General features: G+C 35.5%; 1 protein-coding gene and 1 pseudogene across 1 annotated transcript; both read right to left on the minus strand.

Moving 5' to 3' along the window:
• Nucleotides 1–20288: 20288 nt before the first annotated feature.
• On the minus strand, nt 20289–21877 carry LOC148117363 (elongation factor 1-alpha 1 pseudogene; annotated as a pseudogene).
• Nucleotides 21878–28417: 6540 nt separating this feature from the next.
• LOC125389327 (ubiquitin-conjugating enzyme E2 2-like) lies at nt 28418–28920 on the minus strand. The gene has a single exon (XM_048417838.3). The coding sequence runs from the start codon at nt 28904–28906 to the stop codon at nt 28418–28420; it is 489 nt and encodes a 162-aa protein (XP_048273795.3). The 5' UTR covers nt 28907–28920.
• Nucleotides 28921–72089: the final 43169 nt, after the last annotated feature.

Raw genomic sequence — 72089 nt, forward strand, 5'->3', positions numbered from 1 at the left:
CTTTCTCTATTTCTTTTTTCTCTTCTAAGCCTGTGTATATTTTTAAAAACACTGTAAACCATTTAGAGACTCCCCCCCCCAATCTGAATCTGCCTTTATTGTGTTTCTCTAACTTTTTATGAGCACATGAGTCTTTAAACTACTATGAAGAATGGCTAGGATTAAAGTTGTTGTTTTGGTGACTATCTCTTGCCCATTCCTTGGCTTTCTGAGTGTCTAGTTTCATGATGGATGTACTGGTAGGAGCCAGATTTATTGCCATAATTCTTTGGAGTTTCTAGTTTTCTGTCACCACAAAGAAGCCCGATGCCTGATGCTTGTAAAAATTATTTAAATGTTTGGTGGCAGAGCCTCTTCAAGTATCTGTGAGGTTTTTGCCATTAATACTCACTCAGGAAGACTCCTTTAAAGGAACCATGCATGACTGCTTGCCTCTAGCAAACAGAGCCCACCCAAGAAAATGCTGCTACCAAGAAGCCATGTTTAAATCTGTTGTTTTCTGTCTAATATTTTTAAATAATGCTTTCTCAGGCTTTATGTGAAAATTTTGGGCACCATTTGTAGATGGAAACTGTACTATTTTTTTATTGGCCAGCCAGACCTGAATAATAACATAGAAACTATATTCATTACAACATTGTCTGGCCAATGACTCAGGCATATTAAATTACCACATTTCTCTTAGAATATGATTGCCATGTGACCATGGCATTACTTCATTTCCTATATATCTTGTTCCTCAGCGACTAGCTGACATCTGCTTGACTCAGTCTTTTCTCTATATATGTCTCTGTTTGAATTTTCTTCCTGGCTTTACGCTGCTAAGCCATTGGCCAAAACAGGTTTATTCATCATCGAATAAAAGTAACACATACACAGAAGGACATCCCACATCATAGTCTATCACCCATCCCTCAATAAACTAAATTGAGCTTTTCAAAATTAAAGGAATGAGATTTAGGGGCAATTGCTTCTTCACTAAATAAAATCACATGCAGCCAACCCATTCATATGTGACTTTAGTGCTGGGGCCTACATGGTGGAAGGAGATAACCGATCCCCATATATTCCTCTGACCTCAACAAGTGGGACATGTTATGCATAGTTGTACAAACACAAAATAGAAATAAAGATAAGAAAAATAATGTTTAAAGAGTCTGCTTTTTATAAGTCAGATTCAAATATCCATTAATATTGTCATGTTTCTTTTATATTTACAATAGGACAAGATAAAATGAATACAAGAAGAGCTCAAAGTATCCTTACTTGCATATGAATTGATTCTATATATAAAAGGTCATAACAAATCATCCATAAATCTCTTCCAAGTGATGAATACATTCAACTAAGTAGAAGGATGCAAAATTAATATCCTTGCTTTATAACAATTGCAAAAATACTGAAAAAGAAATCAGAAGAATATTAATATTCCTAAACCTGAAAATAATAAAAATATCTTTGAATAAAACTAATCGAGAAATTGGAAGACTTGAGCAAGGAAAATTTTAATACATCAGAGAAAGAAATTGAAGAGGATATCAAAAATGGAAATATTTCTCTATTCTCATAGATTGGTAGAACTTACATTGTGAAAATGCTATCTTATCAAAATAAATTTACAACTTTAATTTAATTTGTATGCTGATGAAATTTTTACATAGATTGAAAAGTAATTTTCCATTTCATTTAGAAACACAAAAGATTCATAATTTTAACCAAAACACTCCTGAACACTTAAACATAAGAAAAAAATCTAAAATTGCTGGTAGCATCACCATTTCAAATTTCAAATTGTACTATAGGGCTGTAATAATAAAAATAACATAATACTGACTTAATAACGGATATGTTGAAGAATGGAATTGAACTGAAGTCCCGCATATAAACCCATGATTCTACAGCCATCAGATTTTTTATGTCAACAGTTGACAAATGAAACCTCATGGAATGGAAAGGACATAATAATTCCAGTGAAGCAGCCACCTAAAGGGCATGAATATATTTCAAACTGCTACATATTTGACAGAGAAGTTGTAACTATGATTTTTCAAGAACTAAACAAACAAAAGTCTAGGATTCAATAAAATAAACAACCCAATTAGAAACTGAGATATAGAAATAAAGAGACAGTTCACAAGAGATTAAATACAAATGTCTGAAAATAATTTTTAGAAATTTATCAATATCCTCAGCTTGCCAGAAATAGAAATTTTAAAATACTTCAAGATTTTATAATACATTAGTCAGAATGGCCAAGAGAGGAGGAAAAGGAAAAAAAATCATAACTGCTGGTCAATATAAGGGGAAAGAGGAACAATTATTCACTTTTCATAGAAGTGAAAATTCATGCAGTCAATATGGAAATCAGTGAGATTTCTCAAAAGACTGGGATTAGATATGCCATAGGATCTAGCTATACAACTTCAGCATATACCAAATAGACTCTGCATCTACTACAGAAACACTTGCTCATCCATGTTCACTCTTGCTCTCTTAACAAAAGATAAGAAATGTAAACAGCCTACATAGCCATCAACAAATGACTACATAATAAATATATGGTACATTTATAGAATGGGATAGTATTCAACTCTTAGGAAAAATATGCCTACTTTCATTAGACCCTAATGTAACATATACAATGGAAGTCCTATCTCTAGACACAGGGTTAGTGAATAGATTTGCTTGGTAAGTTCCTCTGTAACACCTTCATTATCTCCAATCATTATTCCCACACATGACGGTCTATCTTCATATGTGTAACTAGCAAATCTTCTTTTTCTGGTGAGTCCATCCTCCTATCACATCCTCCATGTCCATCTTCTCCCATATTATGTACATACGTTAAGACCTCACTAGAGATGTGAAACTTGTGAACTAGATTCTCCTGACTTAGGTCTAATAAAGCAACTCATGCACCATTTGTCCCTAGGCTTACTTCTGGTATATGGTATAACAAATTAGCCCTACTTAGAGTAGGAAGTAATACTTTGTCTTATAAAAAGAGCTAGCATAGTCAAGAAACTGAAGAAAATATGAAGCTAAAATTACTGAAACAAAATTTACAAGTAAGGAAACAAACAAAAATGACTACAATCAACACACAACTTTTAATATATAGCTTTTATTATCATTATTACTATTTAATATCAGTGATCTCAGGTCCCCAAAGAATACAAGTTAGTTGAATGCATTAATAAAACTCTTCTGTCTATTGTTCATAAGAAAGCAAACATCAAAAATAGGAGACAATTTAAATTGCAATATTTGTCTTTAAGTCATTTTATATGATTTTTAACATTTATTGATATTTTTATATATACCCTTGTTCATCTTGTAAAAAGACACAAAAAAGTACCCAAATAAAATAATTAAATGGTGAATGTTAACATATATCAAAAAGGTCACCTTCCACAAACAATCTGAACTTATCCCAGGCAATATAGGAATGATTCTATATATGTAACTCAGCCCATATAATTAATTATACAAATGAGAAATGAACTTAAATACAAAATTACATGATCATCTCAACAAATGCAGAAAGGTTACTTGACAAAAGCTGACATGCTTTCATGATATAAATATATATATATATATATATATATTAGAGTAGGACTGGAGGGAACATAACACAAAATAATATGATAATCACATAGCCAACCTTATTTAAAATGAAGAAAAATTTGAAACAATCTCATTATAATCATCATTATCACACTCATTTTCATAATAGTGCTTACAGCAGTAGCTGAAGCAATATGACAAGAGAAAAAAACTAAAGTGGGTACAAGGACATGCCGCATGTCCTCCTGTAGGAACTAACCAGGTGAGTACCATTTACAATCCAATTTTTGTTTTGTTCTCAACCTATAAGATCTAGATATGGTTCTTCCTAAAACACAACTAGTCTCTAGACTATAGCCAGGACCTGCCTGTGGTGGTTTGAATAGAAACAACTCCTGTACGTTCAGAGACTTATATGCTTGAAAGTCAAGGCATCATTAGGAGGTATGGCCTTGCTGTTGCAGGTACAAGCTTGTTGGAATAAGTGTGCCACTGGGGGTGCCCATAGAGGATTTAAATGCTTAGGCCAGATCCAGTGTTTGTCTCTCTCCCTCCCACCTGTTGATCCAGATGTAGATCTCTTGGCTCATTCTTCAGTACCATGTCTGACTTTAAGACACCACAATTACCATCTTTATGAAACTGAACAAAGCCTCTGAACCTGTAAGCCAACCCCATTGAAATGTTTTCCTTTATAAGCATTACTAAACTCATTGTGTTTCTTCACAGCAAGAGCAACTCTAAGCAAGACACTGTTCTTCCTTCATCCAACCATAGTACAAATTATATTGTCTGCAATACTCCATTTCATATGCAAACTTTCCAGGGCTGCCTCCAGGGACTAGCCTGATAAGTAAACATGACCTCTTTATTCTTGCATTTTCATCAAACCAGTAGATTTAACCTGGGTCTCATAAGTTAACCTACATAGTTTGGTTTTTCGTACCAGAAGTGCAACAGAATTATCCATGATCTTCCCTCCCAATCCAATAACTAACTGGTCTTGCCCACATGATATGCAACATTTCACTCAGAACTATCTACTCCCTCATTCCAGCTTAGACTAGGAAACACTTCATGCATACTAGTTCATTCTAGTCTGTTCACCTGACTTTATTTCACCCACTAAATTCCCAACGTTAAGATTCAACCCACCTTCACTTCTCTTATTCCTAAAAATTGTTTTGTTCATAACAAATTTAAAAAAAAAACAAAGGAACTCCACATGCACAGATTGTGAGACCAAGCTTCTTGAAAGCACTGCTTGACAAAATTCCAGTGCTTGGACAACTTGAACTGACCTTTCTCTGCCCTTGTTGGAATATTTTGGAATTCTTCCCTACATCTTTGACATCCTGGAAAAAAATCATTAAAGAAGAAAAACTTAGAGAAATTTTAGAAGTTGATATTATAACTGAATCATTATGTTTTCATGTTCTTCCTCAAAAATATGAAATTAGCATAGACAGGAAATGATTTTGATTATAAAATTAGTGATATGTCTTGATAGCCTTGTGAAGATAAAGTGAGCAGTTTTAGGAAACTTGATGGTCTTTCACACTTTGAAGGATTCTAATAAAGATAGGAAACATATTTAAAAAGGGGTTTGTGACAAGGACAAAATGAGAAATATTCTGGTTCAGTGAACTGCCTACCTTCCTGAGCATACTTGTCAGATCAGGATTTCTCTGATTGTAGAAATAGTAAAAAGTAGAACATGTTATTTCATTGGTTGAAGGAAAGGATTGTGGTCTTATTGCAGAAATAAAAGAAAAAAAATAAACAAGGAACTGAGAAATTATATTTCCATAGAAAGATCAGATATTCACTATAGTAGATCAATGGAATAATATGGGGGAAGCTTGTTATAACACATAGTAGGAAATAACTTGTACTCTAACTTAATCAAACTGAGAGTCATCATGTCCAGTGTTTCTGAAATCACAAGGCTTTACAAAATTATTTTAGTAAAAAAGAAATTGAGTTAAAAGAATTGATTTATCATGTTAAATTTTAGTTCTCATAAATTTTGTCGTGTGCTCCTTTTGTTTCTTTTATTTTGATATGCTTAAGTAATCATGTAGTGATATTTAATTGTATTTTAGTAAATAAAGCTTATCTAAAATTCAAAAAGTAAAACAGTTTTCATGGTCAGCCTTACAGAACAGGCAGTAGTGATACTCAACTTTAATTCCAGTAGTCACATTAGCTTAACATAGAAGCTTGGCAGTAGTGGTTCATGCCTTTAATCCCAGCACCAGAGAAGAATACAAAATGGGAAGAGACACCTCTCACATAGAGTCTCATTGAGAGATTCCTGGAAGAAGGATCGCTATTTTGAACTGAGGTAAATGGTAAGAGTTAGTGGCTGCCTGTTTTGTTTTTCTGACCTTCAAGTTGAACCTCAATATCTGTCTCCAGGTTTTTATTAATTGTATTACATAATCAAGGATGATTTTAGAAAAAGTATGTACCATGGGAAGACTTAAACTGGTTATTAAAGTCAATAAGGAAATCTTTTTTTTTGTATAAATAAAGCTTGTGAGAAATACAGCTTGTCAGAGGAGGTCAAGTCATACTGAGATGTTCGTCATCTTTGTCAATCCCTTGTTAAATAAAACTAACCAGTATCCCGTGTCTGATTTCTCCGTTGCTGCACCTATATGCACTCACTTTAGACCCAGCCTAAATCTGGAGCTAAATTCCAGCACTCATATCTCTTCATAGGATTAGCAACAATATAGAAGTTCAAGAAATATCTTCTCTTCAAAATCTACCAGTCCTCTAGAAATGCTTGCCAATGAGAATAACCTAGATAAACTCGAGGACAGATAACTAAAAATAATTATCACAAGCCTTCTCAAATAATTGAATGAATGAAATTTAAAGAAGACACAAAAATCTCAATGATATCAAGGAGAAATATTTTTTATTTCTTATATATTTATTTATTTACTTATTTATTTAGAATTTCCACCTCCTCCCTTTTCCCTCCCCCTCCACACCTCCCCCTCCCTCTCTAGTTCTAAGAGCAGTCAGGGTTCCCTGCCCGGTGGAAAGTTCAAGGACCTCCCACCTCAATCCAGGTCTATAAAGGTGAGCATCCAAACAAACCAGGCTCCCACAAAGTCAGTCCACGCAGTAGAATAAAAACCCAGTGCCATTATCCTTGCCTTCTCAGTCAGCCTTCATTACCAGCCACATTCAGAGTGACCAGTTTGATTACATGCTCCATCACTCCCAGTCCAGCTGGCCTTGGTGAGCTCCCATTAGATCAGTCCCACTGTCTCAGTAGGTGGATGCACCCCTCGTGGTCCTGAATTCCTTGCTCATGTTTTTCCTCCTTTTGCTCCTCATTTGGACCATGGGAGCTCAGACCAGTGCTCCAATGTGAGTCTCTGTCTCTACATCCATCGCCAGATGAAGATTCTATGGTGATATGCAAGATATTCATCAGTGTGGCTATGGGACAAGGCAAGTTCAGGCACCCTCTTCTCTGCTGCCCAAGGAACAATCTGGGAACCTCTACTTGTACCTGGGAACCCCTCTAGAGTCAAGTCTCTTGCAAACCCTAAAATGGCTTCCTTAATTAAGATATTTACTTCCCTGCTCCCATAGCCACCCTTCCTCAATCCCAACCATCCCATTCCCCCAAGCTCTTCCAGACCCTCCCCTTCTCCCTTCTCTCTACCCATCTCCCCTTACTTCCACCCCACACACACGCCTGTGCACCCAAGTTTTGCCTGGCAATTTTATCTACTTCCAATATCCAGGAAGATAACTGTATGATTTTCTTTGGGTTCACCTTCTTCTTTAGCCTCTCTAGGAAAACGAATGATAGGCTCAATGTCCTTTAATTATGGCTAGATTCCACTTATGAGTGAATACATGCCATATTCATCTTTTTGGGTCTGGGTTACCTCACTCAGTGAAGCATTTTCTATTTCCATCCATTTGCATGCAAAATTCAAGATGTCATTGATTTTTACCGTTGAGTAAAACTCTAATGTGTATATGTTCCATACCTTCTTTAACCATTCTTCTTTTGAGGGGCACCTAGGTTGTTTCCAGGTTCTGGCTATTACAAATAGTGCTGCTATGAACATAGTTGAACAAATGCTTTTGTAGTATGATTGGGCATCTCTTGGGTATATTCCCAAGAGTGGAATTGCTGGGTCCTTAGGGAGGTTGACTCCCAGTTTCCTGAGAAACCGCCACACTGATTTCCAAAGTAGCTGCACAAGGAGAAATATTTTAAGAAAACTAAATGCCTGAAGATGCCAAAAAAACAAAACAAAAAATATATGGTGATGGAAATGAGGAAGACAATCTAAGATTTCAGAATGAAATTCAATCATGATTATAAATATTAAAAATGACTTATTCTGAAAGAAGAAAGAAATGAAAAACTCAATAGCCTTACATGAAAATGAAAAGCCTTAGAAGTAAAATCAAGCAGATGTCCGAATATCAGGTCTCAAATATAGAATATAATATCTAAACAAAATAAAAAAAAATTAAAAAATAGAAAAAAAAAACATGGAAAAAGAACATGCAGGAAACATGAAGCACCATGGAAACACCAAATGGGCATAAATGAAGTAGAAGAATCCCAAATCAATGGCATAGAATTTAACTTAAAACTATTATTGAAGAAAACTTCCCCACATTATGATAAGGCACACCCATAGAAAACTCATAAAGAACATCAAGAAAATAAAACCCCTATCCCACATCATAGTTGAAATATGAAATATGCAAAAGAAAGAAAGAGTATTTAAAGCTGCAAGAGAAAAATCAAAAGTCATGTATGAGAAAATCCATCATTATAACAGCTCAAAGGAAACTTTGAAAGCCAGAAGAGCCTAGAACAATGCACTCCAAGCCCTACAAGTCCACAATAGCTACTCTAAAGTTATATACACAAAAAACTATCTGCAATGTTTGAAAGAGAAAGAAAGACTTTCTATAAGATAAACATCCTAAAAAGTTTCATATCTATCAAATAGAATCTAAAGAAAATACAGGAAGCAATATTATTGGTGAAGAACATATTTATCATACGAGAGGGACTGTGGAAGGCTATATGAACCATAATTAACAAGTGAAAAAGAAAAATGAGCATCCTTTCTATATATATCAACAACAAACTTACTGAGAAATAGATCTTGGACTCAACTCTATGGACAATAGCGTAAAGGAAAATAAACTAGTTATGAATAACATATCCAAGGAGATAAAAGATTCCTCTAATGAATACATTAAATCTCTGAAGAAAGAGAACAAGGAGAAAATGTCCAAAGTTATGAATATGAATATGTTTAGAGTATAACCTTTCAGAAGGCCTGAGACCTTGACTGCAACTTCTTTCAGAGCCTTTAATTCACAAGCTCTGCAGTAAATCTGACATATTTGTAATGGGTTTTCATGTGAGGCCTGCCAGCTTAAAGCTTTATAATCATGAACTGCCATATTAAAATTCACAAATAGGTTTTGACTTGTAGTAATTTTTTAGAGATATTGGTTTTAATATATAATGTAGAATAGGAAGGCTAACAGTTTTGATTGGTCTATTGGCTACAAACAACATGGACTAAAGGGGATACACAAAATTATGTTGAAATGTTTATCTGCTTTTGCATATGTTAAGTGAATAGGTTTCAAGGTCTAAGAGAAAGAAATATCCTGACAAATTTTTTCATTTAAGTATTGGCATACTTCCAAGATTAATCTAAGGGAAGCATTTATCTATTGATGTTATAAATATTTTTTTGCTTTTTGTATAGATGCATTTTATTATATTCAAATATATATTTCTTACTAGTCTATAATTTATATTCAAGTTGAATCAGATATAATGACCCATTAGTGTCCAACAAGATTGTTTCAAAATAGATTTAAATATTTTAATGGAGGTGATATTGAAGTACCTGAGTATATTTTAAATTTTTTTCTATAGTTTTGCTTCTTCTAGCTTCAGTTTTCAGTAAGTTCATGTTGCAAGGAGAGAGGCTGCTTGGTCATTCCTGACTGCTCAGCCCCAAACTAATCACATAGAAACTGTGTGAATGAAAACACGGCTTGGCCCATTAGGTCTTGCTTCTTATTGGCTAACTCTTGCATCTTAATATAACCCATTTCTATTAATCTGTATATCACCACAAGTCCTTGATCTGTCAGCAAAGTTTCAGCACATCTATCTCAGGCGGAGACTCCATGGTGTCCCCCTGTCCACCTTTCTTCTCCCAGCATTCAGTTCCATCCTCCCCTCCTACCTATGTTCTGTCCTATCAACTGGCCAAGGCAGTTTCTTTATTTATTAATGGTAATCACAGCACACAGAGGGGACTCCCACATCAAGTTCACAGAAAAAAAATCTTACACGTACAAAAATAAAGGGATAAAACAAAAACATTTATAAGACCACGTATGCTACAGTTCCTTAATAAATTTCCATGATTACTTTTGTGCAATATAATTTCTTTGAATACATAAACTTTGTAAAACATTAGAGGGATAAAGTTAAAAAGTTTATGAGACAGCTATGCTACAGTTCCTGTAATAAATTTCTATGATTTCTTTTGCTTGCTATATTTTCTGTTTGTACATAAACTTAGCTTCAGGCAAAACAGGTTATATCATCAAGCTATCACTAAGATTGAACTGATTGGTAGATGCTTCTAAACATTTGGTGATGCAGAATAAAAAGGAATAATGGAATAAATAATTAGAGACACGAAATTTGTCAGAGTCGCACCATTATTGATTATTTTTCAGTGAAAAACAAAAAGGCAAGCATTTGACAAACTTATATCTCTAGTCCTTAGTGCATCAATCCTGGGGATTACAGAAAGAATCAACAAGCATGAATCTGTGTGCTGGTAGAAACCTTTTATTCCCTGAATAAGGGCAAATACCGATAACCTAATATCTTCTAATTTGTGTGAATCTTTTGCCTTTGGTTTGCTGGCACTTTGTGAGCAAGAAGAAATGGGATGCTGCACAGAAGAAGTTAGGACCAGAGGAAGTGAGCAACAAGAGTTTTTCAGACAGTATAGTAGTTCCCAGTTTTAATTCTAGCACTCAGGATGCAGTGGCCACTCTCTGTGTATCTGAGGCCAGCCTGCATTCTATTCAGCCAGGACTACATACCAATATCCTATCTCAAAAATAAAATTATTAGTATTCCAAAAACTGCCAAGGTTATTCTTCTGAGTAGGTAGAAAATTGCAGTGTATAGGTAGCAGAAATAAGGAATTCGGCATGGTGTTAAATGCTTATAATCCTAGCACTTGAGATTTGGAGGCAGAGTAATGCAAAGTTCAAGATGATCATAAACCTCATAGCCAGTTTTAGGCTGCCCACAACCAATAAAATTAATGCAAATGGTAGTTAAATTTTAAGTTTTCAGATACCAAGCTGTAGTACCGAGCCTCCAAATGTCAAAGAGGTTTGGGCACTCTCATGGAGAAAATAAAGCAACATGCTGAATAGTCTGTTCACAAAAATCTAAAACAGAGTTAAATAGCTGTAGTGTATCAAGCTATAGTTTTGATTTTAAAACAAAATATTTCAACTTACCAATTTAGTTTTAAAATAGACAGAATTCTTGACTATGTAAATCATCAAGTGGCCACATAGCATCAACCATATGTACGTCATACATTGGCTGTTGTCTGACCTCCCCACTTAAGGTTTTAATATTTGTTCCCTTCTAAATTCTTAACATTTCTAACATTAACAAGAGGTGATGTTGTCTCCATCTTCAACAGTGAAGTCAGCACCATATAAATGTTTCTTATCCTAAATGATGTTTAGTTTCCTTCCTGCTGTATATTATTCCACTTTCTAAATAAGTATTATGATCAAATGAAATCCTCCATATTGTAGATTCCTCAGTTTCTACAAGTGTGAGAAATATTTTTATTATGTATTGTTCAATGTGAGTTACTCTTCTGTATTAATATAAAACATAATAGCATACCCATTAATCTGTACATTACTTCATAAACAATAGTAAACATCCAGTTGAAATATGCATATCACATATATATAATATAATAATAATATAATATATATAATATATAATATATATAATATATATATATAATATATATAAGTATGTGTAAAATCTGGTTCAAGAAAACCTTGAAGAAGATGTAAGTTACATGAATTATCATGATTTTCAATCCTATAACATTATCTTTTCTCTTTCATCTTGTGCCTACTGTCTTATAGAAAGTCTCTAAAATCATTTGACAGAGGTAATAAAAATTCTGACATGTATTATGAGAGTATTTCTGAGTAATATTCTAGCTATTCATAGAAGTAGACTCAAGCAGCTTTAAGCACCATTTCTGGGATAGTCATAAAATGATGTACTGCAAGGAAGATCTCTCAGTGAAACAGGCTTTGATTACTGCACTTAACTGTTCCATTTTTTTGTGAGGTAAGTGAAAAAAAAGTAAGCATAGTCAATCTATTTTGGACTGAAGCCAATGTGTTGGCTCAATTATCAGGGGTATGGGAGATATATAACTGAGAAATAAATGATAAAGAGATTATCTAATTGATAAACAGCTGAAGATTTTGTGCTCCACTTGAATTGTGACCAAAGGAATTCCTAAGCAGAGGAAGATTTTAATGATATGTTAAATACAATAACATATTTTAATTTACTGCTCAAATTTTTCTCACACCTATTCATGAAGTTTAATAGTCTCTGTGTTGTAGACTTCAACTAACCAAAGCAATGTATGATGATAACTGCAGAATATCAAATATTGTCACAAAAGAGATCACTAGTGAATATTTGATATGACTTTTCTCAGAATCACCATGTGATCATACTGTTCTACTTTCATCATGATAGAGGCACTATTTTAATGTTACTTCAATAAGGTTTCTGGACATGGATTTAGTTTTCTGTTTTGCGATAGTTCTTCTATTTAACTACTATAGGTATATTACATAATGCTTCATAAACTATAATGTTATTCAACACAGCATTGTTTCTAATTAAGAATCTCACTTATTCAGCCCATGAAGTGTGACAGTCGAATTTAATGATCTTACTATATTTCTCATCATTCAGAAACAGGAGGATGAATGGGATGGTGAATGGCCTCTTTAAAGAGCTTGTAGTAATGCCGGATATGTGGCACTAATTTTTAGGGTGGGGACAAAGTTCCTGAAGGTGCTGTAGATTTCATATATCAGCTTCTAATGAGAAATTGTTTCTATCATAACTGGATTAATGAAATAGTAATCAATATCTGGAAATGTGACTAATACTCATGCTTTCCATAGTGATTCAATAGTAATAGCTGTTTTCTGTCTGTGTTAATGCTCTGAAAGTCTATAAGTCTTACCAATAAAAGCAGAAATTATTCGAACAGGAGACGTGAAAATGATTTCATTTAATTAGACATTAATGCTGCTAGCTAGGCTATTTAAATTCCTCATGCATTAGAATAAATACTGAAAGATATTTGAGTTCTTAAAAAAATAGGAGTTATTTTACTTACTGGAATAATTTATCCTGACAAATAAGGAGAAATTTAAGTACAGTACCACAGTGGATATAAAGAAGAACAGAATCAGAAAAGATTTTACTGTGTTTCTTACCAAGCCAATAAATTCAGTGGAAAACTAAGCAAACCAATCATCATTGGACTGCTAATGTTTCACATCTTTCAGGCATGCTGTTTTGACTTAAATACAAAGCAAAGAACCATAGTCAATTAATGTACACTCTAAGGTTAAAGAGAATAAACAATAAGTATAAAAAGAAACCGTGTTTATATTGTAATATCTGTTATATAAATGATTGAATTTATCATAGTATAAATTTATTGTTGCATTTGAGAATACATATCTTTATAAATCTACCTGTCATTGTTTATTTCATCTTTGTGAAGGAGAAATCTTAGAATAAATCTGTGTCTGGAAATGCTGATTAATTATAACTTCAGTGATGTCCACACAATGAAATCTTGCAGGTTCAGAGCTTAATTCCAATTTATCTTCATCTATCTTTAGTCTAATTCCTTACCTTGCTCTGTGTTGTACCTAACAAATATCATTAATAGGTAAAACCAGCCCTAGTAGGTTTTAGAAAAATATTTTTTTAAATGTATTAACAAACCACGGTTTTTCTTTAATCAAAGGATTAAGAGTGTCATTGCATAGTATCTAAGGCCTGGAACCAGGGTAATCCTGATTTGCTCTAACCCCCTACTTGATGCTTCTACCAATGTATTGCAAAAACATCTTAATTTATGTCATTTTTTTTCTGTTACTGTTTAAACCTTTATAGAACTGTTTACACATTGGTACATGAACTCTCAGAGTAACATAAATCTGTGCTACCAGGTCATGGTCACTCATATTTGGGTCCATAATAAGCTAATTTTTGGCTGTGTGTTTTTATTATCACCTATGGAGCTGTTTCGACATTGGAACATGAACTCAGAGTAACATAAATCTGTTCTACCAGGGCATGGTCACTCATATTTTGCTCCATAATAAGCTACTTCTTAGCTATATGTTTGTATTGACAACTATTTTCTTCATACTAAAGAATATAAGTACACTGACTGTATAATAAAAATTATTAACTTAAATTATAGCATTTTCTTATAGGATATCAAGAACAATGACAATAATGTTGCATCATTTTGAGGAAGATTTAGATTTCTTTTTTGGGACTGTAAATAATAATTTGATCACTTTATTGTTTTTATTTGGAAAGTGCATATTGATTCAGTAGATTTAAATGTGTGCTAATTCTTTAATGTTTGTGTGAATTGGTAAATTGTATTTGTCAATTTAGAAAGGCCATTGTTCTGTGAACTATCCCCAGAAAGCAAAATTAACATTTACTTACCCCAGATATACAAAACATTCTAGACCTATTAATTTATTTTATTATTTTGTTCTACCAGGTTAGTGAGCCAAGGAGTTAATTAGAGATACTTAAAGGAATGTGGGTGACAGGCATTGACAAGAATGTGTTTAAATCACATGTGGCATATACTGACGAAAAATCCTCTGTGTTTCTCGCTGAGCAACTTTTAATTGTCTATGTGTCTCTGGAACAGTACGGTGCCTCATGAGCGCCTCCCAGTCAGTAGCAAATTAACTGCTCATAAATTCTTGGGAATATAATATTGCCTTTAGATGCACCTCTCTCCCCCCTAGCAGTAGCTAACTGCCTACAAATCCGTGAGGAGGGGCAGTTTCTCATGAGACATTCTGCAATCAACAGTTTACTGTCTATAATTCCTCAGGGAAAAGTATCCCTTACTTAAGACACAGCTATTATTAACTGGTTATAGTTCTTTTGGGGGTGTTTAAGACTCATCATCCCTTTTTCTGCAATTGAATAATATTGGGCTCAAACTTGTACTCTTCTGTAATGTATAGTCACAACTTTAAGGAATTCAAGAGAGCAATGGCCAGGACATTAATATGGTATTCTCCTCTGTTTGCTGAGAATATCATTGGTTAATAAACTGTCTTGGGCCTGTACAGTGAATAGAGGTATGTGGGGAAAACTAAACTAAATCCTGGGAAAATGGAGGCAAAGTCAAAGAGAAGCCATGGAGTCCTTGACAGACACAGATGTGCTGAAACTTTGCTGGTAGGCCATGACCTCATGGTGATAAACAGATTAATGGAGATGAGTTAAACTAAGATGTAAGAGTTAACAAAAAAGAAGCTAGAGCTAATGGGTCAAGCAGTGACCTAAATAATACAGTTTCTGTGTGATTATTTTGGGGCTAAGCAGCTGGGAACCAACAAGTGGCCTCCTCACATATGTCATGACTGGAGATGGATTTCCACAATAACCACATTAATCAGATAATTCTTCAAAGAATCTCAATGTCACAATTATTCCTATTATTTTTGATAATTTCATGTATGTATAAAATGTATATTTGTCATAGCCACAACTCTTTTACTTTGTCTTAGCTCTCTCCCAATTCTCCTTACTCTCATCTTTTCAACTATATTCTTTAACTTAACATTTAAGTTACTTTATTTAAGTAATCCTTATCATCATTTATAATGTGGACATCTGTTATATACCATTTGAAGGAAAGGAAAATGTAAAAGACAGACATTATTCCAGCATGTAGGAAATCTTCCTTCAAAATGGAGATATGAATTCAATTCTTTTAGTTTCTTCCCTTTTTTCCTTTTCTCTTCCTTTCCTTTAATCCATCTAAGAGGATATTGAATAATGCATGTGCTTACATTAATAAAAAGCTTTCCTGTAAGCATATACTGTGGGGATTACCCAGACAAATAACATACTAGCTTCTTTCCTTTAGAAGACTCACCATCATCTTTCTCATGTTGCACTATAATCTAGTTCGAATTTGCACATTATTGTATTATTCTGATTATTTCATAGCATGAATCAGTTTTTAACTTTAGTTATAGTTATTCTGTTTATACAGGTGCACCAAGAATTATTAGTGGAATTATTTTATTTAACATTCAAATATGTCATTACAAGTCACTCAAATACAGAGGTCTCATTATCAGACAAATTCAAAGCATTGAATTTTGTGTCTATTTCTATAAACTTGTATATTTACCTCTGGCATTTTAATAACTTCATTTGAACCATTTGATTTTGGTACCCAGCTTCAGCTGTCCTCTTCAATATGTTTGTCTGATCTACAGTATACAGTTATCATAGATATTAAACAAGATTCTGGAGCTACATTCACAAATTCATACAACATAACTTTAAAAAGTTATATATTAGAAGATTTTCTCAATGTGGAAAGATCTTAAATGACAACCTAGTTGAACAGTTCTTCTTCACAAAACTTTGATTTCATCTCAAGCAGTTTGTAAAGGAATGTACATGCTCAAATTGAGTAAAAACAGCCTTTTCTTCTATGTTTTAAAGAGCTACAGAATTACATCTGAAATTTGGTATAAGAAGAGTAAGTCATTGAAATTAATTTGCTATGCCTTTTATTACCTCACTGATTAGTATCCATTATGACATATACTTTGTTATTTCTATTCATATATGTTGAGGAAAAGTTGTAATATTTTGAAATATATCACATCATTTTATGATTTTCTTTATACTTCATATTTTAAAATGCTCTGCAACATAATTCTCCCTTAATATCCAATGACAAAACCTGTGGTAAGGGTGTATCTAAGAATAATTGAAATACATTCAAAAAATTATTTTTTTTTTTGAGACAGAGTTTCACTGAAGCTTTCAAGCCTGTCCTGGAACTAACTTTTATAGAACAGGCTGATATCAAACTCACTGAGTTCCAACTGCCTCTGTCTCTGCCTCCCAAGTGTTGGGAATGAAAGCGTGCATAACCACCACCGATACATTTCCAAAGATTTTATAGACAAGTCATTGAATTTTCTTTATAAATCATTACAGTTTCCTTAGCAAAGAACTTTAATCTCTTCTTTTAGGTGTGATGCACGTCCACTACCAAATGTAGTGGAATGTAGTGAAATGAAATGCATTTCAGATTTTATAGTCCTCTATTATGATAGGATCTTCCCAATTATCCTAAGAAGAAAACTTTGGCATTTCTTTTATGGTTTAAAGTTTTTACTTTAGCAATATTGACATTCTAAGGTAGGAATTAAAGTTTAATTATAATTAAGCCCTTTACAGTTTGATATGATGGGTTTGAACTTAATTCATTTCATCTAAAAAAATATGCAGAATCAATGTATCATTCTGAATTGAATTAATTAATTTTAGGACACTATGAAAGAATAACTATCAGAACAATCTTTTTTTATTTGTTTTAATTTATTTATTAAAAATTTCCACATTCTCCCCTCCTCCCATTTATCTCCCCCTACACTATCCCCCTCCCCCTCCCTCTCCAGTCCTAAAAGAATTCAGGGTTCCCTGCCCTGTGGGAAGTCTAAGGTCCTCCCACCTCCATCCAGGTCTAGTAAGGTGAGCATCCAGACAGACTAGGCTTCCACAAATTCAGTACATGCAGTAGAATCAAAACCCAGTGCCATTATCCTTGGCTTATCAGTCAGTCCTCATTGTCAGCCATATTCAGAAAGTCTGGTTTGATCACATGCTCAATCAGTCCCAGTACAGAAGGCCTTAGTGTGCTCCCATCAGATAAGTTTCACCATCTCAGTGGGTGGATGCACCCCTCACGGTCCTGACTTCCTTGATCATGTTCTCCCTCCTTCTGCTCTTCATCTGGACCTTGGGAGCGCAGTCCAGTGCTCCAATGTGGGTCCCTGTCACTATCTCCATCCATCACTCGATAAGAACCGATAAAGCTCTATGGTGATAAGCAAGATATTCATCAGTGTGGCTATGGGATAAGGACAGTTCAGGCATCCTCTCCTTTGCTGCACAAGGAACAAACTGGGGACATTTAATTAGACACCTGGGAACCCCTCTAGAGTCAAGTCTCTTGGAAATCTTAAAATGGCTCCCTTAATTAAGATATCTACTTCCCTGCTCCCATATCCACCCTTCCTCCATGTCAATCATCCCATTCCCCCAAGCTCTCCCCAATCCTCCACTTCTCCCTTCTCTCTCCCCATCTCCCCTTCCCCTACCTAACCCCCGTGCTCCCAACTTTTGCCTGGCAATCTTGTGTACTTCCAATATCCAGGAGGATAACTATATGTTTTTCTCTGGGTTTACCACCTTCTTATTTAGCTTCTCTAGGATCAGGAACTATAGGTTCAATGCCCTTTATTTATGGCTAGAATCCACTTATGAATGAGTACATACCATATTCATCTTTTTGGGTCTGGGTTATCTCACTCAGTAAAATGTTTTCTATTTCCATCCATTTGTATGCAAAATTCAAGATGTCATTGTTCTTTACTGCTGAGTAAAACTCTAAAGTGTAGATGTACCACACCTTCTTTATCCATTCTTCTATTGAGGGGCACCTAGGTTGTTTCCAGGTTCTGGCTATTACAAATAGTGCTGCTATGAACATAGTTGAACAAATGCTTTTGTAGTATGATAGGGAATCTCTTGGGTATATTCCCAAGAGTGGAATTGCTGGGTCCTGAGGGAGGTTGACTCCCAGTTTCCTGAGAAACCGCCACACTGATTTCCACAGTGGCTGCACGAGTTTGCATTCCCACCAACAATGAATGAGTGTTCCTCTTACTCCACATCATATACAGCATAAACTATCATTGGTGTTTTTGATTTTAGCTATTCTGACAGGTGTAAGATGGCATCTCAAAGTTGTTTTGATTTGCATTTCCCTGATTGCTAAGGAGGTTGAGCATCACTTTAAGTGTATTTTGGCAATTTGAACTACTTCTGTTGAGAATTCTCTGTTCAGTTCAGTACCCCATTTTTTAATTGAGTTAATTAGAGTTTTAATGTCTAGTTTCTTGAGTTCTTTATATATTTTGGAGATAAGACCTTTGTCTGATGTGGGGTTTGGGACTTATTTTGGCTTATGGTTTCAGAAATGCTCAGTCCACAATTCTTGGGTAAAGTATATGGCAGTTCATGTAGTGGATCAGATAGCTGAGTAACTAGAAACCAAGATCTAGGCAGAAACCATCAAAATTCTACCATTGCTATATCTGTCATTTAGAGTGTACATGATAAAAAGTTCCACAGCCTCCCCCAATATTATTATGCACTAAAGAGTGAATATACAAAGTACTATGTTGGGGTAATATTTTCAAGTCAAACATGAAAAGAAAAACCTTAGAAACTTTTAAATGATTGGCACAGCTTTTGATTTGAACAATTGTTTCTCTTGGCTTATCTGTTTTCCTTTCCACATTGTTTTCAGCACAATTTGTACTGACATTTTAGCACAATCTGGTGGTACAATTTCCTCTTCTTTAGGAGGCTATAGAGATTTTTTTTAAATCCTAAATTTCTTGAGTTAATAAATAAAGTACACCATCTATTTTTCCCAAGTGTGAATTTTTATTCTCATCTGCAAAGTACTTTAACAAAGTTATACTGTCTCTTTTTTTTCTTTATTTTATAGAGACTGGTTTTCTCTATGAAATAGTTTTGGATCTCCTGGAATTCTATGTGTATAAGAGGCTGGCCTCTGTCTCACAGATAATTACCTTCCTCTGCCTCTTAAGTGCTTGGATTAAAGGCATGTGCCACCATCACCAAGTTAGACTCATATTTGAACAAATTTTTGTCTGTGTATGTTGATCTAATGAGGATAACAAATAATGTTAAAAAAAACTTACACTGTACCACTGACCTATGTATTGTGTCATATGTTTGATTGAACTCTTCACGACAGTGTCTATTTGTGTATACCCCAGATTCACGTGAAATTATCTCTCCCCTTTCTATATAAATAGTTCATGCAATTTGAGTTCATTCCTCTTTGGTACTCTTATACATTAAACACTGTCACTATGAAATGTTTATGAACATTAGATTAATACAGAAGAATTTGGGAGAAATGATTCATTTAAATTTTGCAATATACTGCTGTACTTTAAAAAATATATGTAAAATACTATATTTAATCTTCTCTATTACTGTGAAATATTAAATTACGCTCTACCGTATATATTCACCTGCTTTTCTTTTTTTTCTCATTAAACTTGTTTTAATGGGTCTCAAAATTCTGTGATAGATTTTTGGTCAAGTTGTTTCCATTAAAAAGTACTGATTTTGAAAACTAATAATTTAAAACTGCCACACACAAAAAATGGTCCACAAAACATTCTCCTTTCCTTCTGAAGGTTTTACGATGCATTGTTATCATTAACCAGTCTTTTACTATTAAACTTAAATGGCCAATTGAGACAAACAGTTCTGAGACCGTTCTTCCACCACTGATTAAGACTGGGGTGGCAGGTGTTAGGGATAATATTCATTTAGCCTTCTGAGCTTTCTGGGCAGACTTGGTGACCTTGCCAGCTCCAGCAGCCTTCTTGTCCACAGCTTTGATGACACCCACAGCAACTGTCTGCCTCATGTCACGAACAGCAAAACGACCCAGTGGAGGATAGTCAGAGAAACTCTCAACACACATGGGCTTGCCAGGAACCATATCAACAATGGCTGCATCACCAGATTTCAAGAATTTAGGGCCATCTTCCAGCTTTTTTCCAGAACGACGATCAATCTTTTCTTTAAGCTCAGCAAACTTGCATGCCATGTGAGCTGTGTGACAATCTAGTACAGGAGCATAGCCAGCACTAATTTGGCCTGGGTGGTTCAGGATAATCACCTGAGCAGTGAAGCCAGCAGCTTCCATTGGTGGATCATTTTTGCTGTCACCAGCAACGTTGCCACATCTAACGTCTTTGACAGACACGTTCTTCACATTGAAGCCCACGTTGTCCCCTGGAAGAGCTTCACTCAAAGCTTCATGATGCATTTCAACAGACTTTACTTCTGTTGTCACGTTAACTGGAGCAAAGGTCACCACCATTCCAGGCTTTAGAACACCGGTCTCCACTCGGCCCACAGGGACAGTCCCAATACTACCAATTTTATAGACATCCTGGAGGGGCAGTCGCAGAGGCTTGTCAGTTGGACGAGTTGGTGGCAGGATACAGTCCAAAGCTTCCAACAGGGTGGTCCCACTGGAACTACCATCTTTGCGAGTGATCTTCCATCCCTTGAACCAAGGCATATTAGCACTTGGCTCCAGCATGTTGTCACCATTCCAACCAGAAATTGACACAAATGCTACTGTGTCAGGGTTGTAGCCAATTTTCTTAATGTAGGTGCTGACTTCCTTAACAATTTCCTCGTATCTCTTCTGGCTGTAGGGTGGCTCAGTGGAATCCATTTTGTTGACACCAACAATTAGCTGTTTCACACCCAGGGTGTAAGCCAGAAGTGCATGCTCACGGGTCTGCCCATTCTTGGAAATACCAGCTTCGAATTCACCAACACCAGCAGCAACAATCAGGACAGCACAGTCAGCCTGTGATGTGCCTGTAATCATGTTTTTGATGAAGTCTCTGTGTCCTGGGGCATCAGTGATAGTCACATAGTACTTGCTGGTCTCAAACTTCCACAGGGAGATGTCAATAGTGATACCACGCTCACGCTCAGCTTTCAGTTTGTTCAAGACCCAGGCATACTTGAAGGAGCCTTTTCCCATCTCGGCAGCCTCCTTCTCAAACTTCTCGGTGGTTCGTTTGTAGATTCCACCACACTTGTAGATCAGGTGCCCGGTTGTAGTGGACTTGCCGGAATCGACGTGTCCAATAACGACGATGTTGATGTGAGTCTTTTCCTTTCCCATTTTGGTTTTGAATTAGCGGTGGTTTTCACAACACCTGCGTTCTGACAGAAAACCCGTTGCGAAAAAACTCACCTGCTTTTCTTTATACCCATGAATAAATTACAATCAGTAACTTGACAAGTATTTAAATATAAGAACTGTTTAAATAATTCATAGTGTATGGAAATAAAATTTTTACCATAATGAAAATTTCTCTATTTAAGAAGAATTTAAAATCCAAAAATCTGCTACTATTGTTCACTTTCTGAAATGTTTCTATTGCATTACTGTTACCTTTATTAACACAGTCAATCAAAACTAATAACAATCTGTGCAAAAATTCGTACCTGAAACAAAAGAATCACATATAGTTAAAGATCTTATAAAGTTTTTTTTTCTCTTTAGTTGTAATATCTGGTCCATATTATATAGCCACGGCATGTGAAGAAACTCAGTTAGTGTCTTAATTTCAAGAAAATAATATTTTTACTTATGGCAGAAACATAGAATTATGAAGGATGTAACAAAATACATGAATAAGAATCAAATAGCTTTATTTCATATTGTCTAGTAGGCGTCATGGACTCCAATTTTGTCACAGTGCCACTTGCCATCAAACTTCATGCGGAAGATGAAAAGACTAGGTAAAAGCTGAATGAACAATGGATTTGTGTTAGAGCTGAGAAATCATGAGTTTTGGAATATCTACAATCTTAAACTTACCTGATACTTGAAACTTGCTCTGGAAAAAAAATATCATTATTATACTTGTCAGGTTATAAACATTTATTCATCAATAAACAAGTTTTATTTTTCATGAACTTCTGTTATGTTATTGTAATTGAAAAGATTGTCCAAAACTATGCCCCTGAAAGTTAAAAAAAATATGGAGAATTTTTTTTCTTAATAATTATTAGCTTATTTTAGCAAGTTTGAACAGACCTTCTAGAGTGACCCACTCTTAACTTCTGTTAAAGTGCTTTCTTCTGTGAAGTTCATCCACACCCACACCCCCACACACTCAATTCAGCTGTTGAGCAAGATGCCAGGACATGACTTTTGTCTTCTAAAATCCCATATTCTGGACATCCAGGGCCATAACAGTGCACATGAATAGCTGGTGGTGATCCTTGCAGATTGCACTAAGGGCTTTCAATCATCTACAAACTGGTTCTGAGTGTTTATCTTAGGTGGGATACTGATAATATAATAGAAGTATACATTATTTATAATATTTTATTAGCTCATTTATAACATGTATGAATGTGAATATTTAATTAATTGAGATAAACATTTACTTTTTTAGTGAGGTCATGGTCAATGAAGTTATAAATTCAATGCCTTTGAATGACTAAAGAAAACACTAACAGCTTAAAAAATAAAAAAATATAGAAATCTAACACATATTTTTCTTTTCTTAGTAAAATGAGATAATTTTAAATACTTAAGAAATGTTTAAGCATAGACTATAGTTTAATGTATTTCATAAGCTTGAAAACACTACATTTTTATTTGCTTTCTCATAGAATTTTTTGTGAATCTATAATAACTACTAATCTTTAGTATCCACTTGTGCAAAGAAAACTTTTATCTACTCAAAGGCAATTCAAGTAACAAATTTCAGCTATTCCTTAAACCAAATTAATATTAATTTTCATTGCCTCTATTTGGTTTATTGATGTGGGAAGTTCTTCTGTTTTTGGCCAATGGCTTAGCAAAGTAAAGTCAGGCTGGAACAAATATCTAGATAGATAGATAGATAGATAGATAGATAGATAGATAGATAGATAGATAGATAGAGTCAGAGAGATGCCATGTAGCTGCCAAAGGAGAAGACATAAGCTGACAGCCATAACTTTAGACATTCAGCCAATAAGCCACGTGACTATACACAGACTAATAAAAATGTGTTACTTTAAGATATGAGTTAGCCAAAAATATGATTAAGCTATTACTCAAACAGAATTACAAATAATATGGTGTCTGTGTGATTAGTTCAGGGCTGAGAAGCTGGTAACAAGCAAGTGGCCTCCTACTACAGTTTATCTTAATGAGAAAACTGAAAGTTTAGATTACTGAGCTTTTAAAACCTTAAGATTTCAGGAATAACCTGGAAATATCTAGCTATGGCACTTTGTATCATCTTCAAGGCAGTAATTCCATTTCACATCGCGAAAAAGAATCATTTTTTAATGATGTTAGTCTTTTACTCACACAATGTATCTTAGTAAATTAACATTGTTCTCAATGAATAACCATAAATAAAGAAGAAACTCAGGGGCAGTTACATGACTTTTAATTTATTGGTAGTATAGGATTATAGAAAAACTGTTGCTAACATTGATTTATTAAGTAACAAATGTCTGACCCCTTTTTCCCTACTAGTGAAATTTCTTGAGATGAGAGAGCCATAATTTTCCCAAGATCATTAGGGATATTGCTTAATGAATCTAATTTACTTTTTCTCTCTATGAGAATAACTTTGTTAGCCTTAGTCACAGTAGATCTCATACCTTGATTACATTTACTCTTCAATTACCTTCTCTTGTCTCAGAGCCCCTTCTCACTTGTCCTCTTTATGTTTCTTAGATTGCTTGCTAATGGTATATGTATGGTGTTGATGTAGGTAAAATGTCCCACATATGAGAGAAAATGTGTGATATTTTCTTATTGACTTACCTAAAGGAGCATTTAAATAGTCCACAAAAAATATAAATTAATTAAACATATCCAGTTCCTGGATACAGACTGACACATTAGCTCCCTCTTTGCACAAAGACTATTGGCAATTAATTGTTATGACAGTAGGGGTATGTAATTTTCTTTTGTGGTGTATAGACTGAAAAGTAGTAGCTACACAATATTCTAGTAAACTGTACCCCACCATTCTAATTTAAGAAACCATGATTTAAATTGATGACTCATTCAAGAAAAAAATATAATATGTATTTGCTAATATGTGATTATTAACTACTGTTAATCATAAGCAAGCTGAAATCCATAGAAGAACAGAGGTTAGGTACAGAGAAAGGGATAATTGAGGACAAATAAATCGTCCTAAGAAAGGGAAATATAACAGGTAAGGATGGATTGGGGTTGGGATGAATGGAATTGGGGTATCAATTAGAGAGTTTGCTGTTAGTTTTATGTTAACTTGACATAAGCTAGAGTCATCAGAGTGGAAGAGTCTCAATTGAGAAAATGCCTCCATAAATTTGGACTATATCAAGGCTTGCACAGCATTTTCTTGATGATAGACATTGGAATGCCCAGACTATTTTGAGTGGTGCTATCTCAGTCAAGGTGATTCTTGGCTCTCTAAGAAGGCAGGATGAGTAGGCCATAAAGAGCAAAACAGTAAGCAGCATTTCTCCATGGCCTCTGCATCAGCTCCAGCCTCCAGGTTTCTGCTTTGTTTGAGTCCCTGTCTTGTCTTCTTTTGATGGTGAACACTGATGATGAAATATAAATACAATAAAGCCCTCCTCCCCAAGTTACTTTGGTCATATTCATTCATCACAGTAAAAATTAGCCTAACTAAGACAGAGAGGGAGGCAAGAAGAGGACAAAGGAGTATATATAAGGAGAAACAGTTAATATTAAGAGCCATTTTAGGGACAATATGAAAATCTAGTATAGTAGAAGTTTCCTAAAATATATACATATATTAAGGCAATCTAAATGAAATCACAAAATTATGACAAGAACCCAACTGGACATCTATTTATAACCAAATTAAACTTTCAGTTCTGGAAGTGGGTTACATTTTATTTAGATATCCCCCAAAGGGAACCCACCCTAAACATCAGGCTGTTGCCAAGGATATAAGTTGCTCTCCACAATGTACAATAAGGCCCTATTTCTGAATATAATAGCTACACAACCGGTTAAATTCAGGGAAATCAAGCTGGTACCTACATACAGTCTTCACCCTTGGAGGCCAGTGTTCTTGGTAACAGAAGGTACTCTGTATACTACCAAAGCAGAAATATAAACATCAAAACAGCTACAAACCCTTTGACTTACAATGCTGCCCTGCTTGCAAGAAATGCTAGTACTAAGTTGGTACAATTTCTGTGAGAGTAACCAACTAATATCTAATGTGATTTAAGACACACTTCATGAGATGGAACTGATACTTGACACTTCTTGGCTATCCAAGAACCTGAGGATAGATAGCCAAGGGAAGTAGGGGGAAAACCCAGCACTGTTTTTCTATTAAAGGAATGTGGGGATAGAATTATAGCTAATTATATTATGCTGTACTCATAGATCAATGCCTTGCTCAGTTATCATCAGATAAACTTACTCCTGAAGCAGATATGAACAAATGCAGAGATCTACAGCCAGAAGTTTTATATATAGAGGGAGAGACTTTGGGAAACTCAAAACTAAATGGGAAGGCTTCATCAAATCCCTCGATTCAGGTCTCAGGAAACCCTTCAGAAGAGTCAGAAAGAGTGTAAGAGTCAAAGGTTATGAAGGAGAGCTGTTGTAGGAGCCTGCTTATTTGTCTCTGGCTGCCCAGACTCAAAATAACCACTCAGAAACTATATTAATTCAATAACTGCTTGGCCTCTTTTCTCTAATTTCTTATTGGATAGCTCTTACATCTTAATTTAATCCATTTCCATTATTTGATATTTTGCCACGAGGCTTGCGGCCTACCAGCAAAGTTCCAACTATCGGCTCCTGTCTTTCCCCTCTGGTGGCTACATGGTATTTCTCTAACTCTGGCTACTCTCTATATATATATCTCCTCCAGCTGGCTATATTTTATTAAGCCATTGGCCAAGAGCAGCTTCTTTATTCATTGACCAATAAAAGAGACACATAGACAGAAGGACTTCCCACACCTGACAGCAAAGAAACAAGGCTATCTAAACACAGTAACCAATGCAAATATGAGTTTACAGAGTCTGGGGCAGTGTGCCCAGGGTCTGCATGGTTCTGGATCAGATGGGGTCCTATAAAAGAAAGACAAAGTGTACACATGACCAAACTCTAACCCAGAAGTCGTCTCCTATTGATGAAAACTTACAAATGAAAATTAATTTTCTATAAGGGAGTCTGACTAGGAAAGCAAACCACTCTTAAGGATAGGCTTCCTTCCCAGAAGATAGCCAACAGAAAACAAGTTCAACAAATGGCATCTTTCAAAGTTCTTTGTATCATAATGTCAGTTTTTTTTATTTTTGCTTTCTCAATGAGAAGGCTTTATGGATGTGGCTAGAGCATATCTAACTTAAAAAGTTAATGACATGAATGGCTTATCATTTGGTGTTATAATTGGGAGGCAATGGAAGTCAGGAAGTAGGATGTGATTATAGGACCTAATTCACAGAGAGTATCCCTCAGAAATATTAATATGTCTCCAGCCTTTCTTGACTGTCTCTCCTTGGGATAAGCAGTTGTTCTACAGTACATCCTTCTGCCAGAATGCATTGTCTCATCAAGACTGGAAGAAATGGAGGCAAGAGACATTAGCAAAAATGGTTGAAACAGAGAAAAAAAAATCTCCCCAGGGCTGGATAGATGACTTAGTAAATTGCTTGCTTTGCAAGCCTAAGAAATGCTGTTTGGAACTCTAACACCCAGATAAAAAGCCAGGTGTAGTAACAAGCATCACACATTTTACTTATAACAATTCTTAATCCACTCAATTTTAGATAGATAAATGTGGATTTCAAAATACAGTGTAAAAACTCCACATAGGAAAGTTCCCATTGAGAAAATGAGGGAGACTGTAATCTCAGACCTATAATGGCAATATAGCAGGATATTGGGGCAAAAGTATCTGTAGTTCAGGCCAGCATTTACTATTTAATGAGGTATAAGATAGCATTAATTGCATAGTAATAATACATAGCATTAATTATAAGAAATTCTTTCTAAACAAGAGTTCCATTACTGTTTGGTGATACTGGTTGCTATTGGATCAGAAAGCCACCAGATTTTTCTTGTTTAGGTTTTCAAACTTAATTCATTGAAAATTGTTTAGGCAAATCTAAAATAAAACTGGTTTTACACTTTTTCCAGCACCTCAAATCTCCTGCTGTCATGTATCTTCTAGAAACCTCTTCCTCTCACTCTCACCCCCACCTTACCCACATGCCATCCATCTGTCCTCCTTACTCTCATTCCCCAACCTCCCATCCATATGTCCTTTTCTCACTTCCTAAGTACCATACACCAAATCCATTTGTCTTTCTCATTCTCACAACACCTCTCACACATTCTAATCATCTGCCTTTCTCCCACTCCCCACATCCAACACATCTGTTCTCTTCACTCTCACCCCTTCAATCCATCTTCCCACCTCTACTCTCTTCCCCCCATCTCTCAAGCATCTGCCCTTCGTTCACCTCCCACCTCCCCATACCCAATTCATTTGCCCTTGTCCTCACTCTCCCTCCTCATTTCCTCTGTATCTCATACATTTACCCTTCTCTTCCATCCCCAACCTGCATTTCATATTAACCATAGTTTGAAAAATGTACAATTATTTCTCTAGAAAAGATTGGAGAGGCATCACTTTGCTCAAAACAATAATACACAGCTAGTAAAGTGAACCACCAAGTTTTTATTATAACCATAAAATTGTGCTGAAATTACGTTGCATATCTTTTTGTCCACTCCTGAGCCAATTTATCATACTGCTTTAAATCTGTGTGGTAGACTTTCGCAATTTCAGGAACCAGTGGAAGATCTGGATTTGGATTACACAATAGAGAACGTATACAAAGAAGAACTTCGGAAATAGTAAGTGCGGGTGACCACTCAGAACCCAAAATATTTAGAAAGATGCTTCCATTTTGGTCAATATTTGGATGGTAGATTCGAGTAATAAACGAAATCTTGGGGGGCTTAAAGGGATACGTGGTTGGAAAGTGAATGTTTAAGAAAAATATTCCTCCCAGGTAGGGGCTGTCTTCGGGCCCCATTATGGTTGCTTTCCAATGAAACATGTTTTCTGCCACTGGCCCTGCAGAACACTGTGTCGGAGGATCTTGAGATATATCAAGTAACTCTTTCTGTATTCTCTTAAGAGCAAATGACTCCGAAGTAAGATGAAACATCTTCTTCACTGGGTATGGCATCTTGTAGATGACTCTATTGAGTCATCTAGGGATTAGAAAGAGATAAGAAAAGGATATATGAATAGGCTGAGGGTTAGGTCAAGTAATTAAGGCATAAGTCAGAGATGAATGACCCAGACAGAGTGTCAAGGACTAGAGACATTCACTCCTCGACTGTACCTGAAGGGCTATGAAAACTCCTATCGCATAGGGTCAGAATCCGGAGAATCCACTATAGCTGCTGGGAGACTGTGAAGCTGTGAGGCTGAAGTACTCCAAGCAGACACAGCTCCAAGAAGAGACCGATAACCCCAGCTCTGGGCAGAGGGCTGCTGGCAATGTTGAAGTATAACCACGTTCAACGTCTGGATAGGTGTTAAGGAGTATTCTATGAGGTCACAGAGAATATAATGATGAGTGATAGGCACGTGAAGTTATCGTGGAGTCAATGTGGGTGTCAGCATGGCGTCTATGTAGGTTAATATGGGTGGAGCATGGGGTCAACATTTGTATTAATTTTAGAACAATGCACTAGAGGAGCATGATGGAAGCAAGGGAAAAAACGACTAAAGCTGGTCATGTCTCAAGTCCTCAATCAGCAATTGCTCTTTGAACTAATAAGTAGAGTCAAAGTGAACCTCTTCTACTCGTTCAGAATAAATCAAATCAACTCTCCTCTACTCATTACGGTGACATTGTTGTAATTTTTATATTTTTAAGTTGAACAAACTACAGCTCTTAAGTTTATATATTTCTTAAGGATGATATTCTCTAGTGTAAACAACTTTAGAAAATTTAATACTGAGATAATCTTTTAAAACTAATTATTGGATATATTTTATAGATTTTCATATTAATGAAAGTCTTTGAAAATTCAACTTTGAAGTTAAAAAGCTTAAAGTTTTGATGAAATTCTGACAGCAAATTTGGAGAAAATAATAACAATAATAAATAATAAAAATAAACCTTTGCTATTGCTAGTATTCAAAACCAATGAATTTAATGACAGTTGTGTAGTTACACCTAAATTAATAATATAATATTTTATTTGTATGACAATTTGATTGAATGGTTAATATTGCTCTTAATTTTTAAAAAGTCCTTCTGTAAATATTGTACTCAGGGGGAATGTTCATCTATTTATTCTTGTTGAGTCTGGAATATTCCCATAGCAATTTTCTACTCGTGCTTATGAAGAGTGTGCTGCAAACCCTTGACTAGTACTTCCCAGTCTTAAGGAAATTGGCATTGATAATGAACTCATATAATCTAAAAATGAGGAAAAGGAAAATGGGACAATAGAGTGGGTTCATTATTGTATTTTGACAATTTTAAGAAAATTAAAACACTTTATGATGTATTACAATAAGGATATGATTCCTTTCCATGGATTTTTGTAAGCTGCATGGACTTTTTTTCATTACAAGAAAACCTGTATTCCCAGAACCCATTTTTCGAGGGAGGTGTAGTAAGAAGCTGACAAGTTTTTCTAATCAAATAATGATTTATATACTGAAAAGAGGAGTAAAGAAGTGGTAAAGTAGGAGATATGTTGTAGTTTTCTTTCATTAGACTCTTTTTTTTAAAACAATGTATCACTATGTTGTTTACTAGACTTACAGGCCTGAAACATATATTCATTGATTATATTTCTTTAACAGATATTCTAAAAATTGCAAGACAGTAATGGTAATGCCCATATTATTTTAATTTATCATGAGATTTAAAAATAGACATAAGAGTGCTGAGGAGTCCTATCCAGAGAGTGCTGAGGAGTTCTATCCAGAGAGAGCTGAGGAGTTTCATCCAGAGAAGAGAAGATGGGCAGGTGACAATGCAAGAATTCCTCCAACAACCTGAAAGGCAACATGACATCACCAGAATCCAGGGATCACGAAATTAGAAGAATTGAACACCCTACTTCATAAGAAATAGAAGAAATTGATTCTAAGTGGATATTTATGAAAATAATAGAGGAACTTAAACAGGAGGTGAAAATCTGCCGTAAAGAAGTGGAAGATAAGTATAACAAAAAGATTGAGGAAATGAGTAAAGACATGGAAGAGAATTATACCAAAAAGTTTGAAGAAATGAGTAAATCCGTAAATGAAATTCTGGGAAAACAAGAAAAAACCGTCAAACAGGTAATGGAAACAGTTCAAGATTTAAAAATTGAAATGGAGGTAATGAAGAAAACACAAACTGAGGGCCAGCTGGCTATGGAAAATCTAGGTAAACAAACAGAGACTTCAGAAACAAGCATAACCAACAGAATACAAGAGATAGAAGAAAGAATCTCAGACTCTGAAGACACCATAGAGAAAATAAACGCTCTGACCAAAGAAAACAGCAAATCCAACAAATTCTAATTACAAAACATTCAGGAAAGGTGAAACACAATAAAAAAAAAAACCAAATCTAAGAATAATAGGGGTAGAAGAAGGAGAAGAATTGCAGATCAAAGGTCCAGAAAATATATTCAACAAAATTATAGAAGAAAACTTCCCCAATCTAAAGAACGATATCCCTATGAAGGTTCAAGAAGCATACAGAACACCAAATAGACTGGATCAAAAAAAAATCATCCCCTCACCATATAATAATCAAAACACAAAACATTCAGATTAAAGAAAGAATATTAAGAGCCGCAAAGGAAAAAGATCAAGTAAACTTATAAAGGTTAACCTATCAGACTTACACCAGACTTCTCTATGGAAACCATGAAAGCCAGAAGGTCCTGGATAGAGGCACTGCAGAAACTAAGAGACCATGGATGCAAGCCCAGACTACTATACCCAGTCAAGCTATCATTCACTATCAACGGAGAAAACAAAATATTCCAGGATAAAAACAAATTTAAACAATGCGTAGCTAAACAAATCCAGCCTTACAGAAAGTATTCGAAGGAAAATCACAACCCAAGGAATCCAACATTCCCTACACCGCCTACAATAACTCAGACATCTAGTGACCCTTCAAAAGCACAACTCAAAGAAGGGAAACACATACACTCTACTACGCACCCCCTCAAAAAATAACCGAAGTCATCAATCACTGGTCATTAATATCACTTAATATCAATGGACTCAATTCACCTATAAAAAGGCACAGACTTAGAGATTAGATATGAAAACAGGATCAAACATTCTGCTGTTTACAAGAAACACACCTCAACCACAAAGATAGACATCTACTAAGAGTAAAGGGCTGGGAAAAGGTTTTCCAAGCAAAGGGACCTAAGAAACAAGCGGGTGTGGCCATTCTAATATCTAACAAAATTGACTTCAAACTAAAATCTGTCAGAAGTGATAGAGATGGACATTTCATACTCATAACAGGAACAATTCATCAGGAGGAAGTCTCAATCCTGAATATCTATTCCCCTAATATAAAGGCACCCACTTATGTAAAAGAAACACTTCTAGAACTCAAGGCAGTCATCAAACCACACACATTAATAGTAGGAGACTTCAACACTCCTCTCTCACCAATGGACAGGTCAATCAGACAGAAACCCAACAGAGAAATAAGAGAATTATTGGAGGTATTGAATCAAATGGACCTAACAGATATCTATAGGACATTCCACCCAAATAGGAAAGAGTATACCTTCTTCTCTGCAGCCCATGGAACTTTCTCAAAAATTGACCACATACTCGGTAACAAAGCAAACTTCCACAGATACAAAAATTATTAGTAACCACCTGTGTCTTGTCAGATCACCATGGATTAAAGTTAGAATTCAACAACAATTCTACCCTCAGGAAGTCAAAAAACTCATGGAAGTTGAACTGTCAACTCCTGGGTCAAGGAAGAAATAAAGAAAGAAATTAAAGTCTTCCTTGAATTTAATGAAAATAAAAACACAACATACTCAAACATATGGCACACTATGAAAGCAGTGCTAAGAGGAAAGTTCATAGCACTAAGTGCCCAATTAAAGAAAACGGAGATGCTTGAAGAAGACTTTTATGAAGCACAGACAACTTTTAATACATTATAACTACAATAGGAAAATGTCTTTCAATGAATATGATATATCAAAGATCTGGAGGGTTTTCTTCATATAGACAATAAAAATAGTCAATTTTGAAGAATTACAGAGTAAAATTTTGAGGACACCACTATCCACTAACAGTCTAACTATGGTCTAAATATTCTACATCACCTGGGGAGGAAGGGCAGCCATGTTCTTATAGAGAATTCCTAGGCTCCGATTAGCACCATTCGAAAGCTTATTTTGGTTTGGTAGTTACATCCCAATTCTAAACGTGAGTGCCTTACTAAAAGGCCATTCTTAGGGTTGTGAGGATGGGCTAGTCATTTGGTTTTAATGGTGGCTGCATGTACTTTAGGCAGAAATTTCATATGTATGCATGTGTATATAATAAAAAATAAGCATGTTTATTGTGAAAAGATTAGACCTTTAAGAACAATTATAGAAGACTATTTTTAATTTTTCTCTTGAAAAATGCTGTCCAAATAGTTAACTACTCTAAAGATGCTTGTCTTTGGGGAAGGAGGGCTGAAGATGAAGGTATGCTTAACTATTTCAATGTAATCTTTTATATCACAGTAATTGCTCTGGAACTAAAGCAGAAATTGTTAATAATATTTAATATCTCATGATACTAGAGACAAAATCATCCTGAAGAAGTCTAGTCACAAAAACTGTACAGATCTTTAGAAATAAAATTTGTCATAAAATGGTAATGCTTTTTATGTTTGTATTAAGTTATAAAATGTATATAATTTTTTAAAAAAAGAAAGAAAACGGAGAAAGCACATATTGGAGACCTAACAGCACACTTGAAAGATCTAGAAAAAAGAGAAGCAGATTCACCCAGAAGGAGTAGAAGATTGGAAATAATCAAACTGAGGGCTGAAATCAACAAAATAGAAACACAGAAAACAATTCAAAGAATCAATGAAACAAAAAGCTGGTTCTTGAAGAAAATCAAGAAGATTGACAAACCCCTATCCAAACTAATCAAACAGCAGAGAAAGAACATGCAAATTAATAAGATCAGAAAAGAAGAGGGGGACATAACCACAGACACAGAGGAAATTCAGAGAATCATTAGATCTTACTACAAAAGCCTGTATGCCACAAAATTGGAAAATGTAAAAGAAATGGACATTTTTAAATAAGGACCATATACCAAAGTTGAACCAAGACTAGGTGAACAATCTAAATAGACCTGTCAGTCGTGAAGAAGTAGAAGCTGTTATCAAAAAACTCCCTACCAAAAAAGGCCAGGATCAGATGGTTTCGATGCAGAATTCTACCAGAAGTTCCAGGAAGAGCTAATGCCTACACTCCTTAATGTATTTCACAATATAGAAACAGAAGAGTCATTGCTAAACTCTTTCTATGAAGCTACAGTTACCCTGATACCAAAACCACACAAAGACACAACCAAGAAAGAGAATTACAGGCCAATTTCACTCATGAACATCGACGCAAAAATTCTCAACAAAATCCTGGCAAACCAAATCCAAGAACACATTAAAAAAATCATCCATTATGATCAGATGGGCTTCATTCCAGAGATGCAGGGCTGATTCAACATATGCAAATCTATCAATGTAATCCATCATATAAGTAAACTGAAAGAAAAAAAAACCACATGATCATTTCATTGGATGCTGAAAAAGCATTTGACAAAATTCAACACCCCTTTATGATAAAGGTGTTAGAGAGATTGGGGATACAAGGATCATACCTAAATATAATAAAAGCAATATACAGCAAGCCGACAGCTAGCATCAGACTGAATGGAGAGAAACTCAAAGCCATTCCACTAAAATCAGGAACACGACAAGGCTGTCCACTCACACCATACCTATTCAATATAGTGCTTGAAGTTCTAGCAATAGCAATAAGACAACATAAGGCAATCAAGGGGATTCAAATTGGAAAGGATGAAGTTAAACTTTCGTTATTTGCTGACAATATGATAGTGTACATAAGAGACCCCAAAAACTCTACCAAAGAATTCCTACAGCTGATAAACACCTTTAGTAACGTGGCAGGATACAAGATCAACTCCAAAAAATCAGTGGCCCTCCTATACACAAAGGATAAAGAAGCAGAGAGGGAAATCAGAGAAACATCACCTTTCACGATAGCCACAAATAGCATAAAAGATCTTGGGGTAACTCTAACCAAGGAAGTGAAAGACCTGTTTGACAAGAACTTTAAGCCTTTGAAAAGAGAAATTGAGGAGGATACCAGAAAATGGAAAGACCTCCCCTGCTCTTGGATTGGGAGAATCAACATAGTAAAAATGGCAATTCTACCAAAAGCAATCTATAGATTCATTGCAATCCCCATCAAAATCCCATCAAACTTCTTCACAGACCTTGAGAGAACAATAATCAAGTTTATATGGAAAAACAAAAAACTCAGGATAAAAACAAAAAACAAACAAACAAAAAAAAACTCAGGATAGCCAAAACAATTTGGGTGCACGGGGGGGGGGGGGAATGTAAGGGGAGATGGTTAGAGAGAAGGGAGAGGGGGAGGATTGGGGATGGCGTGGGGGAATAGATGGGGGGAGGAAGGATGGATATGGGAGCAGGGAAGTATATATCTCAACTAAGGGAGCCATACTAGGGTTGGAAAGAGACTTGTTTCTGGAGGGGTTCTCAGGCCCAAGGAGAGGTCCCCAGATTCTTCCCTGAGCAGCAGAGGAGAGGGTGCCTGATCTGGGCTTGGCCCATAACCATACTGATGAATATTTTGCATATCACCATAGAACCTTCATCTGGCGATGGATGGAGATAGAGACAGAGACACAATTTGGAACACTGGACTTAACTCCCTAGATCCAAATGAGAAACAGAAGGAGGGAAAACGTGAGCAAGATAGGCAGGACCAGAGGGAACCTTCATCCGACGATGGATGGCGATACAGACGGAGACCCACATTGGAGCACCGGACTGAGCCCCTCCAAGGTCCAAATGAGGAGCAGAAGGAGGGAGAACATGAAAAAAGAAATCAGGACCGCGAGGGGTGTGTTCACCCACTGATTCAAGGGGACTGATCGAATGAGAGCTCACCAAGGCCAGCTGGACTGGGATTGAACGAGCATGTGATCAAACCGGATTCTCTGAATGTGGCTGACATGGGCCTGACTGTGCCATTGACAGTGGCACTGGGTCTTGTTTTGTCTGCATGTACTGGCTGTTTGGGATCCTAGTCTGTTTGGATGCTCATCTTCCTAGGCCTGGAGGGAGGGGGGAGGAACTTGAACTTCCCACAGGGCAGGAAACCCTGACTGCTCTTTGGACTGGAGAGGGAGAAGGAGAGGGAGTTGGGGGGAGGAGAGAGAGGGGGGGAATGGGAGGGTATGGAGAGAAGGGGAGGAAGTGGAAATTTTTATAAACAAACAAATAAAAAAAGAAAAAAGAAGAAAATAGACATAAGTACATTGAATTCAATTATAAATTATTCTTTTATATTTCTATCATTTGGCAAAATGTGTTGGTAATATATAGTGTACATCACTAACATATAAACAATATTAGTTCATCACTAAAGAAAAGAATTTTCAGAAAATGCTACTTTAACACTATTTTAAACTGTTATTTGTTCTTTCTCAAGTTATTTATTTTTGTATCCACTAGCTGTGATACTCCGGTGTTTTGTTTAATGCAAAATTTCAATTTTCTAACCTTATAGGATTTTCATGAAAAATTGATATTATAAACCAACATAAATATAATTTAAAACTGGAGAGATAACTAAGCAGTTAAGAGCATTCTATGTTCTTTCAGAGTACCCAATTTCAATTCCTAGCACCCACATGATGGCTCACAGCTGTCTGTAATTGCAGATTCAGGGCATCTGACATCTGCTTCTGGCCTCAATGGACACTAGCATGCAAGGTGTGCACAAATATACATCTAAGCACATACAATAATATGAAATAGAAATTTAAAAAACTCCAAAGTTTTAATAAAGGATATATGTATCTAGAAGAAAATTGAACATGCTATGGAACCAACAGCACACACAATATAGTGTTAATAAAAGTTTAGTTTCTAATCATGGAAATTTGTACTTACATAAAAGGATGTTAGAATCTCTGAGACTAGTGTTAATGTTTGTGAGTTATATTGTGCATGCTAGGTAGCAAACCTGTGTCCTCTACAAGAGTAGCAAGTACTTTTAATCCTGATCCATTACTCTAACACCAAACTCAAATACCAAAATTGCAAGGATATTTTCCTCCTTTTCTTAGAAAAAGAGATAATGTTGAATTTTTAAGTCATTGCATTATCTTGACTAATATTTGTTCTTATTTCATTTCTGTGATTGTTATAGAACAACCTTACAAAATTCAACCTAGAGAAAGAAATCATTTATTTCAGCTTACAGTTTCAGATCACAATCCATTATTGAAAAAAAATTGGGCAGGAATTCAAGGAGGAACTCGAAGTAGATACCATATAGTTGAGTTGTTTGTTAGTTAACTCACAGATTCATGGTTAGCTTGATTTCTCATGCTGAGCAAAACCAACTTCTCAGGGTATGGTGTCATGTTGTTAGATTTTTACTCTTGCTCTTTACCCTTTTGAGTAAAGCTTCCATACAAATAACGCACACACACAACCACAAACACATGCACATATGCACATACAGAGAGAGAGAGAGAGAGAGAGAGAGAGAGAGAGAGTATTTGTGTGTGTGTGTGTGTGGGAGAGAGAGAGAGAGAAAGAGAGTATTTGTGTGTGTGTGTGTGTGTGAGAGAGAGAGAGAGAGAGAAAGAGAGTATTTGTGTGTGTGTGTGTGTGTGTGTGTGTGTGTGAGAGAGAGAGAGAGAGAGAGAGAGAGAGAGAGAGAGTTTATTCTTACTTATAAATGCTCAGCCATAGCTTTGCTTGTTTCTAGACAGCTTTTCTTAAATTATCCCTGTATTTTTTGCCTCTGAGCTTTATTCTTTTCTTACCTCTTTATTTCTGTAATCTTACCTTTGGCAGCTGACTATGTAACTGGCCATTTCTTTTCTTACTCATTGATCTCTCTGTTCTCAGATCATTTTCTCCAAGATTTCTCCTCCTATTTATTCTTTCTGCTTGCCAGCCCCACCTATCCTTTTTCCTGTCTTGCTATTTACCACTCAACTCTTTATTAGACCATCAGGTGCTTTAGACAAAGAATCCCAGCTTCACAGAGTTAAACAAATGCAACATAAAATAATGCAACACATATTTGCATCATTATAACAAATGCTGTACAGCATAAATAAATGTAGCACATCTTAATATTCTACAACACTTATCCCTTTTTTCTAAATAAAAATGAATAGTTGTTGGGGAATATAGTAAGTCAGGAACAATGAGAGACAGGGCTGGCAGGCAGAGAATATAAATAGAAATAGAAATGAAGTAGGAACCCTGAAGGACTGTCTGACATTATTTTGGCAAAGTTTGGCAAACACTTTACTGTGGATACTCCATGTCCAGTTTATACAGCATATTGTCAAACAGTCAAGCAAGGCAAAGACAGTTTCTTGTCTAACCTTGCCACAATGAAAGAAACTCCTATGGAGTTTCTTTGTTGCCCATTATTTTCTTTGAAGTAAACTGGTACTGCCAGGAGCAGAAATGTTTCATTGTCATGAACAGCCCTCAAGTTAACAAATCATTTTAAATGCCATATTATATAGGTCTTTCAATTGTTTGAAAATCATCTTTCTAAAATATACCAATTTTACCTTGAAAACATACCTAATGAGACTACAATTTTAATTATTATAAATTAACTACTAATCATTTCTTATTTATACATTGCATTTTTATATGAACTACATAAAAAGAATACCCCAGACAAAAGTACAAAAATATATAGCATAAAAAAATGGAATCTTGTATCAATGTACCAAAACCCATGCCAATGAAATATGAGATTATTAGTGGTCTTTTTATCCTATATTCCCCTAAATTATAAAATACATTCATAACCCAACAAATAACCAAATGTCTCCCACATTCCAACACTTAGGAATGTGTTCACTGGGTTTTCTAGACTGCTTCTTGCTAAATTGTGATCAAGGCAAATTTAAGGTCCCTGAGGAAATTAGAGATAATAGTCAAGTCCTGGGAAGACCAGTGGAAACCTTTGTTGATACATATCACCTCTTAAGGTACAGGTGGTCTCCTATGATCAAACCAGATCCATATTAACTAGAACATATCTACAGCCCCCTGTATCCTCTGGAAACAAAAGGAAATCCCCCTTTCCAAAGCATTTTAACTGCCACTAGAGAAATACTTTTTTTTTCATTTTTCAATGTTAAGGCATTCCTAAAGTATATACACTGGTTTATTTCAACAGTCCCTCTTTCAATTACAGGTCTCTGAGGAGCTGTTTTTTGTTTATCAACACTCAAAAAATTCATGATCAAACTATATATGATTAAGAGTCAATGTATATTTTTCAACTCTATGTAACTTCTTTTTTTATTATTTTACTTTTCCTTTTAAAGACTGTATTGCTTTAAACTATTTCTTTCTATGACTGTTCATATCTTTTTTCTTTCTTTCTTAAGCCTATGCACACTGTATACCTCACTGGAAGCTGTTTATAGAGATTTTTCTATCTTTACATACTTTATTCCATATCTTTTGGTCATTTTTGACTGCATGAGCAAACTTTAGACTGTTAAACTACAATTAGATACTCTTCATGGCTCTTGACTGGCTCTGCCTGCTTCTAGGTTCATAGGAGCCAAGCCTAAAGCTCACGGCCTGGTTGGAAAATTGTGACCTAGAATTGCATTAAACCTTTCTATCTATGGACGCTTGTACCTGTATTGCCACAATTTTTTTTAACTTAGCATGCCATAGCTAGTTTTTATTGAGCACTGCCTAGTAAACACCACCACCTCTTAAAAGAGCCTTGTCATTTTTTTCCTCTCTTTCTTCTTTTCTTCCACCTTTCTTAGGCCCTACATGGAAATTCAGGCCCACACTGGTATGCCAAAATGTTGTTGGCTAACATTTTACTCTTTTTTATTCTTTGAATTTTGGGGGGCTCTCCACCACACAGTTCCCAAATAAATCATATGTATGGAGGCTTATGTTTACTTTTAAATGCCCTGACTTAGCTTGGCTCTATTCTAGCCAGTTTTTTTTTAACTTAAATGAACCCATCTACCTATTGCCTCTTTGTTTTTCTTTTTCTTACCTCTGTAGTCTTAGTTTCACTCGTACTCCACAGCTGGCTCTGTGGCTGTGTGATTGGCCCTTTCTTTTCTCACGTCTTGATGTCTCTGCTTTCAGATCATTTTCTCCCAGCTCTCTCTTCCTGTTTATTCTCTCTGCCTGCCAGACCCACCTCTCCTTTTTTACTTCCTTGTTATTGGTCATTCAGTTCTTTATTATGCCATCAGGTGTTTAAAACAGGCAAAGAATCCCAGCTTTACAGAGTTAAACTAATGCCACAAAAAGAATGCAACACATCTTTGCATCATTAAAACAAATTTTCCACAGCATAAATGTAACACATCTTAAAATTATGTTTTCCAACAGTGACACTTAGAGTTTCCTAGGCTTTCCTGCTTCAAATCATCTCATCAGAAAATTTCTTCCATCAGTGTCCAGCATTTTGATTTAAGTCCAGACCTTAGCTTGTTTTCATTTGTCAATAGAGGAACGATAGCTATCTGTTTCTAAGTATCAAAATAAATCTTGCTAGTAGTATGTGTAACAGGACATTCAAACATGTATTAAGAATATTTGGTATATGTTTTGAAAACTAACAATAAAATGGATGTTCTGAATTGTTTTAACTATACTGCATGTATTACAGGTATGCTAGAATAATTTAAAATTCAAACAGACATTCAAACTTATAGAAAGCACCTGTTTTTACATTGGTTATCTACTATTTATCTGGAGGTTATTGAGTTTGTTCCTAACTCCTACATGCTGTTGTTACACATGCAACAGCAGGTGATTCACAAATTATACTGTCCATTTCTTTAGTAATCTACTGCTAATAATAAATTAAGATATTTTTCATTTCTAAGTGGTCACAAAAGTAGGTTGATCTTAATGTGCAGATACATAGGAACAAAGAAAACTGTTTAACTGGAATGACCATTGTATAAAGCTCACAGATAATCAGAAAGTTCCTTCATCATTGGTTGAGATTAGAAATAAGCTAAAGCTGTAGTGGAGAAGTAAACAGTTTAACAGAAGCTAGGATTATTGTTAGCTGTAGTGGTTTTCACAAAAATAGGTAGTTTAATAGAAGTTAATATTAGTTAGCTAGGAGATTCTGACCTTGGTTCCTAGAATAGAGTTGGATAATTGTCCATGTTATAATTGTCAAGTTATACTTGAAATTGCCTCAGCAAGAATATAAAATGGAGGAACCTCTGAAATGACTAGCCCCATCACAGAAAGAAGGTGGTAATTCCATCTGCTTTTTGGAGACAGGGTTTCTCTGTATAGTTTTTGGAGCCTGTCTTAGAATTCACTCTGTAGATCAGGCTGGCCTTGGACTCATAAAGTTCCACTTGCCTCTGCCTCCTGAAGGCTGGAATTAAAGACAAGTGACACCACCACCACTGGACTTTTGCTTTTGTTTTTATGAGAAAATACTATGCTACTTTTTCAAATACCTAATATTTCTTTTCTCTTTCAAACTGAATTCATTCTTTGACTATGCTTTGCATATTTGTAATTGACTCTGAATACATTCATTGCTTTATAGCCCCAGTATAGTCCATTTTCTCTTCTTTCTACAAGTCTGTCTTCAATTTTCCTGTCTCTAGCTTCATTTTTACTTTTGTTTCAAAACTCAGTAAGTTTAGCCAGAGATATAGGTATAACATAAGTATGGACCATCCATTGAATCATGAATGACTCACCAGTAGCTAAACTGTCTCCTCCGGCATTCTTCAACAGGCAGTAGTTTCCCTGGGTGAGGCAGGGCACCATTATCTTGTCAACCATCTGTGACTTGAGGCTCATTTAGATGGAAACCCATTGTAGGCAACTAGCACTGTTGTAAGTTCATGATTCCAAGGACAATATTAGTAAAAAAAGATAGTAATTATCCATCCTTCACTTCATCATCCAACTCTTATATTCCTTCTTGTATGTCTACTGTGATATTTCCTGGGCCTTTAAAGAGATGACATAGATTTCCCATTTAAAGCTCTGCACTCAAATGTAACCTGTTCTCAGCATTTTGACGAGCCATGAGTTTATATTAAATACTCTACACTGTAAAAGGAAAGCATATGCGATCAAAGATATTATCAGCAGTTGTTTGTAGGTACAAACATAAATATATAGAAGACTGTCCATCTGTGTAAATAATAATACCAAGAGGTCTCCTAGAGCCAGGAACCCCCCACAGATCTGAATTTTTGGCCAGGTTTAGAGTCCTTTTTTATGGTCTAGGCCTAAAATTCAATAAAAAATGTGGTTACCTCTTGTAAATATATATATATATTTGAGAATATCATACATGTATATAAAATATTTTGCAATATCTAACTCCCTCTGTCCCATCTCTTTCTTTTCTCACCCACACACCTCTTCCTCCCCATTGCCTGTTTTCTATTTTTAATTTTATTTCACCTAAAACACTGAGTTCATTGTGGGCTTCCAATATATTCATGCCTTAAGGACCATCATAGGTAACTTATGAGGGGACACACCCTTAAAATCATTGGTTCTCTCTTCACAGGAACTGTCAATACTTGCTGAGTTAGAAGAGGTGTCTGGAATGCCCATCTCCCAGGCATGAAAGGAGGAGTGTGTACTGGCTTGATCTTGTGCAGGTCTTGTGTTGAAAACCACAGTTGTTCTGAGTTCATGAATAAAATGACACTTCCATGTTTTGAAGACAGTATTTTAATTATAGTCCTTGTGGCCTCTGGCTCTTGCCATCTCTCCAACTCCTTTAACACGACAATTTTCTCAGCTTTTGGGGAAAGGCATGTGACATGAATATTCCATTTGGGGCTAAGCACTCTTCAGACATTTATTATTCGCATATTAATCACTTGTAAATACTCTTACTAGTTGTCATCCACTGTCAAAAGAAGGTTTTCTTATAAAATTTGATAACTGGACTATTGTATAAGGATATGTGTGTTGAAGGTAATTTAATACAATATTCACATATTAAAATAACATTAGCAGATGATCCTCTAACATTTATGATCTCCCTAGCCATTTTTTCTTGGCTAATTTTACTTCTACACTTCCCTGGAGTGAACCTAGAATGAATTCAGAAAGTGGTTTATTACCCTCATAATAATTCATGCTGTTATTGTACTAATGGGCATATGTTACAGGCTCTAGTTCCCCCATCTTCCTTTAGTCTCCTCATCAACCCTTTCTTTTGCTCTTGTATCTATAGGTATTATAATATCATTCCAGAGTTTCAGGAATGTTCCAAATACCACATATTTATAATTTGTCTTCCTAAGGCATTATTTATATATGGTGTGGATATGCAAATTTATAGAGAGCATGAAATAATGGTTTGATACTAAAGGTATATATCTGAAGTCTTTAACATGCTTAGTATAACATCATTTGAATTTTGTAATATGGATTCTGTATCCATTGTTGTTAATGAAACTGAATATTGAAGCCAGCTTGCTGTGTTCCAGTCTTAGGTTTATCAATAACTAGCTGTGACAATGTGAATAAATTATTTAAACAGCTCATATTTCAACTCTGTTCATCTGTAAAGAAATTATAATAAATCTGTATTGTTATTTGGAGTGTATTATTAGTTTATGTAAAAAATACTTTAGACAATATCCTATCTATAATAAGTATTATATAATATTAGGCATAACTTATAATGTCATATTATCTGAATGACCAATGGAATTGTTATCAAGATATTTTCTAAAAGAATAGAACATATTTATTGTGTTTTCTAAAAGAATAAAAAAATTTTGTGCTATATCCTTATAAAATTGCCTCAAATATACTATTTTTAATTCAGTTATCAGAAGAAATATGTCAACTTATAAATATATAACAATTATTGGACACAAATCTAAAAATTCACTCTTAATGATTCAATAATACATTGTGAACATGATTTTATAGTGATTATAAAATTTAGTTAATATATACAAAGTAATATATTTCTGTTAATGATTTGTTTATGCTCAGTAATAGCACTATAATTCAAAGCAATGTTTAGTTTTCCAACAAAAAAAGTGTTTACTATATATCTTTGGAATATTATTAAAATTTATTTGAATGTGGAGATAATATGTGCTTTGGTATAAAATAATAGGAAGTGAGAACAATAATTGATAAGGAATAAATTTTGAATAGAAAATATAATAATCACTCTTTCATGCCTAGGGGAAAAGAGCTTTGGGTATATTACTTTTGACTTAAAGAAAAATAATTAATTTAGAAAAATTGAGATGCATAGAATTTTTATCAAATTATTTCTTCTTATTTGTAAGTTAGCCAGTATCTCTCTTCTCTGATATTTTAACTAGTAATAGTATATTTGAAGTAAGGTCTTACAGGTATTGCTTATATCAGTGAATCTGCTTTAAAAGTAGAATTTATGCTACTTAAATATTCATTAAGTAGACTTTTTTCTTCCTGACCTCACATTCTGCAAACACAAATAAAAGCTAGCAGTGAGAAAGTGATAGTGACCATAGTTAATATTAGCTGAAATTGATTGGTCTGTAGTTTACAAACACTAGGTTTCAAGTTATCAGTTATGAATATTCCATTTTTCTTATACAGGCTGTTTTACAGTAAGATATAAACATGAAATCAGATCTACCACTTGGTTGAGAATGATGCAAAGTAAATATATATCTATGAGAAATAGTGTATTCCATAAAACTGATACCTGAAAACATCTTACAGTAAATAAAAACTTGGTTTTTATTAATATTAATATTTCCCAAGAATATTACTATTTAAATTTGTAGTTCATTTTGCTGATATATAATTAGAAGAAACAACTGGAATGAGAAAAATCAAAGGATTATGAAAGAACTTAAAGCTTTATGATTAGTTAATCATAAAATCAATATAACACCATTCATAAAATTAAACATATCAGCTACTTATTTGATTAATTTTCAATGTTAGAGACAAATAAAGACTTATATGGTTTGAGTCTGGATCTGACTCTTAAATTTTTTGAAAAATAAAATGATAAAATTTTATTATATAATTGAGGCCTACACTAGTGTTTTGTGACACTATTGCTGGTGCTATGTGAATAAACTTCTAATTAACCCAGATAGGAACCTGGTGTAGGAGGCCCTTCTAAATTTGTGCTGCTTTCATTGGTTATTAAAGAAACTGCCTTGGCATAGTTGATAGGGTGGAACCTAGGCAGTCAGAGCAGACAGAACTGAATTCTGGGAAGAAGGTCAGAGGGGCAGACACCATGAAGCTCCTGCCTGAGATTGACACTGGTTAGAATCTTATTCTCAGTGTTTGACTGCTGCGCTTGGCTCCTGCCTGGTGGACCCAGAGCTAGCAGAAATGGTATGTCCACCATTTTGAAATTGGAGAGAGGTGGAGCCAACATCCAGAGCAGCTGCAACCAATCTGGTTAGCATTTTAAAAGCTCTTCAAGACAGTAGAGAATTAAAGACAATGTAATTGGACAGATTCAGACATAAAAGACCTCTAAATGGGTCCTAGTGTTACATAAAGTTGTAGGCTTGGAAAAGAGAAGAAAAAAACTGCTTCTCCCAACTGCCGATTGAGATGAACCTAGCATACAGGATACACCATGAAAGACCTGATTAACAGCACCCCCATACAGTACAAAGCAGTTTGGAGAGAAAAAACTATGCCCATATTCCCAAATATTGTTTACAAATGGTCTTTTACATTTAAAGGGAGATATGATAAAAATATGAATAACTTGTATTGGTATGGATTTTGATTTATTGATATAAATTTAAGGTCAATCTTATTATATGTATATTTCTGCTCTTTACTAAGGTATTATGATTGTGTAGTTTATTTTAAAATGTAATAATTAGGAAATATAGGTTGTTAATGGATAATCACCGATAATAGTCAAACTTGACGTCATGTTAGCTATATTTTCTAGATATATAGAGATATATTTCAGTTAGATAGGCATTCTTCATATCTTTCAAAAATATAGAATATGGCATTTAAAACGTTTTAATAACTTAAGGCTTTTCATGACAGCGAGACATATCTCCTCCTGGCAGCACCAAGCTACTTCGAGAGGAAGGTGGGCACCAAAGAAGCTCGTTATGGAGTTAGTTATCCATCTGGGTAAGAAACTGCTCTTGCCTGGACTGATGCATACAATGGTCATAAAGAACCCACAGAGAGATGACTGCTGAACTTGCCTAAAGGTGAGATGATCCTTCAGGGTTCCTGATTCATGAAAGAGTCTGCGAAACTTTCTGCAGTACACAAAAGAAAGTGACTGAATTTTCTTTAAATTTTCCTGCTTCTTGGAAAAGACTGCTGGATACTATGGGCCTGTAGGCTCAAGATGGATGCCCCAACAGTACAGAATAACTTTGGGTGAATGTACAGGCAGCGAGATGACTCTGTCATTTATAGAGTTTTGGAAGTTGTCTACTTCCTATTTACTTAGGTAATATTATATACTTCTTGAGTCTTTGATAGAGTTAAAGAATTTATAATTATAGTATCAATTAGTTATAATAAAAGATAAAGTAGATATAAATATTGTAACTGTAATTCTTGCTTGACAACTGTTTTGTTATATGTAATTTTACTATGTTAAAGTTAAAACCTTTCTTTTTGTTTAAACAGAAAAGGGGAAATTGTATAGGAGGTCCTTCTGTATTTGTGTTGCTTTCATTTGTTATTAAAGAAACTACCTTGGCCTAGTTGATAGGTCAGAACTTTGGTAGGCAGAGAAGACAGAACTGAAGGCTGGGAAGAAGGGCAGAGGGACAGACACCATGAAGCTCTTGCCTGAGACTGACACTGGTTAGAATCTTTCCCAGTAAACCATGACCTCCTGGTGTTATACAGATTAGAAATGGGTTGAACTAAGATGTAAGAGTTAGCCAATAAGAGGCTAGAGATAATAGGCCAGACAGTAATTTAATTAATACAATTTCTGTGTGGTTATTTCAGGGGTTAAGCTGGCTGGGCGGCTGGGGTAATAAACAGGCCCATACCTCTTACTACAGGAACCAATTACAAACCAAACTAAGAATCTTAGAATAGTACTATTTGGTGAACAAAGGTTTTGTTGTAATTGCTTATAAGAATATGAGTGTAGGATACTCACCTTCCTGGACCTGGAGGGAGGGGGGACGAACTTGAACTTCCCACAGGGCTGGAAACCCTGACTGCCCTTAGGGACAAAGAGGGAGGAGGAGAGGGGGGGAGTGGGAGGGTGTTGGGAAGAGGGGCGTAAATGGAAACTTTTATAATTTAATAAAATTACTTTCAAAAAAAAGAATATGAGTGTAGTTACTCACAGTAGCAGAAAGACTCACAGATAGCTACATCAAAAAATGCAAACTCCATCAGGAATGAGAAATGACAAAAGAAGACCTAGAGTGCACTGCAGAAATTGTAGGAAACTCAAGAAATTGGAGTGTTTTTATTAGGTAGTTCAGTGGTTCCTAGCCTCTTTCAGGGAACTTAGATAGTCTTTACTTCTTTCAGATTTTTAGCTTATCTGAGAGCATCTCTCAACAATCCTTCCTGTTTTCATATGCTCAGAGAAGAGTGGAACATACTGAATCTGTTCATTATCAATGACCTCATGAAACCCTTGCATTGTTTATTTTCTGAGCTTAATGAGCTTTCCTGAAGAAAGGACAGTTCCAGTCCCCCTTTAGAACACACTATTGTTTCACCTTCCTGTAAACATCCTACATCTAAATGAGCTTCCTTCCAAATGGAAGATTTTAATCAAAGAGGAAAATTGTTATACAACTAATTTCAACATTATTATTTCTATATCAATTATATGTACTTGTAAATATTTTACTGATATTCATTCACATTTATCAAAGAGTTTTAGAATTTATACTTCCTTAAACTAGAATATAAAATTTGCATGGTGTTTGTCATTAAAAATGTGTCATGTTAGCAGAAGAGATAGCATTATTTTCATAGTTTGGAGAGTATTCAAGATAACCACAAAATCAGAAAAAAATACTTTTTATCAATATCATAATCTGGATTATTAAAATATTGATAGTTAAATGCTTACTAAAGTACCTTAGAAATGAGAAATAATAAGTTCTGCTTATAGAACTACTACTTTGACTATTAGACAAAACATGCTTTAAAAAGACAGAAGATGTGCCAATGGAGATGACACATATGTATGAAACTAAAAAGCTTGTACAATGACTATAATAGCAGAAATATGCTATTGAATAATCCTTTTGTTCACTGTGAAAATTTGTCATTGTGATTGGTTTAATAAAGAAACTGACTGACCAATAGCTTAACAGGATAAATTTAGACAAGAGAGTCAAACTGAGAAAAATGGAAGAAATGAGTAGTGTTAGAAGAGTCACCAGGAGATATTGAGGGAGCAAGACATGCAGGAGCTATTGTGCAAAGAATAGACAAGAAATATTATTTAAATTAAAATGTACGGTTTCACTAGAAACAAGCCTGAGCTATTGTACCAGCATTTAAAATTAATATAAGCCTTAGAGTGGTTGCTTGGGAGATACTGGTGAGACAGGAATACTTCACCTACATATGGTATTACAACATGGGGACATAATTTCCACAAAAACCCAAGAAAGTTTTAAAAAGTTCAACAAACAAAAGCAAAGCCAAACATGTCTTCCTTGTTTTCTTTCTCTCATATTGGCTAAAGTACAGAGACGTGTCCCTTGATGTTGCCAGCAAACAGTTAGCCATGATGAAAGGTAGGTTCCCATAGTCTCTCACATGGGTGCCAGTACAGAGACACAACTCCCAGCTACTTACTTTGAGCCTCAGCTACCAGTGCTAGATGACAGGGTGGTGTGTGGCAGGTTTGGGGCTTTGCTATGCAGACAGAAAAGATTGCACATACACAGTAAGGGCAAATTCAGATTAAAAAGACCTGTAACTGTTTCAAAATGTACAAAGACTTAGGAGGGAAGAGAAAAAAGGGTACAGACAGTAATAGCAATAAATGCATATATGTATACAGTTTTAAAATAGAAATGTCATTAAAGGGGAATAAGATAAAATAAAAAATAAGACATGTAATGATGAAAAATACACAGAGATTCTGGATCCTATATGTTATTGAGTTTTCTTTTGTTTTTTTGGCTACTAAGAGACATTGGATTATAAAATGGTAATAGATTAAATCAAGCTAGATATTTTAACAATGTCTTGACTTGAAAATGTAAATCAGATGATATTTACTCTGGGAAAAAGATTATACTTTTATTTCTACAGAAAATGAGAGACTGTTGATTCATTCAAGATTAAAGAGAATAAGATTTGATCAAAGAAGGCCACTTGAAATCCTAACTAAATATATTAGTAAACATGGAAAAACTATGAAACATGAGGTATATTTTTATCTACTCAAAAACATAAAAAAATTATGTTTGACTTACTTGTATACAATGCACAGTCTATACTTTCATTAATGTGGATATGTTTGTTACTTTCAAAAGTTTATTTTTGGAATAATGGGAAGAGACTCCAATAAAAATGCCTAGTTGTGGTGATCCAGCATCAAGAACAGTTACAATGCTGATAACTAAGTTCATCCAGCTTCACAAATTATTCTAGTCAAGACCAAAAATTTATTATGATTTTCTAAAGATTCTCCCAAAGATTGCCACCACCTGCCAACAGAAAGATAATGAAAAAGATATGAAATGCCATCTTCTAAACCAGTGGCTCTCATCTTGCTAATACTGTGAAGAAGGACACTTTAAAGAAATTCGATACTATCTCAAAATTGAGAATAATAAAGGTTTATTTATTTAGTGGTAGACTCACAAATCAAAATCCTTTGCTGCAACAGAGAAGAGCAACCAAATCATGCAGCCAGAAAAGAGACCAGACTCACACTTTAAATAATCGGCATAAATAATATAAGAGGACACAATCAAGTGGGAAGGTAACTTAAAGGCTAATGATAGTAGGAATTCCTACAAACCCTTCCTCATTTGTTTAAATAAGAGAGTTATAAACCTAATACAAAATTATATGCAATAAGAACAAATACATCAAGCAAGATACGCATGATAAATGTTTCAATAATTATTCTATCCCTGTGAGTTTAATTCTATAAAATAAATAACTTGGCCAAGTCATGAGAGGAAAGTAACTACAGCTATCTAGTCTTCAACCCCATTGAAGATCTGAGAAGGGAAATAATATTACTTGAGTAAGCAAGAAGTGCAATCAAACAACTTCCAAAAATGTACAACAAATGACAGAGACAGCTGGCTACCTGGGTAATCACCCAAAGCCTCATTTGCAACGTTAGAGAAAACAACATTGGCTAAGGGGTAGAGTAACTGACAGAACATTTTCAGAGGCAAGAAATTTTTCAAAACCATCTTACACTATCTTGGCAAGATTTGACAGTCTTTTTTCTTTGTATCCTGCTTGCGCTGTCTGGACATCATGCATTTTGTCAGTGGTTGATACATGGGCAGTCCCTTTCCCAAAGGCTAGTTTTGCCAGGAAGAAAACAAGCTCCAAGTAGAGAGTCTTTGGTACTCTACATTTTCTCGGGAATAGATCAGTGCTGCTGGGAGCAAATGTGCCTCATTTCAACAGAAACGTAAGTTATTTAAATGCCATATTCTACAGCTATTTGCAGTGGATGAAGATTACCTATTTATGCAGAATACAATCTCTATGTATCTACAGAACCTGATTAGTCTAACTATAAGTATGACCAACATAGGTGACTATTGATCCATAATTCTTAATACTTATATAACTTAAAAACTAATACATCATATTAAAATAATATACAACAAACAACTGTGCAAAAATGAGAACAATGACATCAATATGAAAACAATGTATAAGTATCTTGATCAGAGGTAGAAATGTATGTTGCAATAGGATAAATATATAAATTGTAATATGATAAATATATCCTAAAGTTGTATCAATACACAAAAATGTTTTAAGCAGAAATAGAAGCATGCAAGCATACAACATAACAAAATAACTTTGCCTAGCTATACAAATATGGTGGATGAAAGTAAAAACATATTCAATGCAATTTAAGTTTGTATCAATATACAAGAATCTATACCAATGTAAATTGCCTATGAATAATAGTTCACAAGTATCCACTCTATTACTCACTATTATTAGTGTTAGTAAGCTCACACTAATTTATTACTCCATCCAATTTTTCTTTTTTTTAAAGATATCACTGATCCTACAACATTTCCCCCTCAACCCTAAACACTATACCAATTATGTTCAATTCTTAAATGATGTCCCTAACCCTGAGGACAAACTTTGTTGGGAAAGGGTACATTGTCTTCCAGAATTATTTAAAGATGTCATGGTATGATGCTATTTTTATGAAATCAATTGAAAGTAAAATGAAGGTAAAGTAACAAGATTACTGTCTGGTATAATTGCAAATAGTCTTGGAGTATTTGGTAGAGATATTCTAAAGTTCTTATCTGGAGTTCTGGTCAGAAATTTGTAAAAATGTGCACCATTTCAGTTAATCAATTTGGAACTATCTTCACCAGATGTACCCCAAAACACATCTTATAGAAGCACTATCAGCATCATGATGTCATATCAACAAGGTGTTGTTGTTGTTGTGGGGTCCCATCTTCTTCCAGGAAACTTCAAAGATTATGGCAGGAAAATTCATTTTTCATTGTGGAAAACTTGAACCTTTTTTACATAGATATATACAGACATATATATTTAATGAAAGGTACTATATAGACTATAGGTACTATTCATATAAAGAAAAGTAATTTTTTTCTGAATTCTTTCTTATTTCTGTCCCATACCAGGTGGCTCTTGATATGAGGCAGAAAATGAATATTTCCTTTAAAAGCATGCTTGGATTTAGAAAAGAACAGAACTGTTGGCAACTTCAAAGCCAGCTCTATATAGTCATGAATACATACATGTGTGTGTGTACATATATATGTATATGTATATGTATATGTTTTGATAACCTGTCCTTACAAGTCATATTCATTTTTCTTGATGATTCTTATTGGATAGTTACTATTCCTTCTGTCAGCATCCAAACATCCAGGGTCTCTTGAATTTTTGAAGATGAGTATTTCCTCTAAACACAAGAGCAAAATTCTGCCCAAACTCTTTTGAGGTTTTCTTACCACCTGTATGATTGTCATCCTTGTAGATAAGCTGTCATTTCTATTTTTTAAGAAGTTTCTCCTTTTCAAACTGAATATTTATTAATTTTGATGGCATCCATATTATTTCTTCTCTTGTGGAAACAAGAGCAAAACCCTGTCACCAACTTAACACATCTCCTGTCTGCCACTGTAACATCAACACTTCCTTGAAATACTCCAGTTGATTTATTTCAGAAGACTCTTCTCTTATCTAATATCTCTTTGCTGCTGTTGTGCCTTTCTCATTAGCATTAAGAAAATTTAAGGTTACAGAAGCATTATGTATTATATTTCTGGGGGTATTTTCCATTGTTTTCTGCTTGTTTAATATATCCTTTAAAGTTTGATTTGATCTTTCTGTAACTGGCTGATCTGTAGGATTGTGTGGTATATTGGTAATATGCTTAACATAAAAATAATAATAATAATAATAATAAAAGAAAAAACTGTTTTCTTTTCTTAGAGACATATGATGGATCATTATCTGTCCTTATTTGTGCAGGTATACCTATGATGGCCATAACTTCTAATAAATATGTGATAACTAAATAAGCCTTTTCTGATCTTAAAGCAGTTGCCCACTGAAAACCTGAATAAGTGTATATATTTTAATTTTTCAAATTCTGCACAGTAGGACACATTCATCTGCCAGATTTCATTCATTTGAGTACCTTTTAGGTAAGTACCTGCAGGTAGTGGTATTTGTTATAGAAAGAACAAGTAGGACATCTTCTTTAATCTCCTTAGCTTTTTGCATTGTAACAGAAAACTCTTTATTTGAACTTTTGCTATTCAATGATGATTTTATGGAATTCTGAGACCTGCAACATGTTTCCAATAAATAATTAGTCAATTCTGCATTACCTTTTGCTAGAGGACCTGAAAGTCCCATATGGAATCAGATGTGCATTAAGTATATGGGACAAAACCTATTCCCCATTATATATTGAAACTGTATGAATAATGAAGTCAATTCTGTATCATCTGATATAAATTCAGAGATTTAAATATGCAAGACAACTCTTTCTGTATAATGTGAATAAGTAATTATATTAAGAGGTTCTTTAATAGGCCTTAGCACCATAAGAATAGCATGTAATTCTGCCTTTCTTTACTGAATTATAAGGGTTTTGTTCCACCTTACTTAATTCTTCTGATTTATAACCTGCCTTCCATGATTTATTTGCATTGGTATAAAATGTATGGGCTCCAGTTATTGGAGTATCATTTACAATTTGGGGAATAATACAAAAATTTCCTTTCTAAGGTTAAATCTATTACTTTTAGGATAATAACTATTAATTTCTCCCAAGAACATTGCACAAGCTCTTTGCCATGGTTCATTATCTTCCCAAAACTTTTTTTCATTTTATCAGTAGTAAAAGGCACTATAATCTCTGATGGGTCTATACCTGGTAATTGATGAAGTCCCAATTTACATTATATATTTAATTCAGAGACTTTTTCTACATTTTTTAAATTTTTTCTACTCAGTTTATGGTAAAAAAAATTCTAAGATAATATCATTCCTCTGTATTAAAATTATTGTAGGAGAAATTCTTGAAGGCAATATGACTAGAATACAATTGAGTTTTATATTCACCGTATCCACATGTGTCTTCTGTAATTTCTCCTCAACAATTGTCAATTCCTTTTCTGTTTTAGCTGTTAATTCTCTTGGACTATTCAAGTCTTTATTACCACTTAATGTTTTATTTAAATGAATTAATAGATTGGATATTATCCCAACAACTGGTCATATACTGGAAATGTCTCTTAACACTCTTTGAAAGTCATTAAGAGTCTGCAACTGATATCTCCTAATTTGTGCCTTTTGTGTTCTAATTTTCTCTAAAATTATTATATAACCTAGGTAATTGACAGAATATCCTCTCTGTAAATTCTCAGGAGTAATTTGTAAACCCCATTTTGCCTAAACTGTCTTTACTTCTTCAAACATTCTTTCTAAAGTATCTGCATTTGAATCAGATAACAAAATGTCATCCATGTTGTGGTCAATTATAAACTTCAAAAATTGCTTCTGTATTATTTCTAATGACTGACTTACAAAGATTGGCACAGAATGGGTGTTTGAGCATTGCTTATTAGAGGACAATCATTGATATATACTAGTAGGCTAAGAATTTTTATAAGGTACTGTGAAGACAAATATTTATCTATCCTTTTCTTGTAAAGGTATAGTGAAGACATATTCATTCAAATCAATAACTATAAGAAGCCTTCCTTTTGGTAATAGAGAAGGCTGAGGAATTCCAGATTGTAGAATTCAACCCATAGTTTGAATTAATTTCACAGTTCTTAGATCTGTCACCATTCTCTATTTAGCAGGTTTCTTTTTAATAACACATACAGGAGAATTCCTAGGGCTGATTGATTCTTTAATATCATGAGCATTTAGTTGCTCTTGTACCAGCTATTCTAAAGCCTGCAGCTTTTCTTCAGTTAGAGTCCACTGTTTAACCCATATTGATTTCTCACTTAACACTTTGAAAGGTAGGGTTGTTGGTACCTCTAAAGGTTTGCTAGTTGCTTTGTTCTTGTACAGCCTGAATGGCTGGTGACCTTTTTGCATAGTACCTTGTACTATATTTCCCAGAATTATGAGTCCATGGGACTGCAGAAACGTTAATCTGTGCCTTCCCTTGCTGTAACAGATCACAAACCTATCTATTTATTGCAATTTTAGCCTCATATGTCCTCATCTTCTCTCTCTGACCTTCTGCCCCTATGCAGTCAACCCATCTTGTGCTTTGTTTAACTTGAGATATTGTTCCAATTCCTAGTAACTGAACATCTGCTCTTGAAGAAGCCAATTTGGATGCAAGATTCTGGAGTAATGATATTTACATCTGTACCCGTGTCTATCAAATAACAATTACAAATACTATTTTTTGTACTCTTAGTTTTATTCTTTAATCATTTAGAGAAATCTTCTAGAATATATGTTTCCTATTTCCTGTAAGAATTTTTGATTTATTCTCCATCCTTATTCCATCATCTAGAACATTATGGTCTTCTACAGAATGCTCTGGGTTTTTTAATTTATCTGGTGAGACATGTCTTACACAGTGACTGAGACTGACTGGACAACTTTTTGCTTGGAGGCCTGTGAGAGGCCCCTTATTCCTCCTATTTTTACCATTTCCAGATGAGATATTATTCATAGGAATTACTTGTCTATAATCTATTCTCAGATGTCCCATTCTATCACAATTAAAACATTGGCATTTTGATGTCTCCTCATTCCTTTGGAAATTGCTTCTTCTACCCAAGATTCAGTGTTATAGTCAAAGGTCTCGATGTTCATTGCATTCAGGATCCAATAATATATAGGTGCTGATCTATACTTTAAAGGCCCAGGGGTCTTCTTGAATTTTAAGTTGACACTTTCAAAAGCAAAAGATTCAATAAGTACCCATCTAGCATCTTGGTTTGTTACTCCTATTTGTACAACATTAGTTAATCCTTGTAACAAAAGGGTTCTCTCTGGAACTTTTTAAGTCTGGTATATGATTCAATTCAATTTCCTTGTTCTGGAATCATGTTCCAAACACTTAGGGCTGCTTTGTGGCATAGGAACAAGATTTTTTCATCATAAAAAGCTTGAAACTGTAAGGATTATACTAATCGCCCTCACCAAGAATTTGATCTTGAGAAGTTTCAAGTCCTTTTGTTTTTCCATGTTGTTCTAAAATTTTAGCCTCTTTCTGAAATAACATTTAAACATTTTCCAGGACTGCTGAAATTAACTGAAGCCATTCATGTGGTGCCGCCTTAATGCTAGAAGGCCATGTATGTATCATCTCCCTAACAAATGAAGAATGCAAGCTATAAGTTACAACAGTTTGTTTAATTTCTTTTAGAACATTCATTCCTATAGATATCAATATACCTTATTTGGTTCCTTTTGGGACTTTAGAACTTGATACTTTGTCAGAATATATTAAAGTGTAGAAAGCTAAAAGCCTAAGTAAGTCATCTCTGACAGCAACTGGTGACCTTGAATCTCATCCTTGTGCTTTCTTTTCCTGTTCTTCAGCTCTAATAATTTCTTCAATCATTTCAAATCTTTTTACTATTATCTTTTTTTAAAGCCTGAATCTTCTGGCATATATATATTTCTAGTAATTTCATTCAGGCACCTAGCCTCTGGTCTTCATTTTCCACTGTGATCCCAAGGTCTGAAGTTTCTCCTTTAAAGATAACACCTCATCCTTGGACATTGTTTGGATAGCATGTAGATTGCCATCCTAGAGAGATACTCTATCTGCTAACTTATCATAACATTTTAAAAAATTTTGATTATTAAATTCAACAATATGAATTCTTTCAGATAATTTCTCAGTATCCTTAGATATGGATTCATTTTTGCTTTTCAAATTAATGTTACCTTTTTCAACATTATTATTTCAGTTATCTTTTGATTTTTCATGATTCTGTCAACTAGCTGTTTGTTATTAGTCTGTTAAATTTTGTAAATTTTGTTTGTTATTAGTCTGTATCATTTCTAAAAGTGCCTCATTGTTTCTTAAGGAGAGAATATTAAGAAAAAAAACTGAGTCGCAGTATTCAATAAATAATTGGATCACCATAACCATATAAGTCTTGCAGAATACAATTCATAATATCCGCAAAAACATTACTGAAAGTTTCAGTGTTAATGTAGTCTACCATATTGATTTCTTAATTGTCTGTTATTAGATCAGGTAAATTGTTTAGGTGTAATAATCTTTATTGTCCAGCAGGTGTTGTGGTTGCAGAGTCATGACTATCAGGAATACAACCCGTGGCAACACAAATGGTCCTGAGCCACTTTAGTTTCCTGCCTTATACTAGTTAAATGCTGAGAAATATGTTTTGCTTGACAAATTAAAAGCAATTAAATCAATTCCATACACAGAGAAAGAATCCCAGAACTCATGGGCATGGAGCACAAACTGGAGGCTGCACAATAGATGCCACATGACAAGGAATGTTACAGTAGAGGAGGGGATGTTTGAGAGCTTTCCAAATTTACAAGTTGCTGCATGCAGTTAGCTCTGCCTTGGTGGGGCTTTTACAAAAAAAAAAAAATCACTTAGGTAAAAGCAAACCATGAGGGCCAGGTCGGGAAATTTTCTGGGCTGTGGACCAGTTAGGCCTATATACTATCCATTCAGTAGTTGTGGAGTCTGAATCCATGTGGGCCCCAGATGAAGAAGGATGCTTAAAGGAGTTCCCCCAATAGCAAAGAACTGAGAACATTAGAGGGTTATTTATTTAGGGGTAGACTCACAAATCACAATCCTCTGCTGGAATGTGGAAAGGCAACCAAATCCTGAAGCTGAATAAGAGACCAGACATACACTTTACATGGGCATAAATAGTATAAGAGGCTACACCCAAGTGGGTGGGTGGGTGACTTAAAGGCTACTGGAGTTAGGAATTCCTACAGCAATACTGACACCCTTTAATATAGTTCCTGAAGTTGTAGTGACTCCCCCCAATCATAAAATTATTTATTTGCTACTTTATAACTACATTTTGCTACTATTATTAATCATAATATAAATATGTGGTTTGCATAATATCTGGTATGCGACAGTAGTTGCATCCCACAACACAATCATGCTATTCATGAAATCTTTACAGCATTCATTTTCTAGCATTGTGTTTATACAAGTTGTCCTGTTCAACAGTTATAAATGTGGAAGGGGCAAATCATCCCCTAAAAATTAATGTTAAACTATCAGCAATTGACAAATTCTGGAGATGGATAGGCATCTTCTCCAGTTGTGTAGATACTTTTGAACCTACTAGGTTCCAACGGATAACTGCAAAATCATGCTTACAGAGCTGATCCTCGTTTACTTCAACAGGATATACCTACACACACACACAAACAAACACACACACACACACACACACACACACACACACACAGAGAGAGAGAGAGAGAGAGAGAGAGAGAGAGAGAGAGAGAGAGATAAATATTGGAAAGAGTTCTCCAGGGAAATAGAGTGCCTGGCAGGGATGAGAGAAAGATGAAAAGATTTAGGAGGTAAATATATTAAAACATATGAAATTGTCAAATAAGAAAGTAATAAAAATGTTCAACACATATATTTCTAGCTCATGTATTTTGAACACAACAGCACAAATTCAAAATAAAATTAATATTTCCATGTTTATAGAAAGCTTTTCTAAAATACATACAATGAAGTTTTTACATTTCTGATTATCTTAAAATTCTTTGTAATTTTTACAAGCAAATGTAGGGATGAAATAAGAATCTTTTATATGAAAGTTAACATATCTTAGCATAGTATATGTCTAATCATAGCAATCAGGGAACCAACATAGGAGAATTTATATGAGTTTGAGTTCAGACTGTATTACAAAATGAGTTCTAAGTGAGTCGAGGTTGCCATATGAAATTCAGCCTAATAATTTCACTGCAAAAAGTCACTGTTGCTCACAGTCTTTCAAATGGTACAAGCTTTTACATTTATGGAAATGTAGGAGTGCCTTAATATATTAAAGGCAAATGATGACAAAAGCAACAAATGAAGCTGAGGAGTTTGTAGAAATAGCATCAGTACATTTCAATTTATAGTCAATCATAATCTTGCTATGTCAAATATCTTTAATTTTAAATTTGATTCAACTTAAATGCTATGTGATTTATATACCAATTTTCTGATAAAATTGATCATTTCAATATGCCAGGAAATATTTAAATCATGAATTATTTAATTTAGTACATAATATATAAAGCAACATTGTTGTCAGAAAGTTAGATAAACAGGCATTTAAAAATAAAAACAAGATGTGCTTGATTCTTTATGAAAGTAATGATTATATATAAATCATGAATGGTTCTTTTCCTCTGTCAATTCAAAACAAATATTCCTTTGTCTTTGTCAATGATGTGATAATTTCAAATGTATTATATTAATTTAGTGTATCAATTTTTTATCAAAGTCAAATTGGTTTATTATTTTCTATGAATAACAATTTATTTAGTCATTTCTGTTTATAACTGAAACTCTAGTAATTCAAAATTAACATCCTTGTTGTGAGCACTGTGTGTACAACAGAAGCAGTTCTGTTGTGCTTCCTCTAAATTAACCTCTTTAACCAAACTTCCATTCAGCCTCACAGGAATCACATTGTCCACTATTTTACTTGGGAAAACCAAGTACTCAAAGGATGTTGTCCTGTGCAACAGTCATGGTGCCTGTTCAGGGTGCTTTTGCTCTTTTTGTTTTTTTATGCATAAGCTTTTCCAAGTTGACTTAGGTTGAATCTTCCTCTGAGCAAAGAACTGCATACTTCCAATTTATTTTTTTCTCCATATCATTCACACAGCAGATTGAATTTTCATGAAAGTTATCAGCTGAAGAATTGGCACAAAAATATGATAGTTTTCCTGACTGTCACTACAGTTTCCTTGGTAAGCAGCTATATTCAATTCCTACAGCTTCACCTTTAGAGCTGAGTTCATCTCCTGTTCAAGCAGTACCTGGGAGATGCTGTACTGAACTTGTATAGCTTTTGGCGGCTGAGTCTCATTATCTGATCATCCAGCTGTCCATAGATTCATTTTTGTGGAACATTTTTTAGAAAGAGCTTTTAGATATTTTTCTAAAAATGTAACCATTTTATTATAAAATTCAAAGAAGGAATTATAATGCTGGCATACATATAATTAATAGTATTTCAAACAGTTATCTATCTGGTGTTTCGAAGTATAATAGAAGTCATAAATTTTGCAATATTTCTTGATCATCTCTTCTTTTTATACTCTAAATTATTTGTTAATAATTGGGATATGATATTATAATGAGGTTTGTAAACAGAAGTTTCTGTCCTTCCCAGTCCCACCAAAACACACAGAGGCTTATATTAATTATATTAATTATAAACTGTTTGGCCTATTAGCTCAGACTTATAATTAACTAGTTCTAACTATGAAAATTAACCCACAATTGTTATCTATATTTAGCCATATAGCTTAGTACCTTACTCAGTGAAGAATTTTCATCTTGCTTTCTCTGCTTCTCCCTGGTGACTGTAGTCTGAGCCTTTCCTCTTCCCATAATTTTTCTTTTCTCGTTGCCCCACCTATACTTTCTGTCTGGTGGCAGGCAAATTAGCATTTTATTAAATTAATATGGGTGACAAGTCTTTAATGTGTACAAAAATATTATACCACAGCAATTCCCCCATTTTCTTTACAAGCAAGAATTTTGAATCTAATCTCCCTTGTTTAGCTTGTCTCCTTCCTATTATCAATGAAACTTGTAACAAACACTCTAAACAAACAAAGACTATTCCATTTTTGGGGACTATGGATGAAATTTTCTAGGCTATTTCCCGCTGATTGGAGGTGCTGATAATCTTATGAGAACCCAAAGAAAATTTAGAATTATGGTCAAGTACTGACTGTGGTATTCTGTGAGCATGGATCATCTCAGTCATCAGTCTTGAGATCTTGAGGCTGTACTTTTGATGTAGAACTTAGAGGAAAGAGCAACAGGTGCTCTGATCATCTGGGCCTTCTGTTCCAACTGAAGAATTTTCAGCGGAGTCTTCCTTGATCAAACCTACCATATTTTTCTTAACAAAGAATTAATCCAAACCTCTCATTTCCTGTAGAAATAAAAATAAATACTAATCTCCAATGTAACATCTCTTTTGACTTAAATCTTGCAGTCAATGCATTTTAGAAATATATGTGTTAGATAAATCCAGCAGCATTTTAAAACAAATGTCTTTTGGCAGCATTTGCTACTTCCTCAGCAGTCAAACAATCCAAATACTACACAATAGGATTCAGTATCCAGATTCTCTGTGTAATTATCTTCTTTGCATGGCCTTAATGTTCTTTTTTTTTTACTCTATTTCTCTTATTTTTATTTTTAATTTCTTTTAGAAAAGATTTATCTGTGTATTTTTGGCTGTCTTGGAACACACTCTGTAGACCAGGCTGGCCTGAAATTTATAGAGATCCATCATTCTCTGTCTCCAAAATGTTGGAATTAAAGGCATGTATTATGACACCTGACTAAATTTCTTTTTTAAATACTTTCTTCATCATTCTTCTCTCTTCTCTCCCAAGATTTTGTAAATTTTTAAACACATTTAAACCACTTATAATTTTTTTGGTTGAGGCTGCTCATTTGTTCTCCAGTTTTCCAGACCCCAAAAAATAATCACTCTGAAACTATATTATTTGCAAAATTTTTGGCCAATCACTCATGTATTGCGGCGCGCTTCCTGACTAGCAGGAATGAATGCCACGAAAAACGAGAATTCCTTCCCTGATCACGTCTTTATTCGGAGCACTTGATTGAGGAAAATTGGGGGAAGGGAAGAGAGAGTGCAGGGACGAGAGAAAGCTTAGAGAGAGGAGGCAGAGCCCAGAGGCAGCTGCTTTTAAACGGTGGAGAGGCTTGAATGCTGTCCTGATTGGTTGATGCCATTCTGCTAGTCTGCGCATGTGCAGGCAAGGGTTCTCAGCCCCACGTGGCTAAGCCAGGTATGGACTTACCTCCAAACTGCAGGACCACCTGTGCCTCCAGGTGGCTCCCTACAATGTATTTTTCTAGATACCTTTTACTTCGTAAATCATCCTATCTCTATTAAACTGTGCATCACCACAAGGTTGTGGCCTATCAGCAATTTCCAGCATCTGTCTCCTCCAGTAGTGTCTGCAAGGTATCTCTGTAACTTTACCTACTTCTCCCCATCTATCTACTTGGATTGCCACCTTGTCCTATTCTGCACTGCAATAGGCCCTAATCAGATTCTTTATTAACCAATGATATTCACAGCAAACAGAGGGGAATACCATACTACCTCCTCTTTCTGTCTGAAAAAAAACGAATGTTTTAACTCTAAAAGAGCAAGATTACATTCAACAAAACAGTTATCAAGCAAGAATGTATGTTACAATATTGTTATCTACTTTATATTTTATCATAACTAAGGAAAACTCTAATTATAACTATTTATTCTTCAACTCCATCTAATACTCCAGACGAATATAATGTTACCTAAGTGACAGGAAGGACATTACTGTAAGCAAATTCCAAACCTCTAACACTCACATAGACATCTTGCTGCCTAGACAGTCTCCCAAATTTCTTATGTAACATTTCAGCATCTATCATCACCCTACAGGCCCATAGCATCTGACAGACTTTTTAGTGAAGCAGGTAATTTGAAAATCTCCTTTACCTTGTAATGACAAAGTTTATCCATTGCTTTCTTCTGTGTCCTGCAGGATGTGTAGCAGTTTCTTTCATGAAGGAGAAACCCCGAAGGACCATCTCACATTTAGGCTAGTTTAGCAGTCATTTTTTGTAAGTCCTGTGTGTCCAGTTCATACAGAATACCATCACGTCATACAGACAAGAGCACTTTCTTGCTCAAAAGTCTAGAAAACTCCATAAGGAGACTCTTTGATACCAATAATCCTCTTGAAGTAGACTGGTGCTGCCAAGAGAAGATATGTCTCATAGTCATGAAAAGTCCTAAGTTTATAAAACAGTTTTAATGCCATATTCTTAAGGTCTCTGGAAGATTTGAAGAATATCTATCTAACTGAAATATATTTCTATATATCTAGAAAACCTTATTAACATGACTACAAGCTTGACCATATAAATGACTATCTATTAATCTATATTTGTTTTTATTTATTAAAAAGAAAAACTATATTTTTTCATTATACATACCAATACAAGTTCCCACTTCCTCCCCTAGTCCTATTCCCTCCACATACCCTCCCACCCCACCACCATTCATTCCTCAGAGAGGGTAAGGCACATTGTTTTGGGGAAGGTACAAGGTCCTCCCTACTATATCTAGACTGAGCAAGGTATCCATCCAAAGAGAACAGGTTCCCAAAAAACCAGTACATGCAGTAGTGATAAATCTTGGTGTCACTGCAAGTGGTCCCTTAGTCTGACCCAGCCATGCAACTGTCAATCACAATCAGAGGGACTAGTTTGGCCCTATGCTTGTACTTTCCAAGACTGACTGGAGTTTGTGAGCTCCCATTAGCTCAGGTAGACTATTTCAATGGGTGTCCCCATCATGTTTTTGACTTCTTTGATCATATTGTCATTTCTCCCTCTCTCCAACTGGACTTTGGGAGCTCAGTCCTGTACTCTGATTCAGGTCTCTGCCTCTGTTTCTATCAGTTGTTGGATGAAGGTTCTATGGTATTATGTAAGATATTCATCAGTCTGACTACAGTACAAGTAAGATTGGGCCCCCTATCCTCTATTGCTTAGGGTCTTAGGTGGGGTCATCCTTGTAGATTCCTGGGAATTTCTCTAGACCCAGGTTTCTTGTTAAACCTATAATGGTTCCCTCAGTCATGATCTCTTTCCTTGCTCTCATCTCTGACCTCCCTCATTCTCAACTATCCCATTCCCTCAAGTTCTCCTCCACCTCCCCTTCTCCCCTACTCTCCCCCTTTCATCCTCCCTTCTCCCCCACCCCCATGTTCCCAATTTTGTCAGGAAATATTTTCTATTTTGACTTTACAGGTGGGTATATATATATATATATATATATATATATATATATATGCTTTTTTTCTTGTACTTAGCTTCTCTAGGATCGTGAACTATTGGATCAATATCCTTTGTTTATAGCTAGTACTTACTAATGAGTGACTAAATACAATATTCATCTCCATATTCATTTTTTTGGGTCTGTGTTATCTCACTCAGGATAGTGTTTTCTAAATCTATCCATCTGCATGCAAAATTCAATATGCCATTTTTTTTACTGCTAAATTGTACTCTGATGTGTAAATGTGAACAAATGTCTTTATAATATGATTGAGCATCTTTTGGGTATATGCCCAAGGGCAATACTGCTGGTTCCTGAGATAGATTGATTCCCAATTTACTGAGAAACCACCATACAATTTCCAAAGTGGTTGTACCAGTTTGGATGAGTATTCTCTTACTCCTCACAAGCTATCAATGGTGTTTTTTTTTTATCTTTGCCTTTCTGACAAGGTATAAGATGGTATCTCAGAGATGTTTTGATTTGTATTTTCTTGATGACTAAGGATGTTGAACATTTCCTTAAGTATCGTTTTGGCCATTTGAGATTCTTCTGTTGGGAATTTTCTGTTTAGTTATTTATTCCATTTTTAATTGAATTATTTAGAATTTTGATGTCTAATTTCTTGAGTTCTTTATACATTTTGGAGATCAGTCCTTTGTCTGATGAGGGTTTGGTGAAGATCTTTTCCTATTCAGTAGGCTGCCTTTTTGTCTTAATTGACTGTGTCCTTTGCCTTATAGAAGTGTATCAGTTTCAGGAGGTCCCATTTATTTATTGTTGCTCTCAGTGTCTGTACTACTGGGGTTATATTTAGGAAGTTGTCTCCTGTGCCCATGCATTGAAGAATACTTCCCACTTTCTTTTCTATCAAGTTCAGTGTGGCCAGATTTATATTGAGGTCTTTAATTCATTTGAACTTAAGTTTCATGCATGAGGATAGATATGGATATATTTTCATTCTTCTACATATGGACATCCAGTTATGCCAGCACAATTTGTTGAAGACACTTTCTGTTTTCCATTGTATATTTTTAGGTTCTTTGTCAAAAATCAGATGTTCTAGGTGTGTGAATTAATAACTGAGTATTTAATTTGATTCCATTGGTCAACCTCCCTGTTTTATGCCAGTACCAAGCTGTTTTCCTTACTGTAGTTCTGTGATAGAGCTTGATGTCAGTGATGGTGATCACTGCAGAAGCTCCTTTATTGTACAGGATTGTTTTGGCTATCCTTTTTTTCCATATGAAATTGATTGTTGTTCTCTCAAGGTCTGTGGAGAATTGTCTAGGGATTTTGATGGGGATTGCATTGAATCTATAGAATTGCCATTTTTACTATGTTGATCCTACCTATCTAAGAACCTGAAAGATCTTTCCATTTTCTGGTAAAATTCTTTAATTTCTTTCTTCAAATCTTAATGTTCTTGATGAATAGGTCTTTCATTTCTTTGGTTAGTGTTACCCCAAGATAGTTTATGTTATTTGTGGCTTTTGTCAAAGGTGATATTTCCCTGATTTCCCTCTCAGCTTCTTTATTATTTGTATATGGAAGGCCTACTGATTTTCTTTGAGTTGATAATTTATTCTGTCACATTACTAAAGGTATTTATCACTTGTAGGGTTTTTCTGGTAGAGTCTTTAGGGTCACTTATATATACTATCCTATCATCTACACATAAGGAAAGTTTGACTTCTTCCTTTCCAATTTGAATAAACTTTTGTTGTCTTATTTCTATATTCAGATATTCAAGAACTGTGTTGAAGAGATATGGAGAGGGTGGACAGCCTTGTCTCGTTCTGTTTTTAGTAGAATTGCTTTGAGTTTCTCTCCATTTAATTTGATTTTGTGTGTTGGCTTGCTGTATATTGCTTTTTATTATATCTAGATATGTTCCTTGTATCCCTGAATTCTACAAGACCTTTATCATGAATAGGTGTTGGTTTCTGTTGAATGTTTTTTTCAACATATAATGAAATGGTCATATAGTTTCTTCTCTCAGTTTATTTATATGATGGATTGCACTGATAGATTTTCTGTGTTGAACCAGTCCTGCATCTCTGGGATGAAGCTGACTTGATCATTGTGGACAAATTTTTAGATATGTTCCTGGATTCAGTTCACCAGTATTTTAATGATTATGTTTGCATCCATGTTCATGATTGAGATTGACCTGTAATTCTCTTTCTTGGTTGAGTCTTTGTGTGGTTTTGGTATCTGGGTAACTGTAGTCTCAGCAAAAGGAGTTTATCAATGTTCCTTCTGTTTCTATTATGTGAAACACTTTATAAGTATTATCTCTTCTTTGAAGATCTGGTAGAATTCTGCACTAAAACCATCTGGCCCTGGGCTTTTTTTGATTATGAGGTTTTTGATGACAGCTTCCATTTTTTTGAAGTTTATAGGTTTATTTAAATTGCTTACCTTGTCTTGATTTAATTTTGTATCTATCCAGAAAAAAATGTCCATTTCTTTATATTTTCCAATTTTGTGGGTATAGGTTTTTGTAGTATGACCTAATGATACTCTGAATTTCCTCAGTATCTGTTTTTATGTTCCCCTTTTCATTTATGATTTTGTTAAATTGGATGTTCTCTCTCTCTCTCTCTGCCTTCTGATTGGTTTGGATGAGAATTTGTCTATCTTGTCGAATTTCTCAAAAAAAAAAACAGTGCGGGGGGCCATCCTGTCCCGCAGGAATGAACGCCACCAAAACGAGAATTCCTTCTCTGGTCACATCTTTATTTGGAGCATTCCCTTGAGGAAAATTGGGGGAAGGGAAGATAGAGCAGGGACGAGAGAAAGCTTAGAGAGAGAGCGTTGGGCCCCGAGGCAGCTGCTTTTAAAAGGTGGAGCGGCTTGAACGCTGTCCTGATTGGTTAATGCCATTCTGCTGTTCTGAGCATGTGCAAGCAAGGGTGCTCAGCCCCACGTGGCTACCTCCAAACTGCAGGACCACCTGTGCCTCCAGGTGGCTCCCAACATCTCCCCCTAATTATTGTCTTTAAGAGCAATAAGGCAAAACTATTTTCCAATCTGGTCCCCACCTCACTTGGGCTAGCAGGTAGCACACCAATCAAAGACATACAGCACTTCCACCTAGACACAGCATGCCAAGGATATCTCTGCTCCCACCCATCCCCAAGGAAGGAAAAGGCAAAGTAGAGTCAGTCAGAAAATTGTTAAGAGATAAGAGGTTGCACAGGGTGCTGCTCAAGTCGATGGTGTGAAACAGCTGTTCTTGACACCGCCCAGAGGGTCATCATTGCTGTCTCCGCACGAATCTTCCACAGCAGGACATTCAGCATCCACTGGATCATCTTCTTTATCTCTCTGGTCGGTCTCGCTGGCATCCAGATGTATGTCAGCATTCCTAGAAAAACATAAACAAAACTCTCCTCCCAAATAAACATTTAAGAGTACTAAAAACTCTCAGTGTAAAAATTCAGCACAATTAGTACTGGAAGTAGGCTGGTTTTGAACTTAGAGACTTGCATGTCTCTGTATCACAAAGCAAATCTTGTTTGCCTGTACCAGCAAAATTTTGAATTAAAAATTAAGTGTAAAGAATGCAAGAGAAATCCTTTCTCTGGGGGAAGCTGTCACTGGTAGTAGTCCCCCTCTATTGTTTAAAAACCAAAGCAGTTGTCACTGGGAATTGAACTCAGGACCTTTGGAAGAGCAGTCAGTGCTCTTAACCTCTGAGCCATCTCTCCAGCTCTCCTATTCAGATGAAAAAAACCCTCTAGGTAGCATTGTTTATCTCACCCGGTGCCTCAGGCAAAAGGTCCGCCTATGTTACCTAGGATATGGTAACCAGGTAAACATGTCTTTATTATGATAATTAGGACCAGTTTTTTGAGGGAGAATGGGCGTAGACCATCGATCTCACTACTTCCTGCTGACGAAGGGACCTTGTTTGGGGGATAAATGTTTTTATCTGACTAAATTTTTGGCGACAAATGTTCTTATCTGACTGAATTTTTAGCGACCTTGGCTGAGGGCGGCAGCAGCAGCGGACGGCGGCTGCCATAGCTCCCCCTCTGAAGCCCAATGTGGCGCGCTCCGCATGGCCCCGCCCCGGGCCGTGCGCGGGCTAGCCATTTCACCTCAGGCAATGAACTCGCACCGCCAAGTTCCGGCGAGGGGGGCATCCGCCCACCCGTGGGGCCCGCCCACCCGTGGAGGGCCCGGTCTGCCCGCGCGCGGAGCCCCGTTCTCTGGGAACTCATCTCCGCCCTCCCATGTTGCTATGGAAACACAGTTTTTCCGCAGAGCCGATTCAGCTCCTCTCTGCCTTCTATGGCGCCGCTGCTCACCACGCAGCTTCCGCCTCAGTCAGGCGAGTCCGCTCAGGTGCTGAAAAAGTCCTCCAAAAACCATAGCCCCGCCAGAAGGCCGGGACATATAGCCTCTGATGTCACACGGACTTTAGCCCGCCCGTCGCTATGGCGACCTGGCTGTCCGTAGGCCTCCAGCAAACTCCCCGCCAGCAACTGGTTAGCATGGCCATGCCTCCCGAACGAGCTAGCACTGGAGAGTGCAATTTTGCGTCTCCCTCCTGAGTAGCTGGGATTACAGGTGTGCACCACCGTGCCTGGCCCACTTCCGTGTTTCTAATCAGGCATTACCGCTCAAAGGTGGGCCGGCTGCCGCCAGCATTCTCAGCACGATCAAGCAGCTTGTCTTTCTCAGTCAAAAATTAAAGTTTTTTGTACGTGAGAGCCAGAGACTGAGCTCTCTTATCAAAATTAGGCGAAAATCACCTCCAAAAGCTCTGTGGCTCTTTAAGAATAGGGAAGGCAGTCTTAGAACATGATCAATTCGCCTCCCTACGAGACTGTTGCCTCCGTCTCTAACAGCGAGTACGCACGGAGGAAGCCGCGGATCTCCCAACCGTAAACCTCGCTTTTTCTCAGCTCCACCTGCACTGAACTTAAGGGATTTTTCTTCCCCGTTGCTTTCTGTACCTTTTTTCAGATACCTTAACTTTGATTTTTTTTTTTTGTATTTTCTTTTCTTTTTAGGCCTATCCTTTGAAATTCTTTTCCCTCCCCTTTTTGGGGGATTCACTGACGTCACTCACCGCTCCACGTGTTCAGAGTTCTGAAATTCAAGGCTCTCTGTGCTGGTGTCTGATCTCAGCTTTTTCTCCCGGGGGGCTTACAGCACGTTGCTGGGCACTTCCTTCTCAGGGTCCCCCGGCGTAGTTGTCAGGGTCCCTCAGCGTCCCGGGTTTCGGCACCAGTTGCGGGGGGCCATCCTGTCCTGCAGGAATGAACGCCACCAAAACGAGAATTCCTTCTCTGGTCACATCTTTATTTGGAGCATTCCCTTGAGGAAAATTGGGGGAAGGGAAGATAGAGCAGGGACGAGAGAAAGCTTAGAGAGAGAGCGTTGGGCCCCGAGGCAGCTGCTTTTAAAAGGTGGAGCGGCTTGAACGCTGTCCTGATTGGTTAATGCCATTCTGCTGTTCTGAGCATGTGCAAGCAAGGGTGCTCAGCCCCACGTGGCTACCTCCAAACTGCAGGACCACCTGTGCCTCCAGGTGGCTCCCAACAAAACAGCTTTTTGTTTCATTGATTCTTGTCTTGTTTCTTTATTTATATTTTTGTATATTTCAGCCCTCAATTTGTTCTCCCTTTATATGAGCACTTAGTGCTATGAACATTCCTCTTAGCTCTGCTTTCATAGTGGTCGGTAGGTTTGAATACATTGTGAATTCATTTTCTTTGAATTCTAAGAAGACTTTAATTTATTTATTTCTTCCTTGACTCAGGGGTGGTTCAGTATTTCACTGTTCAATTTTGATGAGTTCATAGGCTTTCTGAAAGTAGTATTGTTGTCACATTCTAACTTTAATCCACAGTAATTTAATAATACACAGGGGATTACTTCAATTTTTTTATATCTGTAGAGGTTTGCTTTGTTACTGAGTATGTGATCAATTTTAGACAAGGTTCCATGAGATGCTGAGAAGAAGGTATATTTTTTGTTTGGGTGAAATGTTCTATAGATGTCTGTTAAGTCTATTTGATTAATGACATCTGTTAGTTCTCTTGTTTCTCTGTTAAGTTTTTGTCTGGTTGATTTATTGGAGAAAGTGGAGTGCTGAAGTCTCCTACTATTATTATTGAGTGAGATTTGATGTGTGATTTATGTTTTAGTAATGTTTCTTTTACATATTTGAGTGCTCTTGTATTAGGGGCATACATATTCAGGATTGAGACTATATCTTGATAGATTGTTCCCATTATGAGTATAAAATATCCTTCTTCATCTCTTCTGATTGATTTTAGTTTGCAATCTATTTTGTTAGATATTAGGATAGCTACACCTGAAGGTTTCTTAGGTCCATTTGATTGGAAAATCATTTCCCAACCCTTTACTCTGAGGTAGTATCTGTCTTTGAGTTTGAGGTATGTTTCATGTATATAGCAGAAGGCTGGATCATGTTTTCATATCCATTCTCTTAGCCCATGTCATTTTATAGGTTGAGTTCATAGATATTGAGAGATATTAATGACTAGTGGTTGTTAATTGTTGTTATTTTTCAGTAGTAGTGTTTGTGTATTTTCCTTCTCTGGATTTTTCTGGTGTGAATTATCTGTTGCTTATGTTTTTGTGGGTGCAGTTAGCTTCCTCAGGTTGGAGTTTTTCCTCTAGCACTTTCTAGAGGGCTGAGTTTTTAGATACATACTTTTTAAATCTGATTTTGTCATGGAATATTTTGTTTTCTCCAATGGTGGTGATTGAAATTTTTGCTTGGTATAGTAGTCTGGGCTTGCATCTATGGTCTCTTAGTGTCTGCAGCACAACAGCCCAGGACCTTCTGGCTTCATGGTTTCCATGAAGACATCGGGTGTAATTCTGATAAGCCCATTTTTATATGTTACTTTAATTTTTTCCTTTGCAGCTCTTAGTATTCTTTCTTTATCTGTGTGCTTTGCATTTTGATTATTATATGGCAAGGGGATTTTTTTCAATTCACTATATTTGGTGTTCTGTAAGTTTCTTATCTCTTCATAGGAATTTCCTTCTTTAGGTTGGGATAGTTTTCTTCTATGATTTTGTTGAATTTTTTTTCTGTACCTTTTCTTCTGTAGTTCTCCTTCTTCTACCACTAATATTTTTAGGTTTTTGTCTTTTCATAGTGTCCCAGATTTTCTGGATGCTTTGTGTTCAGAATTTGATGGATTTGTTGTTTTCTTTGATCAATGAGTTTATTTCCTCTACAGTATCTTCAACACCTGAAGTTCTTTCTTCTGTATCTTGTATTCTGTTGGTTATACTTGTCTCTGTAGTTTCTGTTGGTTTACCCAGGTTTTCCATATCTAGAATTCCCTTGGTTTGTGACTTTAAGGGACAGAGGTAGTTGACCTCTGTGACTTCAAAGTGTGGTAGCACATGCCTTTAATCCCAATTTCTGGGAGGCAGAGACAGACAGATCTCTGAGTTCAAGGTGTGGTAGCACACACCTTTAATCCTAGCACTGGGGAAGCAGAGAAGGAAGGATCTCTCTGAGTTCAAGGACAGCCTGGTCTACAGTGTTATTCCAGGACAAAGATATACAGAGAACATGTCTCAAAAAGTAAAAGTAAAAATAAAAGAAATAAAGGTTAAAGTAAAGCCACACAAAGATGGAAAATACAAATAGAATCTTGATACTGTATATTATTATGCTCTCTTTTAATTGTTTGAATGCTGAGGAAGGAGCAACAGCTGCTAAAAGACTTTTGTTTATAAATGCTGCTGAACTAACCCAAGATAGGTATTTTGAAAATACCTTGGCTTCAAAACTGAAGTCAAAAGAAATGTTACTTTGGAGAAGAGATTCTGCTTTTGTTTCCACAGAAAACGAGAGGCTCTGGATTTATTCAGAGTTAAGAAAAATTATCTTTGACCAAGGGAGGCCACCTGAGAAATCTCCGACAGGAACAGATGGCCCAGATGACAGAGTTCTACATCCAGAACAGATTCAAGACTGCTGCCTGAGATGATTAAGACTCACAGGATACTCCAGTCAGAACTTGATTATAACTCTAAATTTTCTTTAGGTCCCCATAAGATTATCAGCGCCCCCAACCAGCAGGAAGTAGCCTAAAATACTACGCCCACATTCCCAACAAATGGACTATGGGTATTTTCCTTTGTTTAAAAAAAATAGAGGGAAATGGTGTGGGAGAACTGTCTATCTGTCAATCATATTTTAATAAAATGCTGATTGGCCAGGCAGGCAGTATAGGCGGGAAAGCCAGACAAGA

The sequence above is a fragment of the Myodes glareolus genome, chromosome X, assembly GCF_982192425.1.
Source record: "Myodes glareolus chromosome X, mMyoGla1.1, whole genome shotgun sequence".
NCBI lineage: Eukaryota > Metazoa > Chordata > Mammalia > Rodentia > Cricetidae > Myodes > Myodes glareolus.

Bases quoted from the DNA above. Each gene is read 5' to 3' on its own strand.
- LOC125389327 (XM_048417838.3), bottom strand. From the start codon at position 28,906: ATGCCATACCCAGTGAAGAAGATGTTTCATCTTACTTCGGAGTCATTT.